The following is a 72,089-nucleotide window of genomic DNA, read 5'->3' as shown; positions in this document are numbered from 1 at the left end:
TAATTGGAATGCCTGGTCTTGATAAAATGCTGTTGAACTGGAGAACATAAGAAGGATAAGTGCTAAATGCTGTACTCTGTAATGTACTTCACAGATTAGCTAGCGGGCTAGTGTGAGGAATATCCAGGGTTGTTGATGGACTAAAGTCAGTGTCCGCATTAGCGATCTTGGGACAAGGCAACCTACTCCTTAATTTGTACTGTTTGTTGAGCCCCCAGGAACTTAGTAAGATGCACTATATTGAGGGCCACTGGAATTATGGGATTGTGAGGCTGTGGCATGTTCGCATAGTTATAGATTTGCTGCATAACTGATCATCTGCTGCGTAATCTGCAGATTTCAACCAAAAAAATTGTTTCTAGCTCAAATAGTTCAAAGGTTACTAAAACACACATTTCTGTTGCTTATACTGCTATCACAAAATGTGCTGCATTATTCTACAAAATTTGCCTTTTCTTGCTGCATAATTTACTGATCTCTGGCATATAATTTGTTCCTCCTATATCACATAATTCCAGTGGCCCTGAGCCCCTGACTATATTCTAACAAGGTGTCTACATGAAATGGGGAAACACTGCAATTCTCTTTTTTTTGGGTGTTAATTTTTTGATTAACTTTTTCTTTATGGTGATAACAACATCAACGCCAGCAACAAAGCACACATTACAGAGTTTCAGGTTCCTTGTGGTTTTGTCATACTTACTTCTTTTTTTACCATTCTAACATAATAATCTGCAAAGTTAGGAGAAACAAAAACATGTCACCCTGTTAATGTCTGCCTAAATTAATTGGTATTTTTTAGTCACAAAACCCTGTGTACCATTGTTAGGAAATGGGGCTTCACATTAAGTGCTGGGTGTTAGAGTTGAAACTCCTATGTTCCCCACCCACCCCCTAGTTTGCCCACCTCAATTACTCATGCAGTACAAATTCCAGGTTTATCATGTTCATATTACCAACTAAAGTGTTTTGACTTGTTTTGATCCTATTAAAATCTTTGATTCCATCATACAGGATAAAAAAAGAGTGCTTTGCAGTTACTGACATACATTTCAAAATATGTGTACAGTTCATTTATAAGCTATATAAATGTTGTGTGTTAGAAACAAAACTGATATCCTACAGCCTTTTATTTCATTTCACACTCCCTGGACAGCACGATTGTCAGACAGTTCACCCTAATAAATCCTCTAACTTTGCAGTCAGAGACAAAAAAGTAACCACTAATCTCCAGGATAAAATAAGTAGCAAATTGTAAGAGCACATAAGCTGGCACTGGTCTTTGAACCCACAGCAAATGTGACTAGATAAAGATTAAAAGGCACCTTTATTGTTCATTCGCTTTCTGAATGAACAGAACACCTGTTTTTTGTCAGCTCACCAGTGTGGTGCATTTAAGACATTGGAAAAATCAGGTGCTTTAACCATTTTGTCTTCTTTTGCAGACATTTTAGACCCTGCTACACATAAATTTGAACAGGCACACATGAGTAGAAGCAGAAAGACGAGGTAATAATTTAGCAGATTTCCTTTGCAGTGCACCTAGTGTAGTGTAATATGTCAACCTCCTTTAACCCTCAATTCTGCTGTTGCAGGCATCGTTAACAGTACTACTCATAGATTAGAAAAGGCACACAGGAGTAGAAAAAGAAGGACAGGGTAATACTTTAGCAGATTTCTGTTGTGGTGCACCTAGTACAGTGTAATATATCAACCTCCTTTAACCACCTTTTCTTCTGTTGCAGGCATCTCTGAAAGTACTAGTCATAGGTTACAAAAGGCACATTTGAGTAGAAGCAGAAAGACAAGGTAATTGTTTGTTAGACTTTCCTTGTGGTGCACCTTGTACATTACAATATTACGACATACTTCAGCCCTTTTTTAGTTCTTTTGCAGGCTTCTTAGTGCTACTTATAGATTAGAAAAGGCAGATATGACTACAAGCAGAAAGACGGGGTAATTGTTTCATAGTTTTTCCATGTGGTGCATCTGAGACATTGGAACATAACCATATGCTGTAACCACCTTTTTCTATCTACATTTGAACAGGCAGACATGAAACAGACAGACCAGGTAATTATCTGGCAGACCTCACTACCAGTGCATATGGTAGATTACAGAAGTGTGCTTTCAAAGGTACTGAAATACATTTAAATGTTGTGTGTTAGAGAAAAAACTGATATTCTACAGCCTTTCATTTTATTTCACACTCCCTGAATAGCACGATTGTCAGACAGTTCACTTTACTAAATCCTCTAACTTTGCTGTCAGAGACAGAAAAGTGGTTAAAACCTGTTTTAACCATCTTTTCTCCCACTTTAGACTTTACAGACAGTGCTCATACAGAGTTGGATGGGCAGGTGTGAAAACATACAGAAAGGTCTAAGTTATTACTTGCTACATTTTCCGAGAGATAGCTCAGTCCTGTCTGACAGACTGTATTTGTGAAAATAAGAACCAACTTTAATAATGTTCCTATTTTTTTTTTAATGCTTTGTGGCGTAGTAGGCTCAGACTAATTGCCACTAAAATGTTCAAGCACGAAGCTGTCACTTCTGCAGAGAGCAGTACTTCACCACAAAGAAATGAATGCTGTATTGTGTTCAAAGAAGAACAGATGAAAGAAATTGTGGAGACTGAGACACAAAAATCACTGAGCAGGGTTCACATACAGCTGGGAGAGCTATTTTAGTACTAGGCAGATGTAGGCCTGATTTGCAAAGTATGTGCTGAAGCAAGGATTGCAGAGGACTTTTCTACTGGGAAGAAATGGAGTGATGGCTGGAAGCTGGACAACTTGAAAAGCCATCTATTTAGCAAAGTTCATGAATCTGCTTTGGTGACCCTAACAAACAAAAGTACTGTTGTCAGGCTGGGTTTTGAAGTGCGCACCATGCTGACAGAAACCAGCAGTGACCGAGCAAACAGACTAGAAGTGGTTGAACGGCAAATATCCCTACCTGAAGAGATAAAGATTCTCAGCAGCAATGTGTTGCTGCCGGTCAAGATGAACACCTCATTGTTATCTGTTCAAGACGTCCATGACCACCTTGCATTGTATATGAAGATATCACACAGCTGGAGGAGCAAGAACTATGCCTTTGAGTTTTTGGAAACCATAAACAGCGTGATACACTCTGATGTCATAGCAGAACTTCGCAGTGCTCAATATCACACATTGATAATTGATGAGAGCACAGATATTTCAATTATAAAAATGCTCATCCTCTACTTCACTTTTCTATCTCCATCATCAACAGAGCACAAAACAGAGTTTGGGGTAATAGTAACTCTGAGTACATGTAATGCAGAGGCTATCACTATAGCTGTTAAAGAGTTCTACACTGCCAATAAAAAGGACCTTATGAAAATGGTCATGTTTACATCAGATGTTGCATCAGTGATGCTGGTAAAGAACAATGGTGTTCCTACCCGCCTTAACCAATCCATTCCTCATCTAGTTGAGCACCACTGTGTTACACACAGAGAACATTTGGGAGTTGATGCCTGGAAAAAGTGCAGATGATCAGGGAAATGGAGAATATTACTAAGAACTGTCTACACTATAGGAAGTGCAAGATGGATGAAATTGCTTTGGTCACTGAATGTGAAACGGTCTCCTTTCGCCACTGAATGAAGTGCAGTGGTTTTCAAGGCATTTTGCGGTTAGTGCACTCTTGTGTAGTTATAAGGTTCCTCTCAAATACTTCAAGCATGAAAAAATTGAGGAGAATGACCTAATTGCTAAATATTACTACAAGAAAATATCTGACTCAAACTACCATATTTCCCTGGAAGCACTGAATGACATTCTGGGTGAACCTGCATCTTTGTGCAGGTTGTTTCAGAAAAGCCATTGGACCACTGTTGAAGCTGTACAGTATGTAAGAGCAAAAATTGGCCAAATCAAGGAACAACACTTGGGCGACACTGTCCTTTCGAGCAACACAGTAAGAGATCTGATGGCTTTGTACAGAGAAAACGATAGTGTATGAGAGTGAGCGGGTGTTATCTTTTGTTAAACTTCTTTGTGAGCACAAGGAAAGGAGGTTCCCAGAAGATGAATTGAAGGAATGGACTAATTTTGATTTCCATGCAGTAGCAACACAATCACAGTTTGATTTGGGGACTGAGAATGTACAAAGACATTTTTGAAAAGTATAGGAAGGTCTTGGTCCTGGGTGATTGTGACACACCTGATGATGTTGTTTAGCAATACAGAGATTATAAATATGTGGTGGCAGAACATGTAAAAGGCAGGTTGTTTAGGACCTTTCAAGACATGGTGAATTTCGCTCTGTGGAATGCTGCACAGTGTAATGTTATATCTAGCTTGTTGTTTTCTGTGCAACGTTTCAGACTTCAAGTGCAGACTGCGAACAAGGATTCAGCCTCATGAACTCAAGTCTAAATTAAGAAACAGACTGGAGGAGAGTCACCTATATATGCTGATGAGGACAAAGGCCTACCTCTCAAATAGGAAGGTTGACTTAGATCGAGTTTATCAGCACTGGAAGAATGACAAGGACCGGCGAGAGAAGCAAACATGTCACACATCTAGTCTCAGGACCTGACTTGTCTAAAGTCCATCTGTGTTTTGGTTGTGAACATTTCTCCCCCAAATTGTAAATTTTATGTTATTGTATAACTTGTTCTGTTTGATGTACATGGCTGTAGGAAAATGGCTCTTTATATACTATTTCAAAGTAAGAAATAGTGTGCACAGAGTCCAAGGGTTCCCCTTAGAGGTAATATAGTGGCAAAAGTAGATAATTCTAATGCTCTATTTTGTGGTAGTGTGGTCGAGCAGTAGTCTTATCAGAGGGTAGTGTTAAGCATTTGTTGTACACACACAGGTAATACATGAGGCACACACACTCAAAGACTTACTCCAGGCCAATAGGTTTTTATATTGAAAAATATATTTTCTTAGTTTATTTTAAGAACCACAGGTTCAAGATTTACAGTTAATACTTTAAATGTAAGGTACTTCACTTAGATACTTTAGGAACTTTGAATGAAAACAATATCATGTACAGTCTTTGTAAAAATGGCAATAAGCTATTTTCAAAGTGAACACCGTGCAAAATTCAACAGTTCCTGGGGGAGGTAAGTAAAGGTTAGTTTTGGAGGTAAGTAAAACACGTACAAGTCTCAGTTCTGGGGCATTGGCAGCCCACCTTTGGGGGTTCAAGGCAACCCCAAAGTTACCACACCAGCAGCTCAGGGCCGGTCAGGTGCAGAGGTCAAAGAGGTGCCCAAAACACATAGGCGCCTATGGAGAACAGGGGTGCTCCGGTTCCAGTCTGCCAGCAGGTAAGTACCTGCGTCCTCGGGGGCAGACCAGGGGGGTTTTGTAGAGCACCGGGGGGGGACACAAGAAGGCACACAAAGCACACCCTCAGCGGCACAGGGGCGACCGGGTGCAGTGAACAAAGCAGGCGTCGGGTTTTGTATAGGTTTCAATGGAGGGACCTGGGGGTCACTCTAGCGGTGCAGGCAGGCACAGGGGGGGCTTCTCGGGACAGCCACCACCTGGGCAAGGCAGAGGGTCGCCTGGGGGTCACTCCTGCGCTGAGGTTCGGTTCCTTCAGGTCCTGGGGGCTGCAGGTGCAGTGTTGGTTCCAGGTGACGGGTCCCTTGTTACAGGCAGTCGCGGTCAGGGGGAGCCTCTGGATTCTCTCTGCAGGCGTCACTGTGGGGGCTCAGGGGGGTCGTCTCTGGTTACTCACGGGCTTGCAGTCGCCGGGGAGTCCTCCCTGAGGTGTTGGTTTTCTGCAGGTCAAGCCGGGGGCGTCGGGTGTAGAGTGTAGAGTCTCACGCTTCCGGCGGGAAACGTGAAGTCCTTGGAAGTTGCTTCTTTGTTGCAAAGAAGTAGCTAGTTTTGAACAGGGCCGCTGTTCACTGGAGTTTCTTGGTCCTGTAGTCCAGGGCAGTCCTTTGAGGCTTCAGAGGTCGCTGGTCCCTGTCAGATGCGTCGCCGGAGCAGGTTTTCGAAGTTGGAGACAGGCCGGTAGGGCTGGGGCCAAAGCAGTTGTCGTCTTCTTCCTTCTCTGCAGGCTTTTAGGTCAGCAGTCCTTCTTCTTTCTTCAGGTTGCAGGAATCTGATTTCCTGGGATCTGGGGAGCCCCTAAATACTGAATTTAGGGGTGCGTTTAGGTCTGGGAGGGCAGTAGCCAATGGCTACTGTCCTTTAGGATGGCTACACCCTCTTTGTGCCTCCTCCCTGTGGGGAGAGGGGCACATCCCTAATCCTATTGGGGGAATCCTCCAAACTCAAGAAGGAGGATTTCTCAAGGCAGGGGTCACCTCAGCTCAGGACACCTTAGGGGCTGTCCTGACTGGTGGGTGACTCCTCCTTGTTTTTCTCATTATCTCCTCCAGCCTTGCTGCCAAAAGTGGGGGCAGTGGCTGGAGGGGTGGGCATCTCCACTAGCTGGGATGCACTGGGGCGCTGTAACAAAAGGGGTAAGCCTTTGAGGCTCACAGCCAGGTGTTACAGTTCCTGCAGGGGGAGGTGAGAAGCACCTCCGCCCAGTACAGGCTTTGTTCCTGGCCACAGAGTGACAAAGGCACTCTCCCCATGTGTTTAGCAACATGTCTGGTGTGTGGCAGGCTGTCAGGAACTGGTCAGCCTACACTAGAAGTCGGGTATGTATTCAGGGGGTATCTCTAAGATGCCCTCTGGGTGTATTTTACAATAAATTGCACACTGGCATCAGTGTGCATTTATTGTGCTGAGAAGTTTGATACCAAACTTCCCAGTTTTCAGTGTAGACATTATAGAACTGTGGAATTCATGTTTGACAAACTCCCAGACCATATACTCTTATGGCTACCCTGCACTTACAATGTCTAAGGTTTTGCTTAGGCATTGTAGGGGCATAGTGCTCATGCACGTATGCCCTCACCTGTGGTATAGTGCACCCTGCCTTAGGGCTTTAAGGCCTGCTAGAGGGGTGACTTACCTATGCCACAGGCAGTGTGAGGTTGGCATGGCACTTTGAGGGGAATGACATGTCAACTTAGTAATTTTCTCCCCACCAGCACACGTAAGCTGTGAGGCAGTGTGCATGTGCTGAGTGAGGGGTCCCTAGGGTGGCATAAGACATGCTGCAGCCCTTAGAGAGCTTCCCTGGCATCAGGGCCCTTGGTACCAGGGGTACCAGTTACAAGGGACTTACCTGAGTGTCAGGGTTGTGCCAATTGTGGAGACAAAGGTACAATTTAGGGAAAGAAAACTGGTGCTGGGGCCTGGTTAGCAGGGTCCAAGCACACTTTCAAATCATAACTTAGCATCAGCAAAGGCAAAACATTAGGGGGTAACCATGCCAAGGAGGCATTTCCTTACAATGGGCCTCTGCAGCACTCTGAGAGTAAAGTTGCACAATGGTTCAACATCCAAATTTCTGTTTTCTCTAACTGGGGTGTAGGTGTTACTTAACAGGTCATGTCCTTGGGTGTGCCACTAGGTCACAAAACTGCCTTAATGCCCTATTACATGGAGCAATGTTTGTAAAAAATGTCCTTTTTGCCTTTAGTTGTAAAACAAAAGTATGGAGTGGCAAATGCTACTAATATTGTTAGTTGCGCAATGCACTCGTGTGAATTGGTCAGTTTCTTGGCGCATGTAGCCTTGGTTGCAGCGCACATAGACCTTACACAAATTAGGGGGAACATTGCTCTACAGTAGCCTTTATCTTGTCCTATTTGGGCAGTGATGCTGCCCAATGGTCTAGCCCATTGATAGAAAATGATGATCCCATCCTATACAACTTTGTAGCTTTCAAAGCTACTATTTGTAGAATGTCCACACCTTTGTACGAGCAGCAGATAACAAGCTCCCTAATTTGAAACAGGGTAACTCTGATTTGCCTCATTATGTAACTACATTCAACCGTTTGGTGTTCGAAACCGAATGGCCTGACAGCAGAAAAATATTCATCTTTTATTGTGATTTATATGATGATCCGTAATATCTGATATCACAGATGGCTAATCCACCAGGAGATATAGATGCATTCATAGATATGTGTTCTATCCAGGTGGCTGGTTGACACCTGTTCGGTATAAGTCAATAAGGACGCTCAATGAAGGACCACATGCCAATTATGAATAAATGTAGCTTTACTATAATTTCAGATAAATGCAGGCATTTAGCACATTAACAATAGTGAAATAAGAATGGCAATGAAAAGCATCTATTCATATATATGTACACTACAGATAGTATCTATGTATACGAATGAGCAAAGAGTTCATTGACAGAGTAAGAATAGTAAATAAAAAAAATATCTATATAAATGTTTATATATAAGTACACTACAAAGAGCATCTATGCATACATATGAGTAAAGAGTTCATTGACAGATATAAACTTGGAATAACTGTATACCAACATGCGATACACTATGATGTTCAGGGAGCAGAATATTAACGAGTTGAATACTTCAGATAAGCTTTGATTTACTGCACACTAAAATGCACATTTCAATTACTGTGGCAAATTTACACTACGATGTTCAGTAAAGCAGGAAAAAACTATAAATGAGCTGAATTTCTCAGATTATTAACACAGTGCAAATATAATAATCAATCATAATAATAGAGCAGAGAAACGAAAAGCCTTTCATCCCTGGGTGGAACTTAACTTAGTCACTTAGTCCACGAGTGCTGGGAAGCCCTCTACCGCCCGCTTGGACCTCTCTCCCCCTCGAGCGTCACGGTCTTGGAACAGCAAAACATGGAGGCAGCTCTGGGTCTGAAGATGACAGTTTCATAACTCCATCTGCGAGCTTCAAAATTCCCTCACCCACCTTTCAGTGTTTAAATAACCTGAAGCTTGAATTCTACCCCCTTCCAGTATTTTCTAGCTATGTTATCAGTACATGTCTCTTGGCTGCCTTGCCATTCCCTGGCCATTGTTTTCATTCCATCTTTTACTGTGGTCTCGTTCTCAAGGTTGAGACTGACTCTCCTTTACAGCCTGTTTCTCACACATGCAGCTGCGAATAAGTTTATCTACGGAATATCAAAAGAAAACAAGCTTGAAAGCGAACATCGTGAATTTCTTTCACGTTGTTCTGGCTTCGGCAGGTATCACGCTCATCTACACTGTTCAAGCTAATTAACCCTTCACGTTACAATGTCTTCCGCATCTTTCCCTACTGCTACACTGATCACTCCACCCCTTAGATGAGCGCGATGCTTGCCAGGCCAGAAGTATTTATTGTAACACTTCGCTAGCTAGATTGCTACGAATACTTGTTAGCATTATTCTGAGCGCCTGCATTTTAGTATAAAGCTGGTTTGTGCGCACATATAGTCTACATAGTATAATCATTAGCGTGACACAGACAATCAGTAGCCAGATTAGCGGATGTAACACTATGTTTAGCGTTTTCGTAGCTCCTGGTGCCCAACCTAAGAAGATGTCATACCAATGGTGCTCAGTTTCTTGCTGGATACGTGTAGCAGTGTGCATAAGCTGTTTGGCGTCCATGGTAATCTGTATGGCTGCATCCTTGGTATATTTAGCTGCCATGTCGAATTTAGCAAATGTGACTTGTGCGTAGTGCCGGATTGCCTCTAATCTAGGTAGCTTCACAACAAGCGGAATGTTCCATTCTAACTGTGCTTGCATTTGTGTCTGTAATGTGGTTGTGGTGAACATAGTCGGTTGGTATAGTATGTGAGTACTTATGTCAATAATGCTGGTAATATTGCACATACACATTACCTGCTCTCCGGTGGTTTGTACAAATCCGTTAATAAGTAAGGGGTGATTAGTAACGTAACATATACTCTCTGTTCCTATCTGATGTAAGTCTGTGCCATTGATAGGATAAGGTAACCATTCACATTCTCCTGGTATTGGGTGAAGGCATGGGTCTAGCGCCCATCCAGTGTGGGTACATACCCACCCCTTAGACCAGTCTGCACATCTAGTGGGATCTACGGTGTGATTTGTTTGATCAATCAATTTTTTTGTCAGTGTGAGGTATCCACCATTCTTCACCTATTACTACAGGGAGCAATATAAAGGGGCACCATATTTCAGGAGGAAGATTACTTCTAGCTATATCAAAATGAGCATAACACATCTCTGCTTCACAATGGAATTGTATAGGCTTTACCCATATTTCTTCAGGCAAATGCAATTGTTGTCTCCAATATTCACCTTGAAGCTGTCCCCATTCTGCCTTGAAGTCTACATACTGTTGATTAATAATACTTTGCCATAGTATGCACTGAATTCCTTTGGACATTGTTTGGGTGCTTTGAAAGCTTTTTCAAAATTCTTCATAAGTGAAATTATGCCATTGCCAATCACGATAAAACCCACGCAGAACCTTCCATACTTCTTGTGAGTGTGTGGGCCCCCATTGTGAAATTACTTTTATGGCTTCCCCTGTATTATATCCTGTTGAAGATAGCTTATTCCTGATGGCTTCAATATCAAAAGCGTTCAGGGCCCCTACCCCAATTCCGGTGGCCCCGGCTATCATGGATCCTAGATCTCTTCTGATGCGTAACTTCGACAAGAGCCATAACTGTAGTGTCCATGGTGTGCATAATGGATCGTACTTAGAGACATTCCCCTTGGCAATAGTTATCTGTAACACAATATGGTTAATTATGCTTGCATGTAAAGCTTGCTTACATCCTATTCTATATCGAACTATGGAAACGTTGCCTAAATTGCTGACCATGCGTCTTTGGGCTACATAAAACATAAAGGCAGGTGGTTTGGAGTATCGAACTCCTGTAGTTCTATTAGACATTGTAACTACTACCATATGTCCTGGTAAAATTTCTTGTTTCTCTAAACAATCATAAGATCTACACGGATATGTCTGTACTGGTGTAAAAGGTACAATGGTATCACAATATTTACATATCATGTTTAGCGTATAATTAAAAGCCTGTACCGTTGCGGGCATTCCCTGCAACTCGTTCAGTCCATAGGCATGTCGGATTTGCTGTCCAGTTACTTTCCAGGTCACAGCTTTGGCAGCTATCCATTTGCCTCCAGGTACCTTCACGTTGCAGAGTGAAACATTTCCCTGGTCATCAGTTACTTTAGCGGCTTGAAAAAAACTGGGTGGGGAACACAGGTATTCAATATTGAGAGAGAAACCGTTGAACCAATGCAAACAGGAGGCATCTGAGGTCCATTGACTAGAGACGAAGAAGACAACAGACGAAAACAGAACCTGTGTTTATATTGTCGGAGGAACAGACACTATGGCCCTGATTACAACCCTGGCGGTAAATCCCACTTTCCGCTGTGCTGAAGACCGCCAACATACCATTGCGGCGGTGGAATTCCGCTACAGGTATTACAACTCACAGCTCGGAATCTGCCACAATGCAGACACCCACACAAGTTTGCCACACCAAAGGTCAGTGATAAACTGGCGATACCAAAACCCACACCGTCACGCCAACAAGAATACGCCCACACTATCACGACCCACGAATCAATGCGGCGGTCATTCAACCGTTGGAGGTACACACCGCCTCGCTCAAACTCCACACACATTTTCAAAACACAACCACATTGGACAATTCAAAATACACACACCTGATACACATACACACACCACACCCACACACCCAATCCAATATAAAGCACACACCCACATCACCCACAAACCCTTACAACCAAAAATTTGAAAGAAGGCCAGAGAGAGAGATTAGCGAACACAACACCAGCATCCACAGACACACAACACCATTACTTATACAACATCCACGCACCTCAAACAACACATACCAACACATCCCCTCACACATCACAACAGACAGCACCTCACACATCACCCACACCACATCACGGCACCTCAAAGACACCCCAGGTTTTCAGAGGAGGAGCTCAGGGTCATGGTGGAGGAAATCTTCTGGGTAGAGCCACAGCTATTCGGATCACAGGTGCAGCAGACATGCATTGCTAGGAAGATGGAGCTATGGCGGAGAATCGTTTACAGGGTCAACGCAGTGGGACAGCATCCAAGAACACAGGATGACATCAGAAAGAGGTGGAACGACCTATGGGACAAGGTACGTTCCGTGGTATCCAGACACCAGATTGCTGTACAGAGGACTGGCAGTGGACCCCCACCTCCTCCCCAACAACTAACAACATGGGAGGAGCAAGCCCTGGCGATCATGCATCCTGAGGGCCTTGCAGGAGTAGCAGGAGGACTGGACTCTGGTAAGGCAAATCTTTACTGCTATATGCCCCCCTACCTGCATGCCATCACATACTCCCACCCTCACACCCATCACCCCAACACCCTACAGATACCCCACTACCACAACCCACACATCCCAAAGCCAAGCCCTGCATGTAACACCAATTCATGGACACCCATCACCAAAGCTTGTCCAGTAGAGAGACTCACTCATGCCCCATAATCACCAATTACACAAGGGCCACGGCAATAATGCAAGCACAGGAGTAGAGGTTAACTCACCCATTGCACAAGATAGCACACACAGATACTAAGATTATGCATTCACACCCCAACAGGACCCATACCCAACGTCAACGGACAGGAGGTGCCAGATATATCCAGTTCCCCCACAGAAGAGGCCCACAGTGATGACAGCAGCTCTGCACGCCTGGATCAAGATGACCAGCCTGGCCCATCAGGGACCTCGGGACAGTCGGTTCCCCTGACACAGTCACAAACCACCACAGAGCCTCCCCCCTCAGGAAACACCACCACGGCACCCACCCAGCGGGCCCATCCCTCTGTCCCCAGGACACGTCAATCAGCAGTGTGTCCACCACTACAGAGAACCCAGGCAAGCCCACCAACCCAAGGAAATCATGGACTTGGGATCAGTGGCAGTGGGCACACGGTTCAGGGGACATAGACACAGGATAACGGGGAAGCTGGGAGGACTGCTGTGCGACAGGGGGATGACGGGCCCAGGGAACCGACACTCCACAAGGCTTTCTCCAACATCATGGGACCTTACCACCATTCCCAGGAGACCATGGGCACGGTACTGCCCAAGTTTCAGGAGGCCCAGCGGCTGCAGGAGGAACACTACCTGGGGATCAGGGAGGACTTGAAGTCCATTAACACCACCCTGGTCACCATTGCAGGGGTGCTGGCAGACCTTATCAACATCATGAGGGACACAGTGGCACACCAACGTGCCCCTGTCACTAGCCTGGAGAAAAAGGCATTAGAGGGATGCGCACCATAAGTGAACCAAAATGCACAGCAAAAAGTTCACTTATGGCGCGCATCCCTCTAATTATGCTATAATTAATAATTTCTCTTGTGTGTAAATTTTAGTCACACTGGGCTAGTTGGTTCGGCCTTTTTCTCAATCTACATTATGTGTGATATCCGATTATTCAATACACCGTCTCAACCATTTATATATATTGTTCATCTCTTTCACAGCCTTGACAAAGTCTAGGAGACGAAACACGTGTCGGCTGATTGCTGTTTGCACTTGTGTTTGATGTGCTAATTGACTCAACACTGACCATATATCTTCATCTGTAATAAATATCCAGTGTCACCTGTTCGTTGGACTTCGATTTATTGCTTGAATCAATACTTGGATCCACTACACTGAGTTTTACTTTGGATGTGCCCTGGCCTTTCTGTTCACATTGTACAGGCAACCACTCACTGTTTCCAGTGTGTGGTCCTTTGACACCTGAGGTGGCAGGTGTATGGCCAGCCTGGCACCCTCAACTAGCTGTTGCTTTAAAAGATTACTATTGATGCACATTTGACGAAACCTGTGTTGATGTGCGAGCGCCTGTGGTATTTTCCACCGTCTTTCTCTTAAGCCCCTCCACTTATTTGCAAAAAAATAAACACCCTTGAATCACAAAACAATCTGGAGTCAGTCTGCTTTCACAAATGTGTAATTGCAAAACCTCTGGAATATAGCAATGTCAATGTACTTTTTCACATACCAATGTAACACAGCTGTAGGCCAACAGTAAACATAGCAGAGGGCACAAATTGGGACCCAGATCTGTGAAATGGAAAGGCAAAGTAACAAGTCAGGGTCTATGCACAGAGTGAAAATGGCAGACTTATGCTAGCTTCAACAATAGTATGAGATGTGGGAAGCAGTTCCATCTTCTTACCTGTGTCTCACTGGAAGTATTGCATGATGATGTTGTTTCGGTTGTCTACATCTTCTTCTTCTGCCTCCTCTTCTTCACTGTCCACAGGTTCCACAGCTGCCACAAGACCACCATCAGGCCCATCCTGCGCAGAAAAGGCACCTGGCGTCGCAAAGCCAGGTTGTGCAACATACTGCAGGCCACGATGATCTGGCACACCTTCTTCGGTGAGTAGTATAGGGAGCCACCTGTCAGATGGGGTCACCAGAACTTGGCCTTCAGGAGGCCGAAGGTGCGCTCTATTCCTCCTATTACTCCTAGTTCACCCATGTGCTTCATTGTAGCGTTCCTCTGCCCTTGTCCTGGGATTCCTCATTGGGGTCAGTAGCCATGAGAGGTTGGGGTAACCAGAATTACCTGCAGATGTCGAGGGACAACTGTTAGACACATACTAACCCTTAGGGGCAATCCCATACCCAGATATCAATATATACTCGGATGGGGACCTTTGGCTCTCCTATTAGCCATACCCGGTGCCTCTGGAGTTGGCCCATCACACATGGGATGCTGCTATTCCTCAATATGTAGGCGTCATGCACAGAGCCAGGATATTTGGCATTCACATGGGAGATGTACTGGTCCGCCAAACACACCATCTGCACATTAATCGAGTGATAGCTTTTTCTATTCCTGTAAACCTGTTCATTTCTCGGGGGGGACAAATGCTACATGTGTACCATTAATGCACCAATGATGTTGGGGATATGTTATAGGGTATAAAAGTCAGCTTTCACTGTGGCCAGATCCTCCACATGGGGGAATACGATGTAGCTGCGCATGTGTTTCAGCTGGTCAACAAGTTGGAGAACATTGGCTGAGACATCCCTGATGCCATAGCCACTGTCGCTTGGAAGGAACCCCTTGCCAGGAAATGGAGCACTGATAGGACCTGCACTAGAGGAGGGATTCCTGTGGTCAGGTTGGGGTAACCAGAGTCACCTGCAAATATCGAGGGACAATTGTTAGACATCCTCCAAACATTAGGGAATCTCCCATACCCAGACCCCAAATGAAACTGTGTTGGGACTTTAGGCTCACCTATTACCCACACACGGTGCCTCACATAAGGGATGCTGCTATTCCTCAAAATGTAAGCGTCATGCACTGAGCCTGGATACTTGCCATTCACATGGGAGATGTACTGGTCTGCCAACCACACCATCTGCACATTCATAGAATGGTAGCTATTGCGGTTTCTGAACACCTGTTCATTCTTGGTGAGGTGAGGGGGGTACAAATGCCACATGTGTACCATCAATGGCACCAATGATGTTGGGGATATGTCCCGGGCATAGAAGTCACCTTTCACTGTTGGCAAATCCTCCACTTGAGGGAAAACGATGTAGCTGCACATGTGTTTCAGCAGGGCAGACAACACTCTGGACAACATGTTAGAGAAAATTGGCTGGGACATCTCTGATGCCATGGCCACTGTTGTTTGAAAAGACCCACTGGCCAGGAAATGGAGTACAGACAGAACCTGCACTAGAGGGGGTATTCCAGTGGATTGGCAGATATCTGACATCAGGTCTGGCTCCAACTTGGCACACAGTTCCTGAATCTTTGCACAATCAAGTCTGTAAGTGATAATGATGTGTCTCTCTTCCATTGTCGACAGGTCCACCAGGGGTCTGTACACCGGAGGCTGCCGCCATCTCATCACCTGCCCCAGCAGACGTGCCCTATGGAGGAGAACAGTGAGCAGAGGGTCATCCAACACTTAGGTATCACAATGTATTATTTGCTAAAACGTTGGAAATTCGCAGTGTGCTTTTATCTGTCAGTTTTCCAGGCCTAAATAGGTGTGACGCAGTTTTTTTGCCTGCCATGTGGCCCTCTGAAATGGCGGCTGCCTGATCTGTAAGGTGGGCCAAGGGGAAATGAGGTAACTCCGCTGGCATTGTACACCGTCGCGGTAGGGGGTCGAAGACCGCAGCGCAATTCAGCATTGGTTAACATTGGGCCCTATGGGTCCCAGGAGCCAGTGACGATGTACGCCGGCAGTGACGGTACGCACCGCTGCGGACGTGGCCGCCTTTTTCTCACTTGATACCTGACCTTCAACAGGAGAGGACCTACACTGCAAGTGCTGCTGTGACCTGTGCCTGGAAGCGACGATGGCTACAGTGTCTGGGGAAAGGGCCCCTGCCTTCACTTCGGAGGAGTTGGAGAAACTGGTGGATGGGGTCCTCCCCGAGTACACGCAACTGTACGGTCCTCCAGACAAACAGGTGAGTACACTGTGAGCATGGTGGATGGCACATGATTGTATGGAGTGTCGCGGATGGAAGAGGGTGGGGAGGGGGACAGGCCAGCATGTCAGGATAGTGTGTGTGTATGTCTGGGCCAGGGTGGGAGGTGTTTGGCAATGCGTGAGATGAAATGTACGGGATATTAACATCCATTCTAACTTCACTTTTCCTCTAGGTCAGCGCCCACCAGAAGAAGGGTATTTGGCGTGCCATCGCCAAGGACGTCCGGACCCTAGGGGTCTACCATAGACGGAGCACCCACTGCCGGAAAAGATGGGAGGACCTGCACCGCTGGAGCAAGAAGGCAGCGGAGGCCCAGCTGCGGATGGCCTCCCAACGTGGAAGGGGTGCCCGTCGCACCATGACCCCCCTGATGTACCGGATCCTGGGGGTGGCCTATCCAGAGTTGGATGGGTGCTTGAGGGCATCACAGCAGCCACAAGTGGGTGAGTACACCCTCATTCAGCTGACTGCGCACTTCATGAGGTGTCTGGCTGGGGGAAGTGAGCTGTGGGTTCCCGTTGGTCAGGGCGAACTTGGTAGGGTAGGTCCCTTGTTAGGCAGGCTCTGTGGCACCCCAACCCCACTACTGGTAATAGCCATCCAGACCTAGTGAGGCTCCTGTGGGTTCCAGGTGGGCAGCAATTGGGCTTAGGCATCGTCCTTCATGGGCATGTGAATTTCCTAAGAACTGTTAGTGCATGGCTTAGTGCATAGTGTTGCTCCCTGTGTGTTGTGCCCGCCAACGGTAGTGGTGTTACATGCACTGAACATGTGTTTCTTCTTTCCCCCCCCCCCCTTTTTGTTTTGTCACCCTGTTCTTGTGTGCATTAGCATCATCTGGCAGAGGAGCAGTGGCACAGGGGCAGGAGGGAGCTGCATCCCACATGGCCCTGGAGGGCGAAGTAACGGAGTCTGAATGCACCAGTGAGGGCGAGGGGAGCTCCACAACGGGGACAGGAGCAAACACCAGCAACAGCGACTCCTCCTCTGATGGGAGCTCCCTTGCGGTAGCGGGCACCTCTGTGCCCACCGCATCAACAGGTACAGCCACCACCACCCCTACCAGCACCGTCCTCCCAGCAGCCCCTCAGCATGTGTCCCGTGCTCGCTCACCCAGGAGGGTGGGCATCTTCTTCACCACAGGCACCTCAGCCCCTGCCCCAGTCAGCCCTGATGCCCTCAGTGAGGAGGCTATTGACCTCCTGAGATCCCGCACTGTTGGTCAATCTACCATTTTGAATGCCATCCAGGGTGTTGAGAGGCATTTGCAACAAACGCATTCCTGGAGGGCATTCATTCTGGGTAGGCGGCCCAACAGAGAGCATTTCAGGCTCTGGCCTCAGCACTGATGGCAGCCATTGTTCCTGTGTCCAGCCCCCCCCTCCAACTTCCTCCACCCAGACCCAAACTCCTCTACCTAAGCCTATCCCAAGCATACCATCAGACCACCATGCACACTCTTCAACACACAAGAGTGGACATGGCAAACATAAGCACCACACATCCCACAGGCACTCACACAAGCACCATCCCCATGCAGACACAGCAACATCCACTGCCTCCACTGTGTCCCCCTCCTCCACGTCCTCCTCTTCCCTCCCTGTCTCGTCTCCACTCACACCTGCATGCACTACATCCTCAGCCACTACCTCCATCACCAGCACGCCCATCACCACACACCGCTCATATGCAATTACCACCACCACTACCATTCACACATCCCCAGTGTCCTCTCCCAGTGTGTCTGTGAGCCCTCCTCCCAAAGTCCCCAGCATCATCCCCTGTGGGCAACCATCCGAGGCTGCAGGAGACATCCTGCTGTGTCCCTCAACAGGTGCTGACACATGCACCACCGCCAGCGCCTCCGCCACAGTCACTGCCGTAAGCACCGCCACCAGCCCTGCGACGTGCTTACACAGTGCCACCACAGCTGACATGGCTATCGTCCCCAGTGGGCAGCCGTCCGAGGCTGGAGGAGACTTCCTGGACCCTGCCCAGCTTCCATGAGGCATGACTCTCATCACTGTTTGCACCTGCAGGTGGCAGACGAAGGTGCAGCAGGGTGTGGTATGTCTCTGCTTCCATGGTGTATCATGCTACCTGTTCCTAGGCAATCTCATGGCACACACACCCATGTGAGGTAATGGGACCAGCCACACTGCATGTGAAGCACTCTGGGCACAAAGCCCCCTCCAGAACCAGTGGAGATTCACATCCACTACCTCAGTCCTTGGCAGGATGAAGCACTCTGGGCACAAAGCCCCCTCCCGAACCAGTGGAGAATCACATCCACTACCTCAGTCATTGGCAGGATGAAGCACTCTGGGCACAAATCACCCCCAGAACCAGTGGAGAATCACATCCACTACCTCAGTCCTTGGCAGGATGAAGCACTCTGGACACAAAGCCCCCTCCAGAACCAGTGGAGACTGTTATCCACTTGAGAGACTGTGGCTTTGCACTCCCCAGGATACAGCAGTGGGCAACCCACCTATCTAAAACCCGACGCCTGATTTGCACACTGCACCTGGCCGCTCCTGTGCAGCTGAGGGTGTGTTTTGTGTGCCTACTTGTGTCCCCCCCCAGTGCTCTACAAAACTCCCCTGGTCTGCCCCCCCGAGGATGCGGGTACTTACCTGCTGGCAAGGAGGGTGCATGGGCAAGACATTTGGGATTCGATGGTGTCTTATTCAGCAGGAGGACTGGATGACAATCCTGCAATCACAAGGGTTGAACGACCCAGAAGCTAGGCGGGAACAAGTGGAAGTTAAGCAGAAACTGGGGATGTCATAGATAGGGTGACCACCCGTCCGTAAATTTCATGGACTGTCCGTAATTTCGCCCTGCTGTCCGTTGTCCGTGATGAAAGCTTTAACGGACGGCATTTGTCCGTAATTTTAGCCTTTCACCTAAAGGGCAACGGAGGCAGTGCGAAATTAGGGGCAGAGGAGTGTCCCCAGCTGGGCTGGAAGGCAGGGGGTCTCCTGTGCTCTGAGGGAGGGAGGGGCAGACAGATAAGAATCAGACCCTCTTGCCAGGGGGTCTCCTTCCCTAAAGACATGCAAATGTGGGTAACTGGTAAATCTGCAAATACAAAGGGGCTTGAAAACCTGCATTGACTTTACTAAAGGAGTCACTTGAAGTTTTCTGGTGGCAAAGATATTCCTTTCAGAGAGGTATTGTAATGGTGTTCCAAGGTGAGCTGTGGAGTGTATGGTTTTAATGGAGTGTTATAATTTTTTTTATCCTAGGTATAAACTGTATATTATTCAAATCTGTATTTGAGAAGCACTTTTTTTATTTAACCGAAATGTATTTGCGCATTTTGTAGCGCCCTTTATTATGATGTAATTGTATTTTTCACAGTTCTTTCAGGTACCTCGGTACCTCATAGTACTAACAAACATTGGCAAAGCCAATAGGTCTTATCTACGAAAGAGTTATTGGCTTTGCTAATGTGTTTTAGCCATTAGCCATGTTATACACCAGAGAAGCTGCTGTTCAGCATGGCTTAAAGCTAGTGGCATAGTGGTGTGGAGTGGAGTAGAGTAGAGCAGCATAGGAGCAGTGGCGTAGAGCCCAGTGGTGCAAAGTACAGTGCAGTGGGGAACAGTGCAGTTGTTTAGAGTGCGTTAGCGTAGAGTGCAGTGGCATGGAGTGGCATGGGACAGAGTAGAGTGGCATAGAGTGTCAGTGCAGTGATGTAGAGTGGAGTAGAGTGGCACAGAGCAGTGGCGTAGAGTACAGTGGTACAGAGTAGAGGGCAGTGGCGTATAGTGCAGTTGTTTAGAGTGCATTGGCGCAGAGTGCAGTGGCAGAGTGGCATGGGGTAGAGTTACATAGAGTGCAGTGGAGTAGAGTGGCATACAATAGAGTAGCAGAGAGTGCAGTAATGCAGAGTGGTGCAGTGTCATAGAGTGCAGAGTAGACTCATGTGGCATAGAGTGTAGTGGTGTAGAGTGGTGCAGAGTGGAGTATTGTAGAGTGGTGTAGAGTAGAGTATAGTGCCTAGAGTGCAGTGGCGTTGAGTGGTGTAGAGTGCAGAGTTGCAGAGTAGAGTGTCAGTGCAATGGTGTAGAGTGGTACAGAGAACAGTGGCATAGAGTACAGTGGTGGAGAGTAAAGGGCAGTGCAGTTGTTTAGAGTGCACTGGTGTAGACTGCAGTTGCATAGAGTGGCATTGGGCAGAGTAGAGTGGCATAGAATGCAGTGGAATAGAGTATATTGGTGCAAAATGCAGTAGTACAGGGCAGAGTGGTGTAGAGTATAGTGGCGGCCACAGCAGTGTTGCAGAGTGTCAGCTTGCAGTGGTGTAGAGTGCATTGAACTAGAGTGCAGTGGTCAGAGTGGTATAGAGTACAGTGGCGTAGAATAGATTGTTTCAGAGTAGAGTGCAGTTGCATAGAGTGGAGAGGTGCAGGGTAGAGTGCAGTGGCATAGAATGCAGTGGCACAGAGTGCAGTGGCATAAAGTAGATTATTTCCCAGTAGAGTGAGGTGGCTTAGAGTGGAGAAGTGCAGGTTAGAGTGGAGTTGCATAAAGTGGCATAGAGTGTGATGGCATAGAGTAAAGTAGTGTAGAGTGTCGTGGGATAGAGTGCAGAGGTGCAGAGTAGAGTAGAATGATGTACAGTGTATTGATGTAGAGTGCAGGGGCATAGAGTTGAGTGTTACAGAGTAAAGTGCATTAGCATAGAGTGTATTAGCTTAGAGTGCAGTGGCGTACAGTGCAACGTTGCAGAGTGGCAGAGAGTGGAGTTGTGCGGATTAGATTGGTGTTGCCTAGACTGGAGTGGTATGGCGTGCAGACAAGAAGAGCGCAGTGGTGTAGAGAGGCGCAAAGTGCGGTGGCTTAGAGTAGAGTAGTACAGAGTAGAGTAGAGAGGCATAGTGTGAAGTAGCATAGAGAGCAGTGGCATAATGTGGAGTGGTTCCGAATGGAGAAGAGAACAGTGGCATGGAGTGGCGTAAAGTGGAGTGATACAGAGTAGGGTGCAATTCTGATATATTCTGAAGTCTATTTAAATGTTGTCCTGTGATAGAAAAAACTATTTCCTAACCCCAGTATCCAGCAAGATTGTTGCATAAATCCTCTCACTTTGAAGTCAGAAAAAGGAAAGTAAACACTAAGTTCCCACCGAAGACAGAGCCTGACATTTGATTTTGTTCTTTGAATGCACAGCAAATATGATAAGATAAGAACAAGATTTACAGGCCTGTTTACAGAAAGGGAGCACTCGGCAGGATACTGTAAATAAGGTTTTGGCAAGGGTAGGGACGAATTCAAGCTGCATAGCCTAAAACAAATAAAGCCAGCAAATTGAAAGCAACAAATTGTGAGTTACAAACCACAAGGCCAATGGCAAGCAACGGGCAGAATGCATTCACAAGGAAGCACTATGAATTTACTTAAAGTGACAGCTGTGGGATACTTTGTGGGGAAAGTCCAGTATTTTAGTCCATATCTTGCAGAGTTTTGGCTACATCAATCACCCAGGTAGTATGACGAGAAGACCTGGAGTGGTTTCCATGTTGCAGGATAGGTCTGTACACCCATTCTATCAGTTTGCCACCATTTCCTATAGTACAGAGCTTCTGGCACACCTCTTGTAGGGTTAGTGCTAGGTAGCAGACATGAAATAGGGCATTTAATGATTATTTAAGGTGGTTGTAAGTAAGGAGTTGACCGGGGTGAAGATGGTAGTCTGCCACAAGGGTTTGGAAATTTAGTAGCTCACTGTTCAGAAACAAAGTCCCCAATTTTAAGACACCTGCAACATGCCACTGATGGAGTTGCTCTGAGCACAGCCATCCTGTGCGAGTGGGAAGGCTTAGCAAAGGTAGTGCAGGAGCATAGGGTTTCTTCGTGTCAGTGAGTTTACAGGTTCTGGCAAGGCAAGAGAAAGCCATGCATGATAACCCCGGATGGTGATCCATAGAATGGTCAGTAGGAAACGATGAGCAGTGCATTAAGCCTTCCTTAAAAGTCTTTACTGATAAACCTCATCTCATGCAGGGAGGTGGGCAGAAAGCCAGTGAGCCACCCATTGGACATCTGCAGCTGAATAAAAGCATTCTAAGTCCAGAAGATCTAATCCACCGCAGTCACAGTTAGCTTTAGAGTGGAAAGAGCTCCCGATAGCGCCGCAGCGACCAAATCAGATGTGTGGCCTGTCTGAAGAAGGAATGAAGGACGAGCAGGGGAAGGTTTGCAAAATAATACTATCATTGGGGTAGCACACCATCTTCGCTAGTGCCACATGGCCTCTACAGAAAGCAGAAGAGAAGACCAAAAAGCAAACTGGGCTTGGAGGGACCGTTCGCTCTGCCGAGATTTTCATCTTGGAAATCAGTGTAAGAATGGTAGATATTAATCACTAGGTATCAAAAGGTAACTGGTTCCCTGTTCAATCTGAGATCTAATTGTGTATGAAGCCAAAAACAGTGCCATGTATTAAAGAAACACTAATTCAATTTTAAAATTTGTAAATTTTGTTTGTGCAATTTACATCCCAAATATTTTGAAGATTCTATGTGCACTTGACACTTAGGGATAACCCAGATCTCTAGTTTGGCTTTTGATCAATTTCAAAACCATATAAAGACATGGACTAAGCGGGCAATTGCCTTGCACAACCTTGCAAGGGGTCTGGCCCCTGCTCACCCTTCACAAGCACTAACAGCGAACCATTGCACCAGAAGAGTTTGCCAAGGTGGATGGGTGTTGATTGTTCAACCACTTGACAGTGCCCCTTCTGTTTCGCTCCTGTGTGCAGACAACTCCCCAGGTACCCAATACGTTCAAATAGTCTTGGTGGACCCATCTTGTCTGATTTTAGGAATTGTCCGACCTTGTTCTTCTCTTCTTTGTTTATCCAGTTGTTAGCAATAACCCTTTGAATTACTTGCCGTGGATCTCCCATTGGGTCTCGATTTCATCCTACTCTTTTATTATCTTTGATTGGTAGTCCGGGCTCCCATTTCTGAGATAAATGTAGAGTCCCAAACATACACTCTAGTGCAGTGAGACTACAGACAAGTTATGAGTACATCACATCCTGTCATTAGGTGTGAGACTGTCACCCACACCATCTGCCCTGCCTCTGTAAAAAAAATTAGGTTGAAAGTCCATGGGCTGTTGGGGTAAGCCAGATGTTTTTGTTCAATTTGTTTAAACTAGCATAAGGTTAATTACCTTAATGTTTCCCAAACTGTTTGCCAGGGGTTTTGAAATGTTCAGAAACATAATCAAAATGTTGCTGTTACTTTCTTTTCAGGAAAGATCAGGTAGATTTGGGTAGGGGTGATGGCCTTGCCGTGAAGGGCATTAATTTACTACTGAACAAGGATGTAATGTGACACCTGAATGTAGCACACCAGGAGGCAATCACAAAAGGTCCACAGTGAATAAATAGTGCTATGTTAAAAAAGAGTATATAAATGCACTGACAACATAGTGAGGCATGGCCTCTCTTGCGTGTGTCTGTAAAACTGACGTTTGTTCTTGAATTTTTGTCGTGAATTTTGACCCTTTGTCCTGAATTTTTGTCCTGAATTTTGACCCTTTGTCCTGTCCAGAATTTGTCTCAATGCCAGGTGGTCACCCTAGTCATAGAATGTGTTTGATAAATACACTCTGAAGGGGTACAGACAAAAGCCTCCCAAGAAAGGGGGGGAAATTAGCTACAACAGCTAGAAAGGGGGCAAAACTGTTAAACTGCCAAGTTTACTGAGGAGGGAGGCACCCCCTCCCTTGATATTATCACTGTATAAGCTTGGGGGGGAGGTGGCGGTCACACAGCTAGATATAAACTATGGCCCTCATTCTGACCCTGGCGGATACAATCCGCCAGGGCCAACGGGCGCGGGAGCACCGCCGACAGGCCGGCGGTGCCCCTAAGGGCATTCTGACCGCGGCGCTAACGCCGCGGTCAGACAGGGAAAACTGGCGGTCTCCCGCCAGTTTCCCGCTGCCCTGGGGAATCCTCCATGGCGGCGCAGCATGCTGCGCCGCCATGGGGATTCCGACACCCTTCCCGCCGGCCTGGCTCTGGCGGTTCTTACCGCCAGAACCTGGCCGGCGGGAACGGGCGTCTTGGGGCCCCTGGGGGGCCCTGCAGTGCCCATGCCCATGGCATGGGCACTGCAGGGGCCCCCTAACAGGGCCCAACTAGGCTTTTCAGTGTCTGCGATGCAGACACTGAAAAGCGCGACGGGTGCTGCTGCACCCGTCGCACGCCTTCCACTCCGCCGGCTCGATTCCGAGCCGGCTTCCTTGTGGAAGGCGCTTTCCCGCTGGGCCGGCGGGCAATCTGAATCAGATCGCCCGCCGGCCCAGCGGGAAAGTCAGAATACCCCTCGCGGTCTATTGACCGCGGGGCGGTATTCATGCGGCTTCCGACGGGCGGACGGCAACCGCCGCCCGCCTAGGTCGGAATGACCACCTATGTCTTGCCAGAGCACGTGGCTAGTCTATGTACAAAACCTCTGTTACAACGGGAGCACCGCACTTTGGAGGTATTGGGAGCCTTGTTAATCCTACACGTAACTAAAGAGCAACGCAATATGCTGAATCTCCCAAGAGAGGAGTTACTAGAAGCCTTAATGTTGATGCTGGGGCAAAAAGCCCCAGGCTCTTAACAAAAGAACGACCCACACTACTTTGGGTTTTATAGACCCCTGTCTGTGATTACATTGCTTGAAGGCTGCTGAGGCAAAGCAGAGGGCACAGATGTCACAGTCTATAAACAAGGTAATCATAGTGATCTTATAGACCTCTGTCCATGACTAATACAGATGCCAAAATACTGGTGAAAGTATTGACTCATAAACTGTTGCGGTTCACAGGCTCCATGGCACATGAAGACCAGTGTGGGTTTATCACAGGACGCAGCACAATGTCAAATCTGAGACAAGTGAATCACATGCGACATGAACTGGAAAAAACAGATATGACCGCTCGGAGATGTAACACATGCGGTGTACTTGTATGCCGATGACACGCTGATTTATCCGACCCAGCTGCAGGTGTCCGTGCCAATACTGGTACATACACTTGTACTTTTTGGACAAGTATCTGCTGTACAGTTTTCGACGTGGTGTGTGTGGGGGGCGATTTCAAGTGCTGAAACTATGGAATTGCCCGGGGTGGGTCTTAAATGGGAGACCAACAGGTTTCGAAACCTCGGGGTCAGAAAGAGCATACAAAAGTAAAACCAAACTAAATATGGGAATGGCACACATGTTGGAAGGACTTAGAACATTAGTGAATTTTTGGGACACACTTCGCTCTCAACAAAGGGTGGGTAATAATGGCAATAATGGTTTCCTCCTTTGCTGCCTCTATACACTGCAGAACTCCTTGTGCGGGCTCCCACATGCTGTTTTTAAAGAGCCTGACAGTCTGCTGACATCACTGGTATGGGCTGGCAAGAGCAGGGCTAAACTAGATATCCTGAAACAGGATGGGGGGCTCAAGGGACAGGGTCTTCCTGGTCTAGAATTCTACTACCTCACAGCTCCAACATGTGGCACGGTGTTGTATCAAGGCGCTTGAGCAGTTAAGGACGGGGAGGCATTACTGGTGACATTGATGAAAGGAGGGAACGCGGCACGCGCCAAAAACTTACCCGCACATTGTGAGCCAAAGAGCTCTTAAGTGGGCAGTGGTGAAGATGTGCCAGCCCGCATTCTCTAGGTCACTTGACATAAATTGGTTACAACCCTTTAGAAATATTAGCGTAGATATGAATATACTACAAAAGAGAGAGGACATCGGTTGTACACTGGGAGATCTATACCCAGGTGATTGGCTTATCTCCTTTACGGACGCTCAAGAGTTGGGCGTCAGGACTGGGCAATTCTTGGAACATGCTAAATTGGCTAAAACAGCCAGAGAAATATGTCTGGAGTCCCCCGGAGCCCCTGCCTCCATATCTGTGACGGGCATGCTTTTGTAGCTGGGTGCCGGTCGCAGGTTGACTATCTTTATGTATGGCGCTCTGAAAGAAAACAGGGTGAAGACCCTCATGAATGCGAGATAGCTATGGGAGGCGGGTCTAGAGGAGCAGTTGACAGATGCGGAGTGGAAGGTAATGAGTGCACCGGTGAAGGAGGTGTTCGGCAACGCGCGTTTCTGAATGGCACACTTTAATTTTGTCCACCATACTTATGTTACCTTCCTTAAGCTGCACAAAATGTGTCCACAGGGATCACAATGTGTCCCAAATGCGGGGGGGGGGACGGACGGGAATAAGACTACAGTCGGAAACGTGGTACGGACCAGTACTTGCATTAGGTACTGCATAGATTAACACTCATCGCCAATATACAAATTAGTTTTACTATTAAACACTGAATATGAGGCATCATACGCAAATTCAGGAACATGGAAATGCAGCATAGATTTGCTTAGTTGAGATTGGTTCTGGAGAAGAGATGGGTGGCGGGTAAATGGATTAAAACAAGATGGCCGACTATAGACCACTGGAAGTGAGACATGATAGAATGCTAAAAATCACAGTATTGCAGTTTCAAAGATCTGTTAACGGTGTGTTCCGTTTCGCTTAGAAACGAGGACACAAGCCAGTAAAGGAGCTAGTCCATTTATATAAAAGTAAATGCTTGTCAGCTGGCACATACAGTGCGGGTGTTTGGGTGTACACAGACTTTTTTACCATTTGAAAGATTGATAACAGCTTTACTCTCAGGATTGTGGCGCTCCCACAGTCCACCCAAACTGTCTGTTAACATGCTGAAATGGGCTTCAGTTTTGCAGAAGACTTTATCTAATTGCAACCCCTGTCAGTGTGGCTCCGAGCCCTGAGGAAACAAGCAGCCCATTTAATTAAAGAAATACTTTAGGGTTGACTTGTGCTAGGTAACGCTCTTAAGTATTCCATGGCTAGCTCACATTAAGAAGTCCTTCGTCAAGCTAGGCGTTCCTGAACCTTTTTAAAACCCTGAGAGATCAACTCATCCAGCACTGGATATGGTAAAAGATTGGTATTTAAAAAAACGTTTTAATAGACAATGGGCTGAACTGCAGATGAGAGACCCGGGTTGAACCCAATGGGTGCCCGATAGTAAGCCCTGTTCTGGAGTTCTATCTACAGTGTATCTCACAGATGTCTCCTTATGAGGCTGTGTTTTAATCGTGTTCATTTTATAGTGGCATCCAGACCCAAGCTTTATGGTTCCAGTCCCTCTCTACCTGCCCATGCGACAGAAGATCTAAACAGAGCACATTGCACTTTATTCTTTATTGTGGACTTTATTCAACACAAGGAAACACTTTCTTATGCCCATATTACGCAGGCTTAACACCAAATCTCATGAGGCTGCTTTTTCCTATTTACACCAACTGGGAACTGTTGAGATGTAATTCTTTGCTTAACTTTATCAAATGTTGTCTGTGGACTGGAAAGACATACTTACTGAACATGAAGAAATAAGATGCTTTGTTGTTTTTGTTTGTGATTTATGTATGCATTTTATGAGTCTTTTATTCTGATGAATGATTTTAGTGCTTTTTAACATGTATTGTTTTTTTATATATTGTTTTGCACTTGTTTGGTTGTAGAATTAACCAAATAAAGTACCTTTGAACTTGACATGATAAGGTGGTTATTAGAAGAGGAATCCATGATGAATGGAGCTTGAATGGATAAAAGGACAATAGAGTAAATATTCCAGTGGTCCTCCATGATACTGCAGGTGGCGGCTGAAGACCATGGGTATGACAAATCAAATGGAGGATCTGAAGAATTGAGTGTATAGGTACTGGAACTCTAACCACTAAAAGCAGAATGTCGTTGGGAGGACAGAGATGTTTGGCAGTTGACGACAAACTACTGACGTAAAGATCATAAAGCCTGACTCTATTTTAAGTAGGCCAAAGCTCCATTTCCTCTTTTTCCGTAGAATCATCAACATGTCTGCCTTTGGCACAGATATCACATGTCCTTGTTTTTCCACGACTCTGTGAAAGTGTCAAGTCACTCAAAAAGACATCAACAAGACCCCTGATGTGATATCAGTCCGGAACAAAGTACTTGTTATCTCTATTTCAAGGTCAAACAAGAACAGCAGCCAAAACAGTGTTTTCTGAATTGTCGCATTTTACCTTATTTGTTTAAAAGAATGAGTCTTAGACTAGCATCTTGATGCTTATTGGTTATACCACACATTCCAAAGGTGATGTTGGAAATTCCATCTTAGATAAGATATAGCATAAATGGGGTGCCACGTGACCACTTGTGAGGAGAGGTCCTTTGGCCCAGATTATCGTGCACAATATAATTAGAGAAGATCTTGACTGCTAGAGATGCTACCACATCTCACTTTCTACTGAAACTTATATTGTGCTTAAGCCCAGGAGGAGCTGATGCAACATGTGTTTGCCTTTCACAACGGATACGACCTCCCTGACTGCTGTTAACTGCAGCACCTGTTTGCAAACAGGTATGCAGTGTGTCAAGTCTCCCTAAGAAAATCTAGATGCAAGTTATACTACTCCTTGCTCTCCCAGTGTAGCACATTTAAGTAGGTTTTAGAATGTTAGGTTTTTTAATGACATCCTAACCATGGTAAAAAGGTTAATTTTATTGTCATTGTTTGCAACATGCATTTTTGCCATTTTATTTATATTCTGAGTGGTTGTTTTAGATGTGGTAAGCAACAGGGTGCACTAATTGAAATAAACACATTTTTAGTTAGTGTTTTTTTCTTAGTGCAGTTTGTGTGTGTGGTATTGGGAATAATGAAATAGGTTTGTTTCCAATCACCACCATGTCCCGGGTTACCGGTTTAGGGACTGTTAGTAACCCAAAAGCATTTACACCACTTCAGCTATTTATTGGGTGGTTTTTGAGGGGCTATCAAAACCTCTCTTTTGCCTTCAAGTGTTGGTGTATTGAACTAAGTTCACTCGTGTCACCTGTGGGTGTGAAAACAAACCTTGTAGAGCCGAGCCAGAGACTCAGTTCACACAACACTGGTGCCCAGCGCTGGGCTTGGATATTTTGGGAACCCTTGAATAGTTTATTTTCTGGTATATACACATTAGAACCATCATTGTGTCATTACGGAGATGTCTGTAGTAATAATGGTTACCTCTTACAGGGAATAAGGCAGCACCTATTGCCGTAGGTTTTTCAAGCTTGATGCTTTAGTAGTTATTCCCTGTTTTGTGGGTTTTCTAATTCTTTGAATCCATTTCACTTGAGTACATTCACGGTGGCCCCTACTGTTAGAGGAGGCAATTATAGGGAAGCAGTTAGAAGCTCAAGTTTCAAGGTGTTCCAGATGCAGATACTTTTGTAATAGTTGCTCACCCGGCATATGCCTGTAAGACAGTTTACTCATGGGTGCAGTTTGAGGCTATACACGCTGCTTCCGGCCAGTTTCAGGCTTATAAGCCTTTGCCACAACCTGTACAGCATAGGTCATACCAAGATTTGGAATTCCCTTTAACTTACCAGGAATACCAGAATTGGTTAGCTGGTTAGTTACCGCACAGGAATGTCCGCATTGGACAACTGAACAATGAAGGAGCTACGTGGCCAGTCTTGGCTGGTTACATGCCCGTTCCTCTTCCCAGTACCTTGGCACTCGCTGAGGTTGTAGGAATCTTGAATTACATTACCACCTTGTACAGGAGACTTGTACTGTTTGCATTAGGTACCATGAAATCTAGACCTGCGCTTGCAGCAGGACCAGCAGTTAAGGCACAGATACAAGCCATTCGTTTACGGAGTATTAATGCTATTATGGGAAAAGAAACCATGAAGCCTGAAGAGACTCCCTCCTGAGATGCTCGTAAGACCAATCAGTTGGGAGCAGTCTATCAACATACAGCACCCCAAGACAAACACAGAATATTGACTGTAGGTTTTACTCTTGGGATCATAACACCTGGGGAAGCATATTTGTATGCATCTACACCAGCACGCATGACACACCTTCATTGGCAGTTCCTCCTGAGGTACTGAAAGAAGCACATAACGAGCACAAGGCTACACCAGCTCTAGACTTAGGAATGAAGTAAATGTGGAACTTTTATAGTTTCCTCGTTCATCCTGAACAAAATTAAAGGAGAAGCTTTGGTTCTGGTCATACACCAGAGACAAGAAGCAGTTCTAGATTATGAACAGGAACAACTAAAATTATTTGCAGAAGTTTACACCTTACCTTACCTTGGGTGCACCAGCTGTTAAGCCACATTTAAAACCTAAAAGTGACATTGAGGGTTCTGTTAAAGAGAAATCTGCACAGAACGGTAGAAAAAAACAGAGGAGTGGAAAGCAAAGACAGGCTAGGTCTCAAGCATCTGGAAGGAGTGGTTATAATTTAAGGGTCTGCAAAAAAATATAAAAAAACCGAACAGTATCAATATTCTGATATCCACTCTCCATATTCTGTTCAGAACACTGAGGGTAAACTAAAAGAGAGAAAGGGGTATATCCGAGTACTGAAGAAAGAAGGAGAATAGCAGAAAAGGTGAAACAGGACAAAAGGCTGAAGTTAGGGTGAAGAAGAGAAAGAAAGGATTCAACTCTAAAATTCCAGCTAAAAAGAAAGAAGTACCAGGACTTTTAAAGAAATTTGCTGATACAACTACGGATTCTCCTGCAAAACAAGACTGGGAGGAGAGCACTTCTAGCCAGTGCAGTAGAAGTCATAATAGTATATCAGACGTTTCAGAGATTTCTTGGGGCGAGTCCAACTGATGAGTTCATACGAGTTAAGACTCCAGAAAAACATTTAAATCCTCCTGATAGGGTTTATGATTTAAAAATGCTAATTGAAGGGGATATACCATGAACTATTAAAGCTTTGTTCTAGTAACATTTATCTGAAGATTATGACATCATATTAGCTGAGGAAGAATGGCCTCTAGTCTTTATTTTGGAAGCACCCCAGGGTAGAGGAAGTAATAACACTAGCTTTTCCTCTCACATCACTGGAAGACTTCAGGGACATTTATACCAGTGAATGGGTTGTAAGATAGGCTCTGGCCTTATTCAGAATCCAAGCGAGGTGAAATAAACATTCTATCCACAAGTCATTACCTTAAGCAGTGAACCTCAAATGCAGACTCAAAACCCTTTAAAACCAGAAGCAAAGCGTGGTATCAAAGCAAAACTAGACCAATTGCAATATCAGGGCATAACAGTGCCTTGTATTTCACAAATGAACACGCCCCTTTTTCTCATCTGTAAACCAGATGGATCATATAGGATAGCTTTAGACTACAGGAATGTAAACCTACCCATGCAAGAGTATGTGGTGCAAAATGCGCATAGCATGGGTTTAATGATGAACGTGGTGCATAAAAAATACAAAACAACTTTCGATATTGCTAATGGATTTTTCAGTCGGAAAATAGTGCCTTAAAGTGAGTATTAACCTCTTTTAGTTTTGAGAGGGTGCAGCTTTCATTCTGACGCTTGCCTATGGACTATAAGAAAAGTCTTGGCTTATTCTCAGCGAGCTTCATGGAAATCTTACAGCCAGACCCAGAGGTGTTATCATACATTGATGATATCTATCTCACTGATGATGACTTGGCTGTGCACCTAAGATAGACAAAGTTGTAAAGCTTCCCCGCCTACGGTGACCTTCTTCCAATATGAGTTATCCATTGCGGGCAAGGGTTTGGCTCCTGATTCCCTGTAGAAGTGTGCTCCATTGCAACCTCCCAACACACTGAAAAAGTTGCAATACCCGTTGGAATTTCATAACTTAGGACTTAACTATTTGCTTCACTGAGTGAGTGAAGCCCTTGTATGATTTCTTCTACATTTTCAGTAAAACAGCGGACTAATAAAAACACTGATATCTTGTGTGCTGTGCAAGCAGAAATGCTAGAGAAAAATATTTACAAACTTGGGACAGTAAGGCCTACCTAGTTCTCTGAGTCATACCCAGCCAATCAGGTTATACATATGTGACCTATGATGAGGGACAGGCTGCTCCTATAGATCAAAAGTCTCACTTGTATTCTCTAGTTGAAATACATTTTGTCTCTATTGAAGAAAATCTTGCTGCTTTGCAAACAGCTATTTTGAAGAGATGACTTGTGGCACAGGGAAAACGAATGATTGTGATTTCTCTCATATCTGCACTAGAGGCAGCCACTAAAGACAGTATTCCTAATGCCTGCACTCTACACCTTAGGTGGGTGCAGTGAGCCTCTTCTTTAAGTACAGTGGATGTAAAGCTACAATATTATCTCACTTTTGTACACAGGTTTTTGTTCAATATGAACATGCTCCTCCAACTCGAAAAGCCATATCCATTGAGTCTTATTAGAGTGTATTCTACACTGATGGCTCTGATCAACCACTTTAGTAACAACATAGAAGTACTCCACGGCCTTCATGGCAGTCTGAGTGGTTGTTTTCAATGTGCTAAGCAAGAGGGTGTACCTGTTGAAATAAACACATTTTTTAGTTAAATAGTTTTTTTGTCTTAGTAGAGTTTGTGTGTATGAATTGGGAAAAATAAAATAAAAATAAAATAGATCCGTTTCCAATCACCACTGTGTCCTTGGTTCCCTGCTTAGGGACTGTTAGTAACTCAAAAACATTGCCACCACTTCAGGTTTGTGTTGGGTGCACGTCAGTGCAAATTGTAGTGAAAGATAGTGAATTCTGTCTGCATCACACTCATCTTAGGCGATTCCACTGCACAACATGCAGAACCTCATGCCCTTTTATTTGCATTACAGAAGGCTAATTCATCAGTTCCCAGATTCATAGTGTTGGATTCATCCTTCTGTGTGCAAGGGTACAATGATGATTTGCAATATAGGCGCTTAAATGGATTTAAGGTTTCAAAGAGAAAGCCTACTGATAATCAATAACTTTGTGGAAAGGTACTTTTCTTACAAGATCAGCTTCAATTGGTCCATGCAAGGCTCACTTTTAGGCCATCAGCGTGATGGAGTTCATGTTAAAGAGAACTGTGCAGTTGATGTAGCTGCCAAAACCGCAATTCAAACAGCTGGAACAGAAACTTTAACCAGATCGCAGACAAGATCAACACAGATATTTTAACAGCCATACATATCACCAAACAAGGCAGAAAGCTTCACACAGGCTTTCCCCTTAGATATTACTAGTCCCTTAATTCATACAATACTCCTGTAGTCCCTCTCCCAGGAGTGGGAGACCAGATACTGTCGTATAAACTATCCAGATTGGACTAAATTAGGGAAGCTCATGAGGGATTGGAATCTGCCCATGCTGGGGTTAATGCAACTGTGCAATGCTACAGCAACATTACAGTGGCCATGTCTGTATAAGCAAACTAGAGACTATGTCAGAAAATGTGACATGTGTCAACAGATCAAACCATTTACTGTTAAGAGACCTTTGCCATCTCCCCTCCCAGCCACCAACATGCTGTTCAGGACAATTTATTTGAACCACATTGGCCCAATAAATTCTGTTAACCAATGTAAGTACATATTGGTAGCTACTGCTTGTGTTCTCAATTCCTAAGGGTGTAACCACAGAGAAATGTGAGTGCTTCAGCAGTCGTAAAGGATTTTCAGTGTCTAGTGGTAGCATAATGGTTCTATATTCACCTCCAAGAGTTACAGGGATACCTTGTCTGTACTGGGAGTTTGTCTGCAATTCAGCAACCTATTTAACGCCAAGTCCAGCAGGTTAGTTGAGTGTGCTAACAGCATGATTAAACAAGCCTTGTCAGCTAGGGTACTACGTTTAGGTCTTAGTTGGGACCATAATCGGTATGGAATCCCAACAGCATTTAATAACTTGTCTAGACAAGTACTGAGGAACACATTCTATACATGGTTCTCTTCAGAGTTCCTATGTATGTGCTGGGTCTAGATAATCCTGGGAAGATGGCAGATGAAAAGTGTGACCTGGAAAAACGGAGCATCAAAGAGGTCAGAGACAAGCTGTCTAGTATGAACCATTCTGGATCCACCAGCGTGGAGAAGGTCGTAACCATTGCTGGCAGGTGGATCCTTAAAATAGGGAAACTAGTTCATGAAAAGATCCACAACAATCAAGCTTTTGAACCATCCTACAGATCACCCATTACAGTCCCACGGACCACTGCCTGCTCTGAAAAAATGAAAAGAAAACTTTTCATTTTTTGTTTTTGAAATGCATCTTGTTTTCCTTTAAGGAAAATAGGCTGCATTAAAAAAAAACTGCTTTATTTAAAAGCTGTCACAGACATGGTGGTCTGCTGTTTCCAGCAGGCCACCATCCCTGTGAGGGCAGCCATTCCCAAGGGGGTTGCAAATTGCGACCTACCTCATGAATATTCATGAGGTAGGGCATTTGTGACCCCGTTGCGAATCGCAAACCGTGTCATTGACATTCTGCAACATACAGTTTTGCGAGTCGCAAAACCAAACTGTCGTACATGTAGCCCTTAGTTCCTGAAAGCAAAATAGTAAAACCTGTGGTCCGTGATCAACAACCACAACTGTCATCCCACAGAGCTTGAAGAAATCTCTATGCTGCAAACATCACAGTTTATGTTGTGCCAGAGTTATAGCTTGGGAGAAGGTCCCTATCAAATTATGAGACATACTGAAACACTGCAATTACTTTATTTCATTGAATAATGTATTAATCTGTGGTTTTCTTTCAGCAAAATGAATAATGGCCGATTTACAGGCACATGACACTTTAAACAATGAAGATTCTTATTTGATTTCAGTCAATTACATACTATTCTATTCTAGAGAAATATACAATTACACATAAAGAGAGTATTGTGAGGCTCCACTTCCTAATAGTGACCCACGTTTCTTGAAGAAATGTCCTTACTTCTAGAGCAAGAACAGATCACATCTCCCAGCTTTTTCTTTTTACAAATTCCACATTGACTTCAGAAGAATCTAATCACTACTAACAAGCAGATTTAATCAGAATGTGGCTACCCATGGATATGAGTACTGGAAAGAAAATGTTGATGAGAAAAACATTTACGGAACAAAACTTTAGGCGATCTAAGGAAAAGAGGTTTTATTTTGAGAATGCATTATATGTAAAGAATTTTTTTTCCTGAACAAAACTATCCAGCAGACTAACTGTCTAGGATTTAGGGACACATTTATGGAAAGGGGTGCTGCACTCAGTGCAGCGCCACTTTCCCTGTGCCCCTTAGCACCCCCCTACCGCCACCATGTGTGCGCAATATTTAAAATACGGCGCACCGTGGTGCAGGGTAGGGGGCAGTAGCTTCATTTCTCATGATGCTATTGATGTACTCTGCAGGAGTAGCACCAAAATATTGGCGCTACTCCTGCAGAGTACATAGGGCCCCATTCTAAAGAATAGAAGCCCCCTTTTAATGCCTGCTCTTGAGCAGGATTCAAAAGTGCCATAAAAATGGCGCAAGGAAATCTTGTAGATTTCCTTATGCCATTTTTCCGGCTTCCCGTATGGGGGAACGCCCCCTTTGCATACATTATGCCTGGCGCAGGCATAATGTAGCGCAAAGGATTACAGAATGGCGCAATGCATGCATTGTGCCACCTTGTAAATACGGCACGGGGATTTCTGCCTCGTTGGGCCACATTAACGTCAAAAATAATGACGTTAATGTAGTGCAAGGTGGCGCTAGGGCATTATAAATATGCCCCTTAGTACTTTGAAAGACTAAAACACCCTCTATACCAAAATGTAATTTGACCCTGTTTAATAATTGGCAATCACAAACAAACATTTCTGATTCTGATATAAATTATATGATCCAGAATGGAACATTTAATTTGACTCAGTTCCCTCCTGAAGGTTTAGCCTTATGATTCCATTACCTGCATGTGTTGTTTTCTTTCCAAAACCGCCAGGTCCTGAAGCTAACTGACTTGCTCCACGATATAAAACACAAACACCTGTAATAATCACCATATAAAGTGGGGCAAGCTTGCCAGCGCTCGGTAGCACATTCTGGCCTTTCGTCAGTGAAAGAACATTTATCCTCAATGAAAGAAAACATGGGACCACATCCTACTACAAATAAACAATTGATAGCGGCAGGGATATATGCCATTTACAATGAATGGAGTACATACTTGGAAAAAGAAGCTGCAGAGAGAATTGAGAAAACAGATCAGAAAAGCCTGCAAACAGTTTTTAAAGTTATTGATAATGACATGCATGAACTGTCTAAGAGAGTGTATTCATTAAATCACATCCTGTTCTCTGCATTCGATCTCCTCAAAGGAGACTTGAACGTGTTGCATCATGGCCAGGCTCCGTTAACAGCTATTATACGATTACATTGTACTTTACAAGGTTTCATGCTTAGGCAACTGTCAAACGAAACAGCCAATTGACCTAAATACAGAAAAAAATGGCAAAAAAAAGAATTCACACATACTTTGCTGATTATCGAATAAATGGAAGAAGCACCATTTCCACTTAGCGACCATCCACCCATTACACTGCATTTGTTCCCTACCAATTGCAGCTTTTCACTTTTATGACAGCCAAAAGAACAAGGCTGGTATGAAACAATGTAAACCACAACATGGTGTCCCAAACAAGCGACCACAATCATCATTGATTTATGTAAGATCCTCACATACCCTGTTGGTGCCATTCTTCATCATTGGATCTCATCCTGGTCCCTGTAAACCAGGATGGGCTTTACTATATATGCATCGTTGGGGAGGAGAAGAGGCCCAAATAGGTGCAGAGGCAACATGGTACACTTGACAACTATGTGACTACAGGGACCTCACTCCTCCTTTTTAGCCCAATATCCTGAAAGTTCAGGGACCCAAGGCAATTATATTGTGTTCTTGCATGATATATATATATATATATATATATGTATATATATATATATATATGTACTGTTTCTTATGGTTCGCCCTGACTAGATATTGACTACTAGAGTGACGTACATAACGACTGGCAATATTCCAGGGCATAACATAGATTCAGTCCTGAAGAAAGCCCTGTTTACTTAGGCCTCTCACATGGGGCTGAAACATGTTGATTTCATATTGGTTGTAGCAACATTATTTCTATAGGCACCCTTTATCTTTTCATTTATGCCAGAAACAATAATAATAAAGGGATACATAGGTATTCTAAGGTGTTCTTATCAGTCCCCGGAAGGAAACTATCCTAAGTGCTTCCTGCAATATGGCCGGGCCCATCCTGCTTTTTAGGGACCATGATGTGATGACAAAGCATGGCTCCAATAGGGTGTGAGGATCTTACAAACTCAATGATGATTGTGGGTTTCCTTGTTTGGGACACAATGTTGTGGTTTATATTTAAACAGGACAACATGTCCTAAACATTCTTCCCCCCACTGTGTAGCTTTGGAGTGACTTGGATCACCCCTTTGCCTTCCGTGTGACATTGGGAAACAATGCACAATTCATATCTTTTCCATTTATGGAAGTTTGCATTCTCTTATATATATTTGAATGAAGATGACCCTTTGTTTATTAGTACATCCAGCTGTAGAAATCCATTAGGTCATTCCCTTGTGTGTGATACCAATTCCCTGCATGGAATGTGTAGCGCTTTGATTCCAGGGTTAACGTGTGTGTTATCAGTCACTCCTACTACATATATTCCCACGTACCAGAAACTATTGTACAATTGCTCCTATTTAGTGCTAACTAATATTACTTGTTGTGACTTGAAACCAGGCCAACTATATCTGATTACCGTTTCTAAAACAATACAGTGCTTTGGAAGGACCCTATACCCAATGCCTCAACATGTAATCAAAGATGTCCCTTGGATTCATATTAATATGAGAGGCATGCGTTTTGACTGAATTAGTCACAGTGTTACCAAAAGAAAAAAAAAAGTCCCTTTGACTTCTGCAGCAGAAATATTCAACTTGCAGACAGCCAGAACTGATTCAGAGATTCAGAGGATGTTACAGACGCACAATTCGATTCCCATTGCTGATATTGTGCATACAATATTTAATTCCTCGACAACTGATATTGTGCATCTTCTTAAGAACATTAGATCTAATCTTCTGATTAAAAGCAGTGTTTGGACTGATACCATCATTTTTTCACTCTTTGTTCTCCAGTCTTTTTGGAGGATTCTTGAACATTCTACTGCTCATCAGATGTTGTGTCGCCATCTTTCTCCTGATCTGACGAGGCAATCTGTAATATGCAGTACACCTATCCAGCTGAACAAAGGAGCAGAGACACCCTAGCACACTATTTGGGACATGCTTATCTTTCTGAACTTAGCAAGAATTGGATATTAACCTTTTACAAAATAGAGGCTGCACGTGTGCAACCTGTGTTCTGGTGTACAAACTGTCCAGCTGAAATCATCTTAGATGCACATCTAGAGCAACCTCCAGTAGCTTTCCTAGACATGAAAATGTTGCTGCAACTGTTGCAATCACACCACAGACAATGCAGAGCAAGTGTCTGACCCTACTGCAAAATGCTAACTAAGATGGATAAACTACACCAGTGACACTCTTCGATGATTTGCTTGATGGCTGGCTAGACTCACTGTTATTGTTCGAACTTCCAAATGCATCACTTGCACCATCACTGAGTGATTTAGAATTGCATGCGATTGCTCGTCTATTATGCAATCTAACGACAAGCACACATTAATTGGTTTACATACTGACCACAAGAATTTTGCATGTGAACCTGATAACGTTGATATGTTCTCAGACAAGAATTGAAAAGTGACTTGTGATTCGATCAAAAACGTGCACAGGATTCTGCCAAAGAAACTGTACCATGAATATGAAAATCTCAACAAATAATTTTTTCCTTATTTTTGCTTTTATCTTTTTAAAGCCACATTATTTTTTAATTAGCATATTCAGTATCCCGCCTGTTTAATCACCAACATACATCCCTGTTAACAAACATAAATACTTTTAATAATAATGCCTTTCATATATTATACCATTTTTTAACTTTATTTCTTGAAACATGCAAGGCTTAAACAAACAAATTCATGCACAGCTTATTACATTTATTTTTCAGTATTTTACAAAGTTACATTTATGTATATTCATTTTAAGCTTTATGTGTATATAACATACAGGCGGTCATTACAACATTGGCGGTAAAAGCCGCTTACCGCCGTGCAGAAGGCCGCCAACACACCGCCGCGGAAATCCGCCACAGCTATTATGACCCACAGCTCGGAATCCGCCAAATTCAGACACCCACACAAGTCCGTCACACCAAAGGTCAGTGATAAACTGGTGAAAACAAAACCTCCACCGTCACGCCAACAGAAATACGCCCACACTATCACGACACACGAATCCACGAGGCGGTCTTTCAATGCGGTATTCCATTGGCGGTACACACCTCCGCGCTCAAAATACACACACATTTACAAAACACTACCACATTGGACAAATCGAAATACACACACCTGATACACATACACACACCACTCCCACACACCCATTACAATATAAAACACACACCCATTTCACCCACAAACCCCTACGACCAGAATTACCAAGAGAAGGCCAGAGAGAGACACCACAAACAACTACCAAGCATCCACAGGAACACAATACCATCACCAACAGAACTTCCACGTACCTCACACAACACACCACTAAATATCACCCCACTTATCACTACACACACCACCCCACACATCACCCACACCACCCCATGGCACGGCAAAGACACCCCAGGTTCTCTGAGGAGGAGCTCAGGGTCATGGTGGAGGAAATCGTCCGGGTAGAGCCACAGCTATTCGGATCACAGGTGCAGCACACCTCCAGAATAGTGGACAGGGTCAACGCAGTGGGACAGCACCCAAGAAATAGGGATGACTTCAGGAAGAGGTGGAACGACCTACGGGGGAAGGTGCGTTCTGTGGTCTCAAGACACCACCTTGCGGTTCAGCGGACTGGTGGCGGACCCCCACCTCCTCCCCCACAACTAACAACATGGGAGGAGCAAGTCTTGGCGATTCTGCATCCTGAGGGCCTCACAGGAGTAGATGGAGGAATGGACTCTGGTAAATCAAATCTTAACTATTACATCCCCCACCCTACTTGCATGCTATCACATACCCCCACGCTCACCCTCACCCCCGTCACTCCAACTCCTCACAAATGTCCCAACATCACAAACCACACATCCTAACACCAAGCCCTGCATGCAACAACAAAGCATGGACACCCATCACCAAAGCATGGCCACTGCACATACCCATACACCCCCCTAAACCACCATTACACAAGGTCCCACACAGGAATGCAAGCACTGGGGTACACGGTCACCCACCCATTGCACACCATAGCACACACAGATGTAATAAACATCCTTTTATACCCCTGCAGGACCCCTACTTAACGTCACCGGATAGGAGGGTCCACACATGTCCACACCACCAACAGAAGTGGCGCACAATGATGACAGCAGCTCTGTCCAACTGGATCTAGATGACCAGCCCGGGACAGTCGGTTCCCCTCACACAGTCACAGGCCACCACAGAGCTTCCCCCCTCTGGAAACACCAGCACAGCACCCACCCAGCAGGCCCGTACCTCTGTCCCCGGGACATGTCAATCAGCAGTGTGTCCACCACTACAGGGAACCCAAGCTAACCCACCACCCCAACAACAACAGGGACCTGGGGGTAGTGGTAGTGGGCACATGGTTTAGGGGACAGAGGCCCAGGGAAACAGGGGAACTGGGAGGGCTGCTGTGCGACAGGGGGAGGACAGGCCAAGGGAACCCACTCTCCACGAGGCCCTCTCCAACATCATGGGAGCCTACCACCACTCCCAGGAGATGATGGCAACGGTACTGGCCAAGTTTCAGGATACCCAGCGCCTGCAGGAGGAACAGTATTTGGGCTTCAGGGAGGAACTCAGATCCATTAATTCCACCCTGGGCACCATCGTAGGGGTGCTGAAGGAAGTACTCAACAACAGGCGGGACACTGTGGCACAACAAGGGGCCCCTGACACTAGCCTGGACGATGAACTGCCCACCACCTCTACCGGCGCTAGTGGACAGGACGCCCCGCCACAGGACCACCACACCAGCACCCCACCCGCTGCAGAGGGAGAACCACCCCGCAAATGGTCCCTGAGATCCAGGACAAAGACAGAGAACGATGCCAAGACCCCGCCAAGAAATGAGACCACTCTGAATGTCATCCTTCTGTCCCACTTTGTCACCCTGTCCATCCTAAAACTGCCCCAGCTCCATTTCCTATGCCCATTTGGGCAATGCACCTGTGAGACTAATAGAGTGGACTCTGCTATGGACATTCCTCCACCATCACCCCTCACCATTTTACAACCCCCTCCAATATTGAGCACTTAAATAAACACCCTTGAAGCACAAAACAATCTGAAGTCAGTCTGTGATTTTGGAATAGTGTATTAGCAATTACTGTGGCAAAAAGCTCTTTCAATTGTAATGTCAACATACCTATGTCACACAGCTCTAGTCCATGAGGAAACACAGCAGATGTCACACAGTGGGACCCACATCTGTGAAATCGTAAGGAAAAGTGACAACTCAGTGACCATACACTGGGTGAAAACGACAGACAGTAGAGAGGTAGTAGTGTTAAAGTACATGTAGTAGGCAGGTTTGTATTCTTACCTGTGTCCCACTGGAAATATTGCAGGATCACCGAGTTCCTGTTGTCGATGTCCTCTTCTTCTGCTTCCTCGTCTTCACTGTCCACAGGCTCCACAGCTGCAACAACACCTCCATCTGGACCATCCTCCTGCAGAAAAGGCACCTGGCGTCGCAAAGCTAAGTTGTGAACCATACAGCAGGCCACGATGATCTGGCACACCTTCTTTGGTGAGTAGAATAGGGATCCACCTGTCATATGTAGGCACCTGAACCTGGCCTTCAAGAGGCCGAAGGTCTGCTCTATTATCCGCCGAGTTCGCCCATGGGCCTCATTGTAGCGTTCCTTTGCCCTTGTCCTGGGATTCCTCACTAGGGTCAGTAGCCATGACAGGTTGGGGTAACCAGAGTCACCTGCAAATGTCGAGGGACAAATGTTAGACACACACTAACCTGTAGGGATATCCCCAGACCCAGACAACCATTCCAACTGACTTGGTTCCAGGTGCTCACCTAATAGCCACACACGGTGCCTCTGGAGTTGACCCATCACATAAGGGATGCTACTATTCCGCAGGATGTAAGCGTCATGCACTGAGCCAGGGAATTTGGCATTCACATGGGAGATGTACTGGTCTGCCAAACACACCATCTGCACATTCATGGAATGATAACTCTTCTGGTTTCTGTACACCTGTTCATTCCTGCGGGGGGTACCAAAGCCACATGTGTCCCATCAATGGCACCTATGATATTGGGGATATGTCCCAGGGTATAGAAGTCACCTTTCACTGTAGGCAAATCCTCCACCTGAGGGAAAATGATGTAGCTCCACATGTGTTTCAGCAGGGCAGACAACACTCTGGACAACACGTTGGAAAACATAGGCTGGGACACCCCTGATGCTATGGCCACTGTTGTTTGAAATAACCCACTTGCAAGGAAATGGAGTACTGACAGCACCTGCACTTGAGGGGGGATTCCTGTGGGATGGTGGATAGCTGACAACAGGTCTGGCTCCAACTGGGCACACAGTTCCAGGATTGTGGCACGATCAAGCCTGTAGGTGATGATCACGTCTTTCCTCCATTGTCGACAGGTCCACCAGCGGTCTGTACACCGGAGGATGCCACCATCTCCTCACATGTCCCAGCGGACGGTGCAGGCGAAGGACAACAGCGAGCACAGAGTCAACCAACTCAGAGGTACATACCCACAGCTTACACAGAACACGAATCCTAATCCGAAATTTGGCCTGTATGAGTGTTGAGGCAAGGCCTAGGTATGTGTGACGCAGTGAAAAATTAAGCCATGTGGGCCCCTGAAATGGCGGATGTCTGACCTGTAAAGTGGGACAATGGGATGTGAGGTAACTGCGCTGGCGTTGTACACCATCGCGGTAGGCGGTAGAAGACCGCAGCGCAATTCTGCATTGGTTAACATTGGACCCTCTGGGTCCCAGGAGCCAATGAGTATGTACGCCAGTGGTGACGGTACGCACCGCCGCGGACGTGACCGCCATTTTCTATCTGTTCACTCACTCGATGCCTGATCTTCGACAGGAGAGGACCTAAACTGCAAGTGCTGCTGTGACTGCGGTCTGGAAGAGACAATGGCTCGTGCGTCTGGGGAAAGGGCCCCTGCCTTCACATCAGAGGAGTTGGAGAAACTCATGGATGGGGTCCTCCCCCAGTACACGCTACTCTACGGTCCTCCAGACAAACATGTAAGTACACTGGGAGCATGCTGTATGGGCTATGCCTGTGTGGAGTGAGGTGGATGAAAGATGGGGGGGGGGGGAGATTGAGGCGTGCATGAAACGACGGTGAGTGCATGTACTACATGGCAAGGGTAGGGATGGGGGCCAATGACTGTGACAGTGCAGTTGGTAATAACTTTTCTTTTCCCCCTTTACAATTTATGTAGGTCAGCGCCCACCAGAAAAAGGATATTTGCTGTGCCTTCGCCAAGGACGTCCGGACCCTGGGGGTCTACCACAGACGGAGCACCCACTGCCGTAAGAGATGGGAGGACATTCGCCGCTGGAGGAAGAAGACGGCGGAGGCCCAGCTGGGGATGGCCTCCTAACGTGGGAGGGGTGCCCGTCGCACCATGACCCCCCTGATGTTCAGGATACTGGCAGTGGCGTACCCGGAGTTGGATGGGCGCTTGAGGGCATCACATCAGCCACAAGGGGGTGAGTACACTCTCATTCTGCTGATTTTGCACGCAGTGCAGGTGTCTGGGTGGGAGAGGTGGGCTGTGGGTTTCCCTAGGCCAGGGCGAGTATGCTAGTTAGGTCCCCTTGTTCTGGCAGACCCTGTGGCACCCCACCCCACCTGTGTACAATGCCAAGTACACCTAGTCAGGCTCCTGTGTCATCCATGTGTGCAGATGTCAGCCATAGCCTTGTAGACCATGTCCCAGGGTATTGAACAGTGGAGCCCAAGTGTGCGGTGTAGTGCAGCGGGCCTCTGTGTCTGTCGTGTCTGCCAACGGTAGCGGTAATGCATGCACTCAACATGTCTTTCTTCTGTCGCTCCCCCCCTTTTTGTGGTCTCCCTGTTCTTGTGTGCGTTAGCATCATCAGGAAGAGGAGACGTGGCACCAGAGCCGGAGGGAGCTGCATTCCACATGGCCCTGGAGGGCAAGACAACGGACTCGGAGTTCACCAGTGGGACGGAGGGCGAGGGGAGCTCCACGGCGGGGACAGGAGCGGACACTAGTGACACAGACTCGTCCTCTGATGGGAGCTCCCTTGTGGTGGTGGCAACATCTGTGCCCCAGCATCTACAGGTACAGCCGCCACCCCCCCTACCATCACCGCCCTCCCAGCAGCCCCTCAGCCTTTGCCCCGTGCCCGCTCACCCAGGAGGGTGGGCATCACCTTCGCCCCAGGCACCTCAGGCCCTACCCCAGTCACCCCTGCTACCCTCAGTGAGGAGGCCATTGACCTCCTCAGGTCCCTCACTGTTGGGCAGTCTACCATTTTGAATCCCATCCAGGGTGTAGAAAGGCAGTTGCAACAAACAAATACATTCCTGGAGGGCATCCATTCTGGTCAGGCGGCCCTTCAGTGAGATTTTCAGACTCTGGCCTCAGCACTGATGGCAGCCATTGTCCCTGTCTCTAGCCTCCCCCCTCCAACTTCCTCCACCCAATCCCCTCTACCTCAGCCTATCCCAAGCACACCTTCAGACCAGCATGCACACATCTCAACACACAAGGGAAGCTCAGGCAAACATAAGCACCACACATCTCTCCAGGTCCCAGCCTAGCACCTCAGCCACTACATCTCCGGGACCAGTGGTGCCTGTAGTCACGCAAACATCACACATATGCAGACACACCAACATCCACTGCCTCCACTGTGTCCCCCTCCTCGTCGTCTCCCTCCTAACTCCCAGTGTCGTCTCCACTCACACCTGCATGCACTACATCTACAGCCACTACTTCCATCACCAGCACACATACCACCACACCCCGCTCACGTGCAGTCATCATCCCCACTGCCATTCACACATCTCCTGTGTCCTCTCCCAGTGTGTCTGAGACGCCACCTCCCAAGATACACAAACGCAGGCACACACCCACCCAACAGCCATCCACCTCACGACAGCCTCCAGCGCATGCACCTTCACCCAAAGTCACCAAACGAACACCTCCTACAACCACAACCTTTTCCTCCACTCCCAAACCCCCTCTAGCTACCCGTCCCAGTGTTCCCAAGAAACGATTCCTGTCCAACCTTGACTTCTTTCCCTCACCTCCCCCACCCCGTCCGTCTCCTAGGGCCCGACTCTCCAGGTCCCAGCCTAGCACCTCAGCCACTACATCTCCGGGACCAGTGGTGCCTGTAGTCAACGGAATCTGGAGTGCATCGGCCACCAGGGCAGCCAGTGTGGCACGGAGCCACAGCACGGACAGTTCCCCCACCTGTCAAGCATCAAAAGTTGGCCAGTGCCTGGAGGGAGAGGGGGAAGACTCCAGCCACCAAAGCCGCTCCCAGGGGTACAGGTGGGAGTGTGGAGTCAGCTGTGACACCTTCCAAGGTGTGGAAGGGCCACAAGAAAGTCAGCAAGTCTGGGAAGAGCAGCACGGCGGAGAAGACCGCCATCATCCCCGCTGCCCAGGAGGCCACCGCCACCCGCCCAGCTGCCCAGGAGGCCACCACCAGCACCAGCCCTGCTGCCCAGGAGGCCACCCCCATCATCCCCGCTGCCCAGGAGGCCACCGCCAGCACCAGCCCAGCTGCCCAGGAGGCCACCGCCAGCACCAGCCCTGCTGCCCAGGAGGCCATTGCCATCATCCCCGCTGCCCAGGAGGCCACCGCCATTACTCCCCCTGCCCAGGAGGCCACCGCCAGCACCAGCCCAGCTGGCAACCGCCATCATCCCCGCTGCCCAGGAGGCCCCCACCAGCACCAGCCCTGCTGCCCAGGAGGCCACCGGCAGCATCAGCCCAGCTGCCCAGGAGGCCACCGCCATCATCCCCGATGCCCAGGAGGCCACCGCCAGCACCAGCCCTGCTGCCCAGGAGGCCAGCACCAGCCCTGCTGCCCAGGACAGGACCGCCAGCACCAGCCCCACTGGGCCATGAAGGACCGCCAGCACCAGCCCCGCTGGGCCAGACAGGACTGCCAGCACCAGCACCGCTGGGCCATAAAGGACCGCCAGCACCAGCCCCGCTGGGCCATGATGGACCGCCAGCACCAGCCCCTCTGAGCCAGACAGGACCGCCAGCACCAACTCCGCTGGGCCATGAAGGACCGCCAGCACCAGCCCCGCTTGGCCAGACAGGACCGCCAGCAGCTGAGTCACTGCAAAGGACCCCTCCGCCACAAGCACCGCTGCCACAAGCACCGCTGAACAGGGCACCGCCGCCACAAGCACCGCTTAACAGGGCACCGCCGCCACAAGCACCGCTGAACAGGGCACCGCCGCCACAAGCACTGCTGCCAATGACACCGCCGCAACAATCACCGCTGGCCCATGAGCGCCAAGGGCACTGACGCTACTGAGTCTGTCACGAGCAGGATGAAGCACTCTGGGCACAAAGCCCCCTCCAGAACCAGTGGAGAAAAACATCCACTACCTCTGTCCTTGGCAGGATGAAGCACTCTGGGCACAAAGCCCCCTCCAGAACCAGTGGAGTATCACATCCACTACCTCTGTCCTTGGCAGGATGAAGCACTCTGGGCACAAAGCCCCCTCCAGAACCAGTGGAGAAAAACATCCACTACCTCTGTCCTTGGCAGGATGAAGCACTCTGGGCATAATGCCCCCTCCAGAACCAGTGGAGATTATTATCCACTTGAGAGGCTGTGGCTTTGCACTCCCCAGGATATAGCAGTGGGCAAACCACCAACTGTAGAGACTTGAGCGACTGTGACTTTGCACTCCCCAGGATGGATCAGTGGGCAAACCACCCACTGTAGAGACTTGAGAGACTGTGGCTTTGCACTCCCCAGGATATAGCAGTGGGCAAACCACCAACTGTAGAGACTTGAGAGACTGTGACTTTGCACTCCACAGGATGGAACAGTGGGCAAACCACCCACTGTAGAGACTTGAGAGACTGTGGCTTTGCACTCCCCAGGATGGAACAGTGGGCAACATACCCACTGTAGAGACTTGAGAGACTGTGGCTTTGCACTCCCCAGGATGGAACAGTGGGCATGTGGCCCCCTCGTGGATTTGGAGTTGTGCACTCAACCGGCTGAGGTGCCCCCCCTTTCCCTTCCCCCTGAGGTGCCTGTTTTATTGCTATCTGATGCCCCTGCAGTGCTGTCTCTGTCATTTCGGGGATTGAGTGTGGGCCTCGCCCATACCGTGTGGGCCCAGTGTTCCACGGACTTCAATGTAGCACTACCTGGACTACTATTCTTGGTGTATATTTTGTTTATAGTGTATATATATTTTTTGCATACTGTATTTTGATATATTACAATGTTTACACTCATTTCCTTTTGTCCTTGCATTCTTCCCGGGGGGTTGGGGGTGTAACTGTTATGTATCATGTTGTATTAGTGTGTGTGTTGTCGTGGGTGAGGGTGGGGAAGAGGGTGTTGCGCGTGTGTGTCCCTGTTTTTTCTCTCCCCTGTGTCGTAGATGCAGTACTCACCATGGTCTTTGCTGCCGGCGTTCGTGCTCCCGGTAGAGGAGCAAGAAGATAAGGGCTGGCAGGATGTGGAGTTCGGGTTCCATGGCGTCTGGATTCCTTGTGAGGTGTGTTGAGATGAGCGTTTTACCTTCGAAGTCCTGTTTCCGCCGTGTTTTGTTTGCGGTGAATCCACCCCGGAAAAGGTGGCGGATTGGTAGGTTGTGATACTGTGGGCGGTACATTGTTCTCCACGTGTCTGTTGGCGGTGACCGCCAAGCTGTTTGTTTGTACCGCCGTGGCGGTCGGAGTGTTAAAGTGGCTGTCTTTGTTGGCGGTTTTTGCCACAGTCGTAATTCCATTTTGTTTTCCGCCGGCCTGTTGGCAGTCTTACCGCCGCTTTAACACTGACCGCCAGGGTTGTAATGACCACCATAGTATAATATTAGTTTAAAATACAGAATTTTGTATCTCAATGTGAGCATGGATTTCTCGATCAATTAAATAAATCAATATATATTGTTCAGCCCTTATGACTTCAGACGTACAAGCCGTGGAGGGCATACAGATCACAAATCCATTAGGTTGAGACTCCATTTTCTGTATTTCTACAGAATCATTAACATGTCTGCCTTTGATGCAGATGTCTGTCCTCATCTTTCCAAGAACCTGTGAAAGTGTCAAGTTACGCATACACAGACATCAGCAACACACCTGATGTGACATCAGTGTGCAGCAAGTGTCTAGTTATCTCTATTAAAAAAGTCAAACAAGAACAATAACCAAAAATGTGTAGTCTGAATTGTCACATTTGTATCTTATTTGTTTAAAATAATGCATCTGAGACTAGAAGCTTGATGCTTATCGGTTATACCAGACATTCCTAAGGTGATTTTGGAAATTCTATCTTAGATAAGATATATTATAAAAGGGCTGCCACTTGACAACTTATGAGAAGAAGTCCTCTGCCCCCCAGAGAAAGTGCTAGAGATGGTGCTGTATCATACTTTCCACTGAAAGCTGATATCGAGTCTGAATCCAGGAGGAGCTGATGCAACACATCTTTTCCTTTTGCAAGAAATACGGTCTGCCTGACTACTGATAAATACTGCGCTTACCTGTAAACAGGTATGGAGCGCACTGATTCTCTCTAATGAAATGTAAATCCAAGTAATACTACTTCATGCGCTCCTAGAGCAACACATACAAGTAGGTTTTAGGGATGTGGGTTTTTAGATGACATTTAACCATGTTAGAAATGTTCATGTTATTCTTGTTCGCGAATATACATTTGTGCTGTTTTAATTATATGGTATGTGGCTGTTTTCAATGTGCAGAGCACATGTTGAAATAAACACACTTTTTATTGTAAGTGTATTTTTCTTAGTGCTGTTTGTGAGTGTGGTAATGAGAAGAGTGAAATAGGCTTGTTTCCAATCACCACAGTGTCGCTGGATCCCTATTCAGGGACTGTTAGTAACCCAAAAGCATTGATGCTGCTTTATCTTTGTATTGGTCCGGGATCTGCAGGGCTACAAAAAAATGTCTTTCACATTTAAGTATTTGTGCATTGAACTAAGTTCACTTGTGTCACCCATTGGTGTGAAAACAAACCTTGAACAGCTGAGCCAGAGACTCCGTTTACACACCACTACTATAGTGACTGTATATCCAAGTCATGACAGCTCAGGCATAGTTGTGATCTTGGAGCAAAATACTCTGTGTGTAATGTTCTTGGTTTTTTAAAGTTCTTTAAAAGCACAACCATATGCAGGCTTTAAACCACCCTATAAAGGCTATTGATTGCAGCATGTTCAGTTCGCAATAAATAAGCCAGGCCTACTGACCTTGTCACAACTTTTCATAGTAAATAGATCAACCTATGGAATCTGGTACAACTTTTCCCATTAAACCAATAAGGCCTCTAGCTTTGACCACTGGTTTGACAGACCTACTGAACTGTGTATAACTCTCAAGCTTAGCGGAAAAAAATTACAAATACAGCATATACAGTTGGCAAAACAATATACAGCCCCCTCAAAAGGGCCTTACAAGAACTTTCACAGTAAAACATCTACCTCAAGGATTTGTTACAGGAGAGGTGCCCAACAACAAAACCCTTGCCTACTAATATCATCTTCAACCTCTACATGGAGCCACTTGGTGCTCTACTCACAGATAACAGCATTAAGATTCACCAGTACGCAGATGATACACAACTCAACCACAAAGCCTCCTCTGCTTCAGAAATCCACCCCCTCCAACCTGAAGCTCAACTCAGCCAATACAGAATTCCTATTTCAAGAAAAGCAAACACGAAACAGTACAAGAAACAGTACAAATCTGGTTCAATAACATGTCCCTTGCTTGCTTCGAACCCAAACTTTCACCAAATACAAGTCACTTGAATTAAATCTGGACACCACCTTACCACTGAGGAACACATTGCCAAAAAACAAAGAAGGTCTGGTACCAGCTCTCTCTTCTAAAGAAACTGAACTAGTTTGTTCCATAAAACAACTACAGAACTGCTGTTGAAGTCCCATAGTCTAGAATCTGGATGGTAGTAACACACACTGGCACCCCTTAAGTGCAACCTGCACACAAAGCTCGTCTTGTCCAGGCTCTTGAGAAATATGATCACATCTCCCCTCCCTCAATGGAACTCCACTGTCATCTACAAAACCAGTGGCATCATTAAGAAACCAACTCACCATCTCTGGTCGTTCTTGACACCCAGAGCTAGGACATCATCAGACTTGTGACTAAAAAGAGTTAAAAAAAGAAAAAACAAGATAGAAGGCATTTCCCATCTAGGCACCCAGAACTGGAAACAGCATCCCTGTATCCATCAGGACCGGCCCAAAATTGATCCAATTTATGAATGAGTTGAAAGAGTAACTCTTTAAAGATCATTATGTCACAATGCATAAACCATCCACAAACCAAATATGTCTATTATCACTCATTGACTTACGCTGGTCTTTGATCCTATCCTGCGCTCCGCTGCCTTTCAGCTAGGCTAACATTATAGAAATACCACATACATACTAAAGTATATTCTGTAAGATTTAATGTAACAGGATCCTTTAAAACAGGAATAATTATAATAATCTATGGTTTAAGACAGAAAAATAATAATCTTCTAGTAAACGTCAATTGGCTTCAACAATTTTTTTTCACAATCAATAAGCCAGGATACTGCCTTCGTCCCAACTTTTCATTATAAACAGAACAGACTGGACATTATCCCTACAGCCTTTATTGTTGGCTTGTCACCGTAACCCACTCAGGCCTAATGTACTGCCTGTAAGCTTTCTTACAAGGCAACCATAAGTGATACAGCCATAAAATTACAAATGAATACAAAAGTACAGTTGTCAAAACAAAATATTATCTCCGCTAAAAGAGCCTCACAGTCTTTCAATGGGGGTAACCAACACCAAACCGTTGCCTACTACAGTAATTGGTAAGATTCCATATAACAAATTCCCTCCCAGCAGGCTATAATACAGAGTAATATCAATCCTCCCTTAATGCTTTTCACAACAAATGCCATCAGGACTACTGCCTTGATAGTAGCTTTTTTATAATAAACACATCAGGACTATAGTTCTGATCACTGACCTACCCCTATACCCAGGCCACTCCTGCTGTAGTGAGCATATGTTTTCCCACAAAAATGCAATACAAACATTCTTCTGTTAGGAGCACACAACGTCGGCATGTTCAAATTCTGTACTCAAGGAAGTCAACATGTGGGCAGTACCTAAGCCCCTCCCTTAGTAGTAGTTGATCAAATAAAGTCTGTTAAGAGCATGAACCAAAAACTAGCTCCACTCCAATTACAGCAGTTCTCTAAACAGAACTATTTGTCCATCAAATTCAAAGTTGTAGCCATAGCACAATACTAAACTGGTAGTACTATCTATCTACCTGGTCCCTCAGGGTTCTGATTTGTCTCCTTATTTGTTTGATCACTACCTACTCCCTCTCTTTCACCAGCAGACTGCGCTGTTTTATTTCTGCACAGGTAACAGTTAGCTCTTCCCCGTTTCGATAGACAACATGCATCTGGACAAGGTCACTCCCTTCATGCAACTGTTATATACACTGCTCACTGGTGGATGTCATTCATCTTTTTACACTTGAACCCAGTGAACACTGAGTCACTGTGGTGCATTAATTCATGGCTACTTGACAACTGTCCTGGTGGCTCAAAATTATGGGCCTACCTGCTACCTCAGCAGAATATGTAAATACATCTTTATTGCAGATTAATTAAAATCAACGCAAATATAAACAACACTTTGAACATCAAGGAATCGTTAATGCACTACACGCAGAGTGCAAAGATGTAATAGAATCAGCCATTAAAATCAGTTAAATCCATGCAAATGGGGGACAGCTTCAAAGTGCTTACGAGGATTCACAGTTGGTTACGCCATTCACTATGTGCTAAAGTGCAAAATTGACTGCTAGGTGGAAACATGCTTGATGGATGGTGAGTGGCTGTTATACCCTGCGATGCTAGTTTTCCATAACCTAAGTGTTTATATAGACTACGCCCTATCATTAGAACTTCTGTTGTGACCTCTGCACTGGCTCCCAATTACATCTAGGATCATCTTTAAATCAATGACAATATTGTATAATGCAGTTTCTGCCAATACTGCAGCTTTCCTAGATAAAAAAATATTATTGAAACCCCCCCTCTGCAATCTTAGATCAGCAAATCTATTCCTTCTTGATATCCCAAGAACACATGCTATCTCCTCGGGTGAAGAAACATTTTACCGAGCTGCGACAAAACGTCCTCTAACCCTTTAGGTTAAAACAGTATCACAACCTGAATATAAAACAAACTGAACACACAGCAGCCCTGAGACCAATGACTTATTGGGTTAGATTATGGACAATTTACAAGCTTGCACACTACAGAAAATCTCCCATGGAGCTGCTGGAGCTTGATAGATCCGTAAATTTTCCTTGGCTCCGGCACGTACAGACCTGCTTTGCCAAACTTGGCCTCAACTCGTTTTGGAGTGTTTCGCAAGCATTCACAACACCCTCAAAAGAACATCTGAAACAAGGGTACTGGGAATATCTTTTGAACATTCGTCACCAAAATCAGAGTTTAGGAAGTTTGTCACTACAATTTTTTAATGTTAAGCCAAGTCCTAGTTTTGAACAGTTTTTAGCTACAATTCAACCCAGTTGGGTGAAACACATGAAGTTCTGATATGTAATCCTTCAAATTAGGGCCCATACTGTAAAATGAGATTTGCAAAATAACACTAGAGAGGACTCTATATGTACATTATGTACCATGGGTAGCACTGAAAATATTGAACATGTGCTATTCTTCTGTTGGGCTTATGAGAGGCCCAGGAGAAAGTGGATTTGTCCGGTCTGTAGTAATAAGTGGATTAGGAAATATCAAGAAGCGCTAAGAATTTTTGAAGATACTACTCCATACATAGTGTTTTGAGTGTGTAGGTTCTAATGTGCAGTTGCATGTGACCAGAATAAGATGGGTTTGACATTTTAATATGGTTTGTGCATCAGGCAGTACGGTCTGAGATTTTTAGATTGCTACTAGTATATCATGAAGTAATTGCTAGTAAGCCGATAGCATTTAAATGATTGGATTATTTTTAAATATGTGATTGTGTATAACTTGTATATGTGGCTAATATAAATATTTTATTATGTTTTTAATGGTTTTAACTGAAATAAAAAGCTACTGATTCTTTGAATCGTTCTTTTTAGATGTCAGCTAAAACCCTGACATTTCAGTTTATATTCTGTTTATGGTAGTAAGCAGTTACCTCCTTTTATTTTCTCCTAGAAGCAAGAAGTTTTGGCACAGATTGTGTTCTATCCATAGATATAACCCACACATGTTGCACTCTCATTTTCTCACCATACCCACTTTCTCCAGTTACATCTGAAACTTCGAACACTCAGGACAACCTCTAAATTCCCCATTATTCAATGCTACCACATTCCTCCTCTCTTCCACAATCTTCCTTGAACATAAGAATTGTGATCACTGGCAACACAGTGCCAGGCTGGAGAGAGCACAGTGCAGATGTGTGTTTGGCCGGCCCAAGACAGCTGGCCAAACATAGATGCGCACTGAGGGGGAGTGCCGTCATCCCCAATGCCCTGCCCCTTTAACAACTAAACAATAATAAACACAGTTCATTATTGTTTCGTTGCTAAAGGTTTACAGCGGTTGCTGCTGGCAGGGGGAGGGTGACGCTCCTCCGCCATAGTGGAGGAGCTGTTGCTGCGTCTTTTATATGTTTGCTAGTACTACACAATCTTATCACTCAACTCCTGCTCTACTTAAAACCACCCTTCATCCTCCCTTTCAACCATAGAGGAGAAAAGTTTGAACTTGGCAGCCTTGCTCTCAAACACTGAACAGGCAATGTCCCTGCAACTGCATTTGGAGCAGTGCAATGAGCTCTGAGCATTTCTTACTGAGCAGACTTCACGTTCCTTTCTTGCACTAGGTATTTATATACAAGCCTTGATCAATCACTAGATTCAACCTCTATTAATCCATTGGCTTGGGATAGAATACAATGCCTTACGAAGATGTTACACAGCCATGCTTTTTAAAAGTTCACATGTCTTCAGAAACAAATAGTATCCTATCAGCGCACTCCAGAACCCTCTTAATTTATACTGTACATCTTTATGATGTGGCTGGCAAACCATACAACTCAACACAAAAAAATGTTTTATGGTGGGGTGCATACAAACATAATTGCACCAGGTGTCACTAAAGCTAAAGTCGGCCCTGTACTCCATCATGAGTGATAACAGCCCTCCCTCTTAAACACCTCCTTCATGAAGTCAATGAATTGCTGTGGTGACAGTCCAGACATTTTTGGCGACACTCGCCTAAAATATGAATCTAGAATCACCTTAATAGACAGTTGACTAGCTGGTAACAAGTCAAAGGGGACGATGATATACATCCCAAGTGTACTCTGAGGAATCATTAGTACTTCAACCAGCAGCAACAGCACTTCATGAGTTATATTGGATTTAGCAGTAGCAGCCCATTTCACATGGATTCAGTGTAATCCCAAATTCTAGCTGATATCGCTAGCCGAACAGGTTCTCACCCCTCTTGGCAACATACACCTTCACCGCTGTTTTGTTTCCCTGAAATACTGCCTCCATGCATTACATGCCTACTAGATCAATATTGATTTGGCTGTTTAGTCTCCTGGATTAATATCGGCATCCACAAGTTTACCTATGCATTTACTAAATTTGAGTGCCCTTCTTTCTACACACTGGGGTCCTCCCAAAGCACTCAACATTATTAACGTGTCTTCCAACTTCCCACTTTACTGGCATTTCCCGCTTTTGACATCGCAGAATGTAATCCTTAAATTTCACTTCATTTACAGTGGCCTCCCCTGATCTTTCTTGCAAGTGAGAGAAAAGTTCCTCAAAGTAAAATGTTTATCTTGTTCTTATCTGTTTTGCACTCTGGCATTGAACTTGTTTCTTTCCAGCTCCATGTCCAAAATATATTTCAAGAATCCAAACCGTGGTGTAGCCAACCAAGCTCAAAGATAGGCACACTAGCATGGTTCCGGCTGCTCTCAATATCCTCTGACTATTGGCAATCTGACAGGTCATTAACAGCTGTGGAACGACTGGCCCAATGTATCAGCAGTGATTTTTGCGCCTTGGGGTGGAGCTCAGCAGTAAACTGGCCAGATGAAGAGCTGCTTCTCTGGGGCCTTGGACGACAAGTGTACAGTTACAGAACAGTCCTTGTGATCTGGGCGGGCGCAGCTTTTCGTGCCTGTGTGGCTGCTCCCCCAGTGTAGACTGTAGCGTATCCAGGTAGCTGAAAGCCAGCTAGCTGAAAATTGACTATGCGAAGCTGCCTGGCACTGGTAGAGCTCACCTCTTTTCTGGGTCTGATAAGTGGGCAGCTGCCTGCGTGTCGTCTTGCTGAGGCGAGGAGGCCAACCCTGTTGGGCAAACCCCTACTGGAGTCATCAAGTATATATATAGAGTATATAAATATATATGGAGTATATACATACATGGAGTATATCATGTTGTATAAAAATCGGAATCTCAAACTCATGTGGACGTTTTCAAGTTATTTGGTTAGATAGAAGCATTGGAATAATAACTAGTTGGAGAAGATTGCGAATCACTAAGTTCAGATTCAAATTTTTCTGAACTGAATGAGTGGACCACATAAACTGAGGAGACTCGGCAAACGTGACACAGCCAGTGTAGAATCATGGTTAAAATGAATAGCAGAATAGCAGGAAATTCTATGCATTTAGGTTGCAATCCCAGAGTCAAAGTCGTTTTCAAATGTGTATATGTACTTTTTTGGAAATAATATTTTTTAGATATGATGATGTATTAAGTGTCTTTATTAAGATTCATTTATAATGTTTTGGCGATTTAGGGCTGACGGTATCCCAGGACTACTGTAATAACCAATTTTATTGACTCGTACAGAAGAAATTCATGCCTGTTTTTTGTTACATCTGTGATTTAAAGTTTACTATACTGACTATATGGTTAACGTTTGAATTATGTGTAGTTTCTATTCTTAATATTGAAGTGTTCTTAGAAACATTACTCCCAATATGGCAGACTCCCACTATTGAGAATTTGGATGTCACACAGGGATTTCTATTCCCAAAATGGCCGATTCCCACTTCCGGTAAGTAGGGGAAACATTTTTTGGCATGTGATTTTAAATAAGTGGGAACGGTATTTAAATAAAGGATGAGTAGATTTGAGTTTAGAATGCTACTTGTTGGCGAAGCAACCATCCGTCAGTGAGTATTGTGACTGGACTCTTAGGCATGTAGAAATAATTTGTTCTACGAGTTTCTCTAATTAGGACTACATGGCACTTTGAAATTGAGTTGTTGTGTAGTTTTTAGGGGCCATATCATTGGTCTAATATATAACTAATAAACTGACTGCATGTCATCTTTATAGAGTGAACTCTGACATCTGATTTGAAAATAGAACAAGAATGACCCTGTTACACTATACGCCATGTTTTATATATGAGGTTTCAGCATGGTTTTCTTTTCTACTCTGCAGGGTATGGTTATTGCTAACTGTTGTTCATACCCATCTTATTCTATCACTTATTATTAATCTATATTATTCCTCATGTATTTGTCTTTAATTCCACATCATGGGACTGATTCAAATTCCTTATCCATATTGGATTCCAAATGCGGCAAGTACTAATTTACATATTTCAAGATGAAGATGAGATTGTGTCATTGGTGCATTTTTAAATTGTGAGTGAAAGTTTCTAACCATTAAAAATGAAAAACGTCGCATTTTAGTTACTTTACACTTAACTATAAGGCTTGGAGAACTAATTATTGAGCTCTAAGTCGTGGTCATAAAATTCCATATTTCATCTTCTGGTTCTATTTTTGACACTTCGAGGACGAATTTCTATGTCAGTTCGGAAAGAACCACATACGTTTGAAAAGATTATTTATAAATGGAACTGTTGTTACTGGTGATTTGTGGATAGCTTTGTACATTGAGACACGTATCTGTGGTTTATTTTGTAACATCAAGGTGATATTAGATAAGATATTTCCTTGAATGAGATCATTTGTTCACCATATTGTGTGTGATAATCAGTCTGAACTTTCAAAATGTATTTGTGATAGGCTTTTTATGTATGGCTATTTCTGTTCCAGCGTTCTCTGCCAACCCATTCTCTCTAACAGGGTGTTCCTTAAATTCTCTGTATGTTAGAAAAGTTATTCATTCGTACCGAGATAAAACGAAGTCTTCAAGCAGATATAATCAACCAATAATTACGGTTACATGTGAAGCATCTTAGCAGGATAGAATTTTTCTCGTTTCTTAGACATTTAGGGAGCTGGTTTTGTTATAGCTGCTTTAATAAAGTTTTTAGAAAGGGTTGTGGGTATTTCAGGCAGTTTAAAATTCGGAAATCTTTGCTTGTGATAGGGCTTTGGAGGGTGCTCCACAACATATGGACATAGTTCACTCTTTCTACCAATACATGGACATTGATTGATAGATATATGAAAAATTCCACATGTCCTGCAAACAGCAGCTTCAAGGACGATTCCTAAAATGCAGAACCAGGACTATAAGTAAGTAACCGTTTCATCACTAAGACTGAATTTGTTTAGTGTCACAGCTGAAATGTGTTTAATGTGTATTGATGAAAGTAACTGTTAATTTAACGTATCTATAAAAGTCAAGGTTGCTTTTCACCATGACACTGACTTTAATTTCAGTAACTCATACTTAATTTTGCAAGCTCACTTAATACATCTACAAGTGTTACGACAAATGGATATTATTTATCTGTCTCAAATTCAAATTAACAAGGTACAAACCATTTGTGACTGAGTATGTCCTATATTTTCCTGCAAGTTTCTCACCTTATCAATATCCTCCACACACCAGACTCTATCCAAAAATCTTTTCCCCAACAATAGCTCTCTTGCGCTTCAAGATGGTGCCATGTGGCTTCCACAACCCTGCCTGCGAGGATGTAATCGCATCATGACCATGTTGTTTTCGGTCATGCTTGTATCAGTTTTTCTGCTCCCCAGAGAGACGTGGGGAGGAACTGAGAGACAATTAACAACAGTGACATTAACAGCAGATGGTACAGCTGCATACTTTAGGAGCCTGGCAATACTCCCATTAACTCTCAGTTGCACAGAACTTGGGAGGGCAGTGAGGAATGTAAAGGAAGGTATAGTATCCACCGAAAATATTGTTGCTGAAAATAAATAAATTTTTCTTCTGTTGGATACATTTTCTCACAGATTTCCCACCTTATCAATGAGTCCTAGTACATATTCTTGATGGCATGATACTGAGAAGTGACAATTAACCAAGGAAGGTAGGCACCACAATTCTGGCAAAACATTTGTTATTGTGTGCCTGCGCTATGTGGCAGTAATGTTGTGCAAAAGTATGGATAGAAGATCAAGTATCATGCCAGAGGATATTAGGAGCAGGGACGACCCTGGGAAAAGCAGCAGAAACAGCCTCAGCCCTCACGGACTACGCATAATTGCCAGCCACAGGGTCCTGCTTTAGCCAAGGCATAACAGATATTTATGCAGATATCCAGTGTGAGATAGTTTGCTTGGGCACCACTTTGCCTACCTTGGCTCAAGCCAAGCCAACAAAGAGCTAATCATCCACTCTGTCTTGTCACGTGTGGTCGATTTAATAAGATACTGCCTGCTCAGAGTACAGTCTATGCAGTCTCTCCTTCTCAGTGATGGGATGTAAGAGTCATTAACTGGTCCATGTAGAAGCCAGACATGACCTTCCATCACAATGAAGGGCGGGTAGGACGTACCACGGTATTTCAGTAGAACAATGTAAGAGGTGGTCAGATTGAGAGGGCCTGCAATACACCAGCCCTCTGAGCCAAAGATGGTGCTACTATGAATACAGTCTTTAATGTCAGTAAATGCACCAGGCAACTGTGTATTAGAACTAATGGGGAGTCAATGAGGAAAATGTACACTAACTTCAAGTTCCACTGTGAAAGAATAAAATGTGTGGAGGAACACTAGGGACAACTTAAACAGAGATGGTTAACCAGGTCGGCAAATGAAGGGGTACCACATTACAGTGACCACTGCCACGCCCTGCTTGTCAAAGGAAAGTGCAAAGCACAGAACATCAGAATGGTGAGACTGGAAAGGATTTAAACCCTGTGTCTCACACCAAGCAACACACTATGTCCAGCAGCCGACATAAATTGATTCTGTACAATGTTTTGGGGCATCACTTGCTGTGGTAACCTGAAGGTCTCTAGTCAAAGTAACATCATGTGCCCCTTTCCTCAAAGGGCACCACTTCTATAGATCCTATTATCAGGAGAACAACCAAGATCTAGGTGTGTGGCGGAGAGCACGTCCTAGCATAAGACAGATGGTCTGGGGGAAGACAGGAGTTGGAGCAGAGTAGCCTTTGCTGAGAAGCTGAAGTACCCAGGGTTCAGTAGTTGTTTCCCAATTAGTTGTGAACTAGGAGGCCCTCTCTCCCACCTGAAGCTGGTGGTATAGAGGGGCTTAGTCAGAAGGATTTTGAAGTGGCAAATCCTCAGATGATGCTAGAGACTGAAGCTTTTACAGTATTTGTAGATGATGCTCCTGCTGTAGATCAACCCATGTCCCCAAAGGAGTGATACAGCTGTTGGGGTGTCTGAATTTTATTACAAGAACGGAGGCTCCTATTATGCTTCCTTTTCTTGCTTTATTTGAACAGCAGCCAAGATAACATAAACAACGAGAACTACATATCCCATGAAACATGGAGAAGAGATGTCATTGATGAAGTCACAAACAATAACCAATAGAAAACGCCCAATCCCAATAACTATCTTAACTGCGAACAACAAGCCCTCTTTTCTTGCTGCTCGCAGTCAAGATAAGTTCTATTCCCTCATCTCATAATTTTCTGTTGTTTGTGTGTTATTTATAATATTAGTATTTTAGTATTTATTATATGATTATTAATGTTTTACTTATTTAAATTGTCTAAATTGTTTTCTTGGCGTCACGTTTCAAATTACGGCCGGCTTTTCTAAACGAGCGCTTGTTTCGCGCTTCGGTAGCTGAGCCGAATGTTCTTCAGAACGTTCGGCTCTCCCGCCTGGCTCTCCTGAGGTACGCGTTTCATTTCAGCGCTTACCTCAGAAGAGCTCGGCTTCCTGCTGGGACGCGTCTCCACGGAAACTTCTCCTTTTAATCGGAGATTCCGTGGCTCCTCAGCTGATCGCTGATCGCTGAGCGCCTCTGCGACGGTGTCAGGACATCTGTTCCGGCTTCAGGAAAACGAGGGGTGTGCCACGCCTTTTATGACCTTTTTTGGTGGTTGGGGAGTGTCTTCCTCTTCACACTCCTTTTTCCAAACGCCCACAGCCCAGAATATTTTAACCCTTTGTTTACTGATTTATTTTTAAGCATACATTTTCCTTCTTTTTTCAGTTTGTGAGCTTTCTGCCTGGCTTTCCTAATTTATTTCTTATTTTCTTATCTGATAATGTCTAAAAAAGTGGATGATCATTCCAGTGAGGTTGATATGGACAATTTTTGTGCTGATTTAAATTCTTTTATTCAAAATACTGTGCAGCAGGCTGTATCAACGTCTATGTTACATATGTAAAAAAAAATGGAATTATCTTTTAAAAAATTGTCCTCTCAGAATACCAATGTTTCTGAGCCAGTCAAAGATAAAAAGCGCACTTTTTCTAAAGTACAAGCAATGTCGAGCGCTGATGAGTCTTCCCAGGTTGCTGGTCCTTCCCCCGTAAGGAGTTTAATACAGTGGAAAAGGGTCCCTCTCCTCTTAATATAACTCAGTTGAGGGATACTGATGATGACATGGAATATGATGATGGGGAGGATGATGATATATAGGGTTCTGACGATCTCTGGCAAGGGCCTTTGGAGAAAAGGCAGAAAATGTATCTTTCTGATTCAAGTCCATCTTCATATATTAATGATTTTATTGTTCTTGATGCTTTGGGGGAACCAATGTTTGATCCCACTTTGATACACCATCCAAACTCCACTGAATGGTTCCCGTCTGATCACGTGGCAGAATATGTTTCGTGTCATTTAAGACACTCCTTGGACAAAGCCACGAGAAATAAATTGCGCTCTGAATGTCCCCGTCCCTCCCTTCCGCACAGCATCACTTCCACGCCTGTTATAGATCCTAATATGGTTTTATTTTTCTCCAAGTTTGGTAAGGATACGAAGAAAGGGGTCGACCGTGCATGGTCTGTTTGCCAGGACAGACTATTAGATTTGGTTGGTCCCCTAACCAGGATTCTTGATTTAGCTGAGGATGCCAGGTTGGAAGGCTCACAGATTGATCCTGATTCCCTGTCCAACTGGGCCCAGCGGGCAATTTGTATATTCGGAAATGCAAACACAGCTATTTCCCAGGAGAGACGAAAGAGTCTTTTGCTCAAAATAGAACCTAAATTGGGCAGCTTGGCGGCCAGAGAAGAAGGACAGCAGGCTAACGGTCTTCTTTTTGGGGACTCGTTTATTAAAGAACTCAGTAGATACGTTTCTACCTTTGCAACACTGGATAAGGCTCAGGTCTCGATGAAGATCTTCAACTCCAAGGTTTTTGGCAGGGCCGGTAAAGGAAGGAGCCGCTTTACCAGCCGCTTCGCCTCCCGTGGTGGCAGTTTCCGAGGCTCCTCCTTCTACTCCCCTGAATTCAGACCTCAGTTTTATCCTCAAAGAGGGAGAGGTTTCAGGAACAGAGGTTACCATCAGAGAGGAGGACAAGTCTCAGGTAAGAGATTTACATTTTGGCCCTCTTCCTGTGGGAGGTCGATTAGCCCATTTTCTTTCAAATTGGTATCGAATTACTGCGGACCCTGGGGTTCTTCAAACCATTCAGGGGTATTGCATAGATCTTTATCAGGTTCCCAGTCAAACTTCCCCACCTCCCCCTCTAAAGTTTTCTCAAGAACAATCTTGTTTGATAAAATTAGAGATTTTATCTTTGATTTCAAAAAATGTGATAGAAGAAACATGCTTTCATCCCTCAGGTTTTCTCAGTACCATATTTCTGGTCCGAAAGAAGAACAAAAAAATTTGGCCAGTGATAAACCTAAAATTGTTCAACAACTATGTTGTTTACAACCATTTCAAAATGGAAACGATTCTCCATCTCAGAGACATTTTGTTGGAGGGCGATTGGTTAGTTCGGCTGGATCTCCAGGATGCTTATTTTGCGATTCCTATCCATCCCTTTTACAGGAAATTCCTACAGTTTCAATGGGAAGGTTCGATTTTCCAGTTCAAGGCTCTTCCTTTCGGACTCGCTTCGGCTCCTTGGTGCTTCACAATGGTGATGAAGCCAGTGGTAGCTTTTTTAAGAGCTCAGGGAATAAGGTTGATCATCTATCTAGACGATTTTCTCATAATGGCTCAGAACAAGGACACCCTGTTGCAGCATTTGCATATTTCCCTTCATCTGTTGCAGTCCCTTGGTTTTCTGGTAAACATGGAAAAATCTTCTCTGGTTCCCTCGACTCAAGTGGAATTTCTGGGGTTCCTCGTAGATTCCAAAGTTACATCTCTGTCTCTACCCCATCAGAAGGTAAGTCGAATAAAACACGAGCTACGGCAGGTCCACAGTCTCTCCCATCTTTCACTTCAATCTCTCACAAGAATTGTAGGCCTGTTGGCCTCATCCATTCAGGCCATATTTCCAGGTCTGTTACATTACAGGGCTCTTCAAAGGCTAAAGATTCACCATCTCCGCAGGGGTCTTCATTACTCGGATGTAGTTCAGTTGGATCAGGACTCTCGTGCAGAGACACAATGGTGGCTCGATCATTTGGAAGCCTGGAACGGAAGAGCTATTTTCTCTTCGGCCCCAGATCTAGTATTAGAATCCGATGCAAGTCGGACAGGTTGGGGCGCAAGGTGTGACAACATCTCGAATGGGGGCGTATGGTCAGAGAGGGAGTCTGCTTTGCACATCAATTGTTTAGAGATGCTTGCAGGCTCCTTTGCGCTAAAGACCTTCGCAAAGGACAAGGTAAGTTGTTCTATTCTTTTAAAGATGGACAATATTTCCGCAGTAAAGTATATCAATCATCTGGGAGGAACGAGATCCAAGCCCCTTGCGGATCTAGCCAAAAGCTTTTGGGAATTTTGCCTTCTTCGAAAATTGTCGGTCACGGCACAATATCTACCAGGAAAAATTAATACAATAGCAGATTGGTGTTCACGCTACCTAAAAGATTCCAGTGATTGGCGGCTTCACCCTTTAGTGTTCAACAAACTTTCTTCGAAATTCGGTGTCATGTCGATAGATCTGTTCGCTTCACGATTAAATTCTCACCTCCCAAATTTTACAGCTGGAGACCTGATCCTCAAGCTCTCACTACGGACGCTTTTCTCCAGGACTGGTCTCTCCATCTCAATTATGCCTTTCCTCCTTTTATGATGATAGCCAGAGTCCTGGCCCAGGTTCGTCGTCAACGAGCCTCCCTAGTATTAGTGACCCCCTTTTGGCAAACCCAGCCTTGGTTCCCTTCGGTTCTGGAATTGTCAATAGATTTTCCGGTCCTGATTCCTTCTTCTCCAGAGCTCCTTCTCGATCCAGAGGGTCGTCCTCACGATATGGTTCTCGACCACACTTTAACTCTGGTAGCATGGAAGATTTCGGGTCAGCCTGGAGAACCCCCGGAATTTCGGAGGAAGTTGCCCAGTATTTCTGCCACTCTTGGGCCCCAGGAATGACTAAGGTTTACAAGTCTGCCTGGTTGGTCTGGTGTGGCTGGTGTTTGGACAGGAATTCAGATCCCTTTTCAGCCGATGTGACTTTAATCGTTAATTTTTTAGCGTCTCTAGCCTCCCAGGGGAAGGCATACAGAACAGTGAATACTTATAGATCTGCCATTTCTGCCGAACATGTTCGAATTGATGGAAAACCTGTTGGGGAAAATCCTTTGGTGTGCCGTCTTTTGAAGGGAGTAAGATTTTCCAATCCCCCTGCATCTAGATATACGCATTTATGGGATGTGAATTTGGTTTTGGATTTATTCAACTCTTGGCTCGATAATGAATTGCTCTCTATGAAGTGTCTTTCTGCAAAGTTAAATATGTTGTTATGCTTAGTTTCTTTGAAACGTGTTTCTGATGTTAGACCTTTGGATGTATCCTCCGTCCAGTTTTCTCCTTTTAATGTGTCTTTTAGGGTTCATATAAGAACCAAGACTAACATTTCTGTGATTCATTACCCGTACTTTCCTTTGCATCCTAAACTCTGTGTTGGTAAATGTTTAAAAGTTTACATTGCTAGAACTGCAGATTTAAGAACGTCCTCCTCTCCCCAGTTGTTGATTTCTTTATCTAAACCTCATAAACCCGTCTCCTCCCCTACCCTTGCTCGATGGGTTAAATGGGTTATGACCCTTGCGGGTATCGAAACTACTTCTTTTGGAGCACATTCTACCAGAGGTGCTATGGCTTCTAAGGCTCTTTGAGCTGGAGCTCGCTTGGAGGATATTCTTAGATCAGCAGATTGGTCTAATGTTACCACTTTTAGGACTTTTTATTGCAAACCTATTTCTTCTGTGGCTGATTCTGTTGTTAGTATGCTTTAAACAAGCATAATAGGAGCCTCCGTTCTTGTAATAAAATTCAGATTTTCCTAGCTTTAGTGAAGGAAAGTCTAGATTTTATTAAAGACACGGAGGCGAGTATTATTCCACCGCTTTTATTAACCCACCCATTTCTTTTTCAGTGCCGGCTCCCCCTGCACCACTCGCTTCATCTTCAAGATGCTGGTTCTGTGTCTAAGACCCTTCCTCAGGAAGTTCTTTCTTCTGGCATTTCCCACGATCATCGGTTAACGCTTTCCTGATGTTGTGATGACCACCTGAAGCCGTTTCCTCCATCTTCCCTGGACTTTGCAAAATACTTTTTTACGTTATTAATGGCCTTTTCCATTATTTTGGTTATTATTCCTTTGTTCCGTCCACTTTGATCTGCTCCTGCAAGAAAAGAGGGCTTGTTGTTCTCAGTTAAGATAGTTATTGGGATTGGGCGTTTTCTATTGGTTATTGTTTGTGACTTCATCAATGACATCTCTTCTCCATGTTTCATGGGATATGTAGTTCTCGTTGTTTATGTTATATTGGCTGCTGTTCAAATAAAGCAAGAAAAGGAAGCATAATACTCGCCTCCGTGTCTTTAATAAAATCTAGACTTTCCTTCACTAAAGCTAGGAAAATCTGAATTTGCTGGGAAGACTGCCGTGTCTGTGCCTATTGTACCATGGAATCGCCCCAGTTGCAATGGTATAAGTGGTGGAACTGCTACACTGGGGAGGCCAGGCACAGTGATTGTACTGAGCTGCAGTGGCGTAGGGAAACCCACGCTTTGGCAGCTTGAGTGAGAACAGATACTACAAAGAATGGCATAGTAACTTGGGTCCCAGTGAAAATTCATTAGGTTAACATTTGGTTTGTTCTGTGTGCAGGCCTGCTGAGAAAGTCTCATAAAAAATTCTAAGGTCAAAACAGGGCAGGGTTAAACGGTGGGTGGACATGTGAGCCCATTTCAGGGAAGGAAAGAGAAAAAGAATTAATGAAAATATCTAAAAAACAAAAAAAATAGAGTTGCAAACAGAGTGATTGGGGGAAGAAATATAATTTGAGAACAAATATGAGAAAATTAAAAAACAAATTAGTAGATAGAAACTGAAAAAGGAAAGGAAGGAAGGTTCAAAACAATGAAAAGTCAATGATGGAGGATTAGAATGATGAAAGCTTGGATGGAGGGGTAAAAGAACAAATTAATAAAAGGTTGCAAGGAACAGCGCATGAAAGGTGGACAAAAGGATGTGAGGACAAATAAATGGAAGTGTAAAAGGATGGATGAGTTGATCGATCTGTGAAGGAAATGGTCTTTGGATGGGTGGAATGATGAAAGGATGGATGGATAGATGGACAGAAAGATGAAAGAGTAGATGGATGACTAAAAGTATTGATGAATCAATCTCTGGTTCTAGGGATAAATGGATTGCCAATGGGATTGTTGGAATAATTAAAGGATGTAGTGAAGGATCAAAGAATGAATGGTGAATAAATGGAACGGTGGGACAATGAATGGATAGATAGGATGACGTACAGGTGAAGAAATGTAATCTAGGAAGTGTTGGGCTAACATGCTTCGCGCACTCACTCTCATTAAATGTTTGGTGAAAAGTGGGGTTAGTTTAATTTTCTGGCTACTCTATTGCTGAAGTGCAACTATTTGTAAAACATTCTAGGGCAGAGTGAGCTTTTTCCCTGAAGAGTCAATCTCCATCAAAAGACATGCCCATCAAGTCGGCTGGAGATTACCTGAAAAGCCTTTGCAATGCAACCAGGCATTGCGGCACAAGAAAACTGCCATGGCCATGGATCGATCCACTGTGTCAGCAAATCCTGGATAATTTTCAGGAACTGCTTGTAATCCTGTCCCTGACCTGGTCTAAGAATGGCTCCTTCATGTGATCAGGAACACAGGACTATTGACATTTTCAACATGTCCCACAAAACTTCTCTGAGTCGGTCCAGAAGGCATGCGGTATTGGCACGGCACAGAGCTCGGATGCCTCTTGCTAATACTTTTCTGCCTATACTCTGAAGCTTCTTCGATTTAGTCTGGAAGCGCCGTATGGAATTTAATTAGGAGCTGTACTACCAAACTCTCAGGTGTGACAACAACAACTCTCAGTCTGTGTGTGTGTGTGTAGGCATATGCAATAGTGCATTGTGTCAGAGGACAGTCTGGTCTAAACAGGGATTGTCCTAGGTAGCCAAACCTGGCTCCACAATTGCCTTACTTAATTGCATCAGGGGTTCTGAAAGCACCGAAGATGGTTGCAGGATTTCAGCAAGATTTTCGACTTTGTTTTGGCAGTTGGCAAAGGCAATCCCAATGTTGCCATTACTTTTCGTACTGCAAAGGTAAACAAACAAACGTCTTCTGAAGGAAGAAAAGATGACTAAAGGATGCCCCCTTTTTGGAGATATGTCAAGGCCACTAGCATTTTGAAGGTCAAGAGCCCAGCATCTGTATTGCAATGAGGGAGGAGATTATCAGCCTTCTAACCATTGTGCTCATTGCACTTGATAGTCTCTACTTATCATTCCTAAGGTATCTAGTCCAAAACGTTCCTCCATTCAGGCAAAGTTCTGGCCTCTGGAAAGATGTTCTGCTAAGGGTTCATCATCAAAACAGGCACTAATGTTTTGTTTCACCTCTCGGATAATGTCTGCTGACTTTGAAGGTGGATGCAGCACTAAAATCTTCTCTGATGCAAAGTCTGTGTATAAGTCACAGGTGTCACCCAAAGAATGTGGATTGGCTCCTTACCAGGTAGTGGCTTAATTGGAATCCGAGCCAAGGACCAGGGCTGTCAAGGCATGGAGTGGAATGGCTTTTGTGTTGAAGCAGGTACAATCACAAAACATCCAGGATTTGACCCTCCCTTGGTGAGTGGCCCAGTGGATAGTTGAGTCATCCTGAAATGTCCAGCATGTCCTATTGAAAGGCCTTGACCTGAGAAGAGCTGCAGATGGAATAGGGAACTACAGTTTCTTCTTTTACAGAATTAGAATCCGCTTCAGCAACTAGGAATTGACTAGTATTGTGGAACACCTTCATGTGTCTCACCAGTCCTGGGAGCAGGACTATGTCTTCAAGTAAGAAGAGATCTTCTTACTATGGCAAGTTTTTTTGTTTTTTTGGAAAGATCTCCTAGGCGATCATTCAATGCGTTTGGACTTATAGATGGAATTGGAAACTACAGTTTTTACTTTCACAGAATTAGAATCAGCTTCAGCAACTAGGAACAGACTAACATTGTGGAACACTTCATGCGTCTGAACGGTCCTGGAAGCAGGACTGTGTTTTCAAGTAAGAAGAAATCTTCTCCTTCCTATGGCAATTTTTGTTCTTTTTTTTGAAGAGTCTCTTTGGCAATCATTCATTGTACTGGGACTTGCTTGTAGGAGGGGAAAAGGACCACTTTAGAGTAACCCTGCTGGCTTGGTCTGAAATAGCTAGGCCTCCCTCTCCATTGAAGAACAAGAACAAGAGGTGCAGTCAAAGGGATAATGGCCACATCGAAAACAACACAAAATGAGTCCTGTGGATCCTACAAGGGCACCTTTTTATGGCATGTGCAGCAGGTTTTGTACCCTGAAAACTTAGGAGACATCTAACCTATTCACTGTTAATTTGCTGAGAAATTTTGACAGTGAAGCACAAAGAAAAGTTCTGTAAACACGTCAGTGAAGCACGTAAAAAGAAGGTACTAACAAAAGCACATGGGTCAGCCCCGTATTTGTTTGGATGCTTCTCACAGCCTTGACGTGCGAAGTCGCGACTGATGCAACATGGCTTCACCTGGTGGCGCTGGAAAGCTATTGCTGGGGAAAGTTTTTCAAGATCCAGTCTTGCACATTGACGATATTCATAACGTGAAGAATCTGTAGAAAGAAGTATCCATTAGAACTAAACTTTAGTACGATTTTCTAGCAATTTGCAGTTTAATCCGGTTCCGAGAGGGTTCATACATCGAGGTTTTATGTCACAGATGGAAGACCAACAAATGCATACGTACGTAGTGCAGTTAGCGCATTAATGAACGCATGGGATGCTGTTGACAGTTTGTTTCTATGCAGCGTAACTCAGACTTCAAACTTGCATTTTAGGGGCAGACTTTTCATAAGTGGGGAGACGCGGGGATCTGTTTGCAAAGGGCAATATCAAATCCTTACAACAATGCAAAAAATAATGTAAACACACATGCAGACTTGACGAAATGTAATTGAGATACTGAACTCTACATCCTTTCACAGAACCAGGAACGGCTAGAGTGCTTATAAATTTTGAGAAGAATGTAAACATCTGGCCAGATTCCAAGAATGTAATCTTAAATATATATACGCAGTTGGTGATAGGGGTTCTAGAAAAAGTGAGGCAAAATCCTACAAAGGGAAATAGAAGACAAGGAGTGAAGAAAAGTTTGGAAAATATCGTAAAGAATCATACAAATATCATGAAAAAGGAGCATGGATACAAGCTGATACATAATTGGTAACTCACCCAACAATGATTAAAGGATATATGCCCTACTTCATGTGATGTGAAGGTACAGATGGACCACCACTTTATCTATGGTGATCCGGTAAAAGAAACATTTTTTGGAGGAGATCCTGAGTAAAATTAAATAGACTGACTATAACCAGATATGGTTATACTTGACCACTGAAATAGCAGGATGAAAGGGATGACGACATCAACAAGGAGATTGGTAAGTCAACTGTTAATGGCCGCTCAACAGTTATTATGGCTGATTAAAAGAACATCAGAATCACCTAAGAAAATAAAAAATGCAGAGTGATGCATCCACCCTGTATGTTTTTTTTCAGCTGCCCATGCTAAAAGAACTGCACTAGAGCAAATTCTACTGTTATTGAAACACCGCATGCCACTGAGTTGAGCAGAGAGAGTGCCTCGGGCGATAGGGGTTGAAGCAGCTGTCCTGCTCCTCTGAAGTTGGTTTGCAGGGGGTGCTGTGGGAGGTGGAGAGTCAGGAGCTGGAAATGAGTTCAGGACTGCCCCTGGAATGAAGGGTCAGAAGGCAGCGATGCAGGAGCACCATACCTGAGAGAGGGCAAAATTTTTATGAGAAGCTACCTCCATGATGGGAGTAAGTGATAAAGTAGACACTGCCCCCACCACCATTTGTGGAGACATTGCGAGCTCTCACTCATACACATATTGAGACTACAACACTGGACAAGCTTGGGCAAGGTTTGAAGCTCTGAACATAAGCTGGTGTATGGATTAATCCATTCCTAGGCTACGGCTTTGCCATACTGAGGCCTACATATCTTGTTGTTGCTCTGCTCGATGGAAGCTGGGTGATGAATGATGGACTTCTGATTTTCAGTAGCTTAACCCCCAAAGTATACAGGGGCCACAGATGCTTCATGTTTTAAAGAGTAGGAGGGAGGGAATTAGTAGTTAGGATAGGTCTAGAAATAGTTTTTGGGCAGGTGCAGTGGTCCATGTCCACAGCTTAGCAATCACCACAGTACAAACCATCATAACACAATATGAGCATGGGCAATACCAAATCGTGTCCTGAAATGTGAATGGCCTCAACAACAAGATTAAAAAGGCCGCAGTTTTATAATATGGCAAAACACTCCACAAATGTGCCCAGCAGGTGAAGAAACTCACCTGCTGGGCACAAATGCAATTTCTTGGACCACTACATCTACATCAGATTGTACCATGCAGGATTCACTGGCGGTCAAGAGGATGGCAGTTGTCCTACAGGTTAACTACTAGTGACAAGAACACTGAGAGACATGCATGGACCCTGATCAGTGCTTATTTCCCCACGACCCTAAATGAAAGGACCTTAAGGTGTCACACAGAGCTGCTTGTTGAATCACCACAAGGAAAGGTGATTATTGGGGGAGGGGTGGGCTTTAGCACCATTATGAACCCAAAACTAGAAATACTGAGCTGCAAAATATCACACAGGATGACTGTCTCACCAAATGGACCACAACTTAGTAGTTTGGCACAAGTGGTGGAAATGGCACCCAGGGGAGTAACAATATACTTTCTACTCCTCTGCATAACGTTCTTTCTCCTAGGTTGAGTAGCTCTTCTTCCACCCTTAGGAGGGACCAGCATGGTGGCAGCTGAGATCCTGAGAATGGCCTACTGGACCATTCCTTAACAGAAATACATCTGTGTGGATATGGGTGACTCTGGGGAACCTGACACATGAATGTGTGGTTGCTAAGGGAGGAAGAATTCCCAACCTCTTTCAGAGGAACCTGTATCCTAGTCTGAACTCAATTTGAGATGAGTGTAATTGAAGGCAACCCTATGGAAGCCTTACAAGGCGGGCATAACGGGCCGGCTACATACATACGATGTGAGAAACTGAGAGACAGAAAACAGTAAGCTAAAACCCTTAATGTAACCATCACCAGACTACAACTAGAACTGGCGATGGCAAATAATGACGATACTCTTGGAAATCTTGAAACAGCCTAAGCCTGCTTTGTTAGCCTCCCACTATAAAATCAATGAGCGATGCAACAAAGCTGGCAAACTTTTGTTTCAACTGGCCAACAGTGAAACGGGTGCCACAATAATCTCTTTCATTCTGATCCCAGAAATAGGACTTTTCATAGCACTCGATTACTAAGACTTTTGCTGACTACCTTAGGTAAGTGTACAAATCACAACCTCACTCCCGTTGCCCCTACAATAAAAACTCAAAATGCCATTGCGGGTGATTTTGTAGTGTGCACTGAACATCAACAACAGTGATTAGAACTAGAATCTCCCATTACTCTTGAAGAGA

Source organism: Pleurodeles waltl, chromosome 6 (assembly GCF_031143425.1).
Source record: "Pleurodeles waltl isolate 20211129_DDA chromosome 6, aPleWal1.hap1.20221129, whole genome shotgun sequence".
NCBI classification, from domain to species: domain Eukaryota; kingdom Metazoa; phylum Chordata; class Amphibia; order Caudata; family Salamandridae; genus Pleurodeles; species Pleurodeles waltl.
Note: the sequence above shows the minus strand (reverse complement) of the source record.